Source organism: Melopsittacus undulatus, chromosome 1 (genome assembly GCF_012275295.1).
Source record: "Melopsittacus undulatus isolate bMelUnd1 chromosome 1, bMelUnd1.mat.Z, whole genome shotgun sequence".
Lineage (NCBI taxonomy): Eukaryota > Metazoa > Chordata > Aves > Psittaciformes > Psittaculidae > Melopsittacus > Melopsittacus undulatus.
Window position 1 is genome coordinate 59,600,439 of NC_047527.1, and position 72,089 is coordinate 59,672,527.

The 72,089-nt window shown below is 40.8% G+C and overlaps 2 protein-coding genes across 2 annotated transcripts; both read left to right on the forward strand.

Annotated features, from left to right (window-relative positions):
• Positions 1-1,943: 1,943 nt before the first annotated feature.
• On the forward strand, positions 1,944-16,884 carry LOC101880886 (carnosine dipeptidase 2). The gene is made up of 12 exons (XM_005153443.4): positions 1,944-1,985; positions 4,500-4,589; positions 5,517-5,660; positions 8,049-8,211; positions 9,735-9,823; positions 10,702-10,902; positions 11,410-11,494; positions 12,040-12,200; positions 14,189-14,353; positions 14,875-15,016; positions 15,632-15,779; positions 16,203-16,884. The coding sequence occupies exons 2-12, from the start codon at positions 4,530-4,532 to the stop codon at positions 16,270-16,272; spliced, it is 1,428 nt and encodes a 475-aa protein (XP_005153500.2). The 5' UTR covers positions 1,944-1,985; positions 4,500-4,529; the 3' UTR covers positions 16,273-16,884.
• A 12,350-nt stretch (positions 16,885-29,234) lies between these two features.
• LOC101876968 (beta-Ala-His dipeptidase) lies at positions 29,235-45,522 on the forward strand. The gene is given in 15 exon segments (XM_034060255.1): positions 29,235-29,267; positions 32,314-32,370; positions 33,175-33,318; positions 34,999-35,161; positions 36,373-36,465; positions 36,839-36,842; positions 38,552-38,621; positions 40,003-40,087; positions 41,076-41,236; positions 42,624-42,755; positions 42,757-42,789; positions 42,973-43,114; positions 43,423-43,435; positions 43,437-43,565; positions 44,406-45,522. Coding segments are annotated over 15 exon segments (1,368 nt in total). The 3' UTR covers positions 44,515-45,522.
• The last annotated feature ends 26,567 nt before the right edge of the window (positions 45,523-72,089 follow it).

Below are 72,089 nucleotides of genomic sequence, written 5' to 3' on the forward strand. Positions count from 1 at the left end.
TATTTTTTTCCTCTCTTCTGTTTTTTGCAGCTTGTGTCCTTGATTCATCCTTTTTGTTTGGGGGATTTGTTTTGGATATGAGATCAAGCTACCAAAATTGACTCCCGTGTAAGGAATGTGGGAATGGAAATAGGTCACAAGGAATCTTTCCCTGTCATGTCACTCACCTTTCATAAATGTAGCAGACTGATTTTTAGAAGCAATTTCTTTTCTTTTTTTTTTTAAAAAAATCTTATTCTTTCCCATTGCTCTCCCACCAACAACGCGGAGCAGTGCTGAGTGTTGGTGACAGAGGCTCCCCAGGGTCTGAGGTGCCAGGAGCAATGGGGGTCCCCATAGGTGTCCATCAGGGCAAGGCTTGGCAGCAAGGAGAGGGGATGCCCTCAGGCCCTTACAGCCACTATTAATAACTGCTTTCCTACCCCTTGTGCCTTAACCCCAGCATAAAGCATGCTCGAAACCATGTCTTTTGTCAGTCTTTTCTGTAGGCTACTTAAGCCAAATTCCTATGCTCTGAGACAATTCGCTTCTCTGACCATCTAAGTAGCACTCCAGAGAACTGTTGCTGTAGTTCCAGCTCATCATCCATGGGTGACCAGAGCTGTGCCTGGCATTCCATCTGGGACTATGCTCACCTCAGCCTTACCCAAAGTCATAGCACTAACTTCACTCCCCCAGACACCACCTGCCAAATTTCTAAATCATAGAATGGGTTGTAAAGGACATTAAACATCATCTAGTTCCAACCCCCTGGCCATGGTCAGGGACACCTTGCATTAGACAAATGACATAGTTCTCCCCCCATGGCAGCCCCTGGTAATTCATGGATCTTCCATGACCAGCTACTATGTCCCACTCCTTTCCAGCTCATGAGCTCTCAGTTACTTTTCTTTGTTCTGGTTTTACTTCTGCCATCATCAGGGTCATCAAGCTATTCCATTTTTCTTCTCTGTCATCACTCCATTTTCCAGCTTGATCTCAACAATGATCTCAACAAATTTTGTCAGCTCATTTCTGTGGCCAATAGGTTGGACTGAGTGGTGAACCTTCCTCAGTAACCCATGTTAATAATTATACAACAGCCTAGGGGCAACCCCCATTTTTATAGTTCTTTGAAGAATACCTGTAAAGTGATGAGTTCCCAAATTGTTACACTCATACATGATTCACAGCTATATGTATCAGAGCTATGCAATTACTTGTGAACAGAAGCAGCTTCAGCAGTTTCCATCTTACAAGGACCTGCCTCATTTAGGTTAGGGACAGGGTAATAGCAAGCCTTACCTGAATCTTTATATTTCTGCACATGGAATGACTTTATGCATTTCTGCCATGATTAAGATTTAAGGAAACTCTTCACTGGGGGATCTTACTTCACTGCTGCATCTTACTGTTCATGGTACACTTCCCTTATCTAATCTACCTAAACCACATCTAAATCGATTTAAATCTATGTAATTTATCTAAACCACAAATGTAGGAAGGCCATTATGATACTTCCATCACTGCGTGGAATAATCCAGTTATCCAGGCAGACTCTGGCCAAGATCCCCCACATTTCTCCGATTTTATATTCACCTGTATTGTATCCCCTCTTATTATCTCCCATATAATACCTCATATCTCTCCCCTATTATTCATGTTCTTGCTCATCACTGGAGAGTGGGAAGCTCATCACCACTCGAATACCTGGAGGTGATGCTCAGCACAGCAGGGTGACCGCGCCACCAACGGTAACACACCCCCTCCACCACCGCCGTGGCCCTGGGTCGCTATGCCGCAGTACGACCGCTGGGGGAGCTGCAGAGCAGAGCCACCGCTCCGCAACAGGAAGAACCCCCCCCCCAGGCCCCGCCCCGTCTCGCAGCAGACGTTCCGGATTGGCCACCGCGGTTTGCTGCGCGGGGCGGGGCCACGCGGGGGTATTTAAAGCGCCGCGGCTGCAGCTGCCGTCTACCTTAGGGAGCCGTGCCACTCGTGGGATTGTGAGTGGGGGCTTGGCGGGGCGGGCGGGTTGGAGCCGTGCCCCCTTCATGCTGTGCCCTTTCCTTGCGGTTCCACCGGCGGCTGCCCGCAAGCCGCGGCCTTGCGGGGAGGCTCGGGAGGGTGCCGGGTGCGCGGCATCCCCGGCTGGCCGGGCCTTGTCCCGTGGCCCGTGGTGGGCGGTGCTTGCCCAGCTTCGTGAGGCGGCCCGGCGCCGTAGTTGCTCCTCAGAGGAAAGGTGTCGCTCCCCCCCCTTCTTCCCTAAGTTCGTTCTCGGTCCCCGTGAGCCTCCGTCCTCCTGCGGGCTCGTTTCTCTGCGATCACAGGGCTCGGGGCTACGGAGCTTTCCCTTTTCCTGCAAAACCGCATGAAGCCCGAAATCTGACTTTTTAAGCCAGCATCAGGTCAAAGTGCAAGGCCTGTAGTGTGGGCGTGGGGGGTACATGTGTGCTGCTGCTTTTAGGGGAGAGTGGTGACTGCTGTGTGGTGGCTACAGACCTTTCCTGACTCGATTAAATGCCTTCAACCTCGGTACTAATCTGGCCTGTGGATGCAGGTAGCAAAGTTTTTTCGGGGAAAACAGGCTTCATTGAGGAGCATTCCTCTAACTTGGTTATGTCTCTATAGCTCACTGATGGCCCCTTGGGTTATCATATTTCATAATGTAATTGTTGCAGTGCTGTGATAAAGGTAGAGCTGAGGAGCCTCTTCCATGTGCGGGTAGGAAGGGTAAAATTTTCCTGTCCAAGGGACCTTCAGGAACTGCTAGCCCTGGTTTTGAAGAGGGGAGGTGAAGCAATACCCAGCCTTGTGCAGTGCAGTAAGTGGTATGTGCTTTTCCAAGTCTGAAGCTTTCTGGGGCAGACTTTGCAGCTCTACCATGAGACTTGAGCTATTTAATGCCCCTCAAACTTTTAAGAATATTTAACTATGATTAAGACAACATTTAAAGTAGTCCCTGACTTAGGAAGTAACTCAAATCTGTGTTGGACAGAATATTAGCCTCTATGTAATGTGTTGTATTTTGTGGCTGTACTGCAAAGCTAGACCTCATGTTCCTGTAGGGACTGCCTCTGTGTTGGTTTCTCTGAAAAGCTCCAGATGAATCACGTCTGAGCTCTAAATGCATGGGAGGATTGTGGCTTTCTTGGGGAAACCAGGCTTCAGTGAGAAGCGTTCCTTTAACTTGGTTGTATCTATTATGATTCACTTTTCATGGCTATTCAAGGGAATGCTTAAGCTGTCTGGTAGTTTGGGGTTCTTCTAATTGGTGTTTAAAACTCAGTATGCAAATTTAAAACTGATGGTTGCTGTAAATAAAATAGAAGCATTCTCCAGGGGGTTAAAGGATTTTTGGATGTCAGACATTAGTGACCTGTGCAAGTATAACCCTGCTTGAAAGAAAATGTGTTCTGCAAGTCTTGCAGATTGAGGGTGGTAGGATGTGCTTATATTGCAGTATGTTGTGTGGGACAACCTGCAGATTCAAAGTGTTAGTTTCAGTTATGTGGAGTAGTCAGCTGTTCAAGAAATCCAAAGGCAGTCAGATGTTTTAACTATCGTACTTGTCTTGTGACTTACATGTAGAAGCAGAAGAAAGGCTTAAAGGGTCTGGCATAAAGCTGACTGGACAAAATACTGAATCACAGCAGCTAGTGCTGCTGAACAAACATGTTCATTGTGTTACACAGACATTGGAGTTTTTCTCATGGTCTAGGTGCTTGGGTTTCAGAGGGCATATTTGCAAAGCTCATTATTTTCCTGGCTTAGAGGAGGTGCTGTGTCTGTAGTTCTACCTTGAGAACTAGATTTAGGCTCATTGGTTTTGTTGGTTGGGTGGGCAATATGTCTTTTTAATATGGACTTTTAACAGGTAAGGAAGACAGAAAAATCCAAGACCTCTCCCTTCCTAAATTACTAACATGAATTTCAGTTGAAACTAAAACAAAACTAGGAAGTGGTAGCACTGAACTAGTCACTGACCACTGGCTCATGGGCTGCTGGGACTGGTTTCTGTTCCTCTGGCTTCACTCTGACCTCCTTTGGTAAGGCTGAGTGGCAAGTTAGGACTGTAAGCTGCCTGCTTTTAACTTCCTTTGTGGAGCATAAAGTGTGGTGCTTCCTTGGGCCCAGCTACTAGCATTCAAGCCTATGGCACACAATTAGTTGAACTCTTAAAATGAAATCTATTCTTTGAAGTTGCATTTTACTTAAGTAACATTTGGCCTGTAATTCACTTGTAAGTATATTACTTGAAATATCTTAATAAAGCAGCTTCCTCAGTTTAAACTCCAAAGGGCTTTTGTTTTGGGGGGGAGGGGAGAGGCAGAAAACTGGTTTTGGGGTCAGATATGCTCTTGTTTAACCACTTCCCTGTGTGTGAATAGGTGGCCTCAAGTTTATGTTAGCTTGGTTTCTGGCCTTAGAAATTGAAAGATGAAAAGTCTTCTGTGGCTGCTTAATTACTGATGCTTGCTTCTTAAACCTGTGAAGACTAAACTGTTTTTCTGTTACAGAATCTTCAGCAACGCTGTTCTAGTCAGAATATGTCTGCTCTTGAAACTCTCTTTCAATACATAGATGAACACCAGGACCTCTATATTCATGTAAGTTTTCTTTGAATTTTGCCCTGCAGCACCAGATAGGTATAGGATATTAAATGCTAGCTGGTCAGCTTTATGCTTTTTGTAACACCTGTATAATATGCCTGATAATAGGGTAATGCCAAATAACTGAGGGGGGGAGCAGGCAGCAGGTATGACTGACTTGAGTCAAGCCAGAAAACTTTAAGTTTAAGCATAGTTCTGTTCAAAGACCTAAATCTCCATGGCAGGTTGATTAAAAAAATGCTCTATTACTGTATAGTACAGGCAGTGACTTATATAGAGGTACAAGAAGTTTGATGCTCTTCCTCAATGTCAAACTAGGTTTATACTGTCTTCCCTGTTTTGAGATGGGACAGGAAAGGTAGCAACAAAGCTGGAATAAAATTTTCTCCTATGAAACTGTTCATATTGGGGTATAAGGGAGAGGTTACTTTATGTAATTTGCTATTTAACCTGCTGTTTAAGTGCACTTTGTATTGCAGTCCCTATCACATGTGATGGAACCAGTTGTATATCATGGTAAACAGGCAAGAACTATGTCAAGTTTTTCTGCCAGTTGTTCTTGCTTACCGTGCTTGGGGGGAAGGAAGCTAAGGTGACCTTTCTGAGAAGCCTGAAAGACATTTACTGGTTCTGGATGCTTAATGGCAACCAGCAAGGTTTGATATGCACAAGCTGTCATACTCTTAAGCTTACCTTATGATCTGTAGACTTTACGCTACACTGCAGGGGCAGCTGTAGGAATGTGATGACTTGGGGAGCTTTTGAGTGGAGTATTAATAGAGTACTCCTTCATCAGAGGACAGAGCTGCTTTGTCTCAAGTTTAAGCTCACCTTTTAGTTCAATTGCAAGTTATTGCATTTGTATAGAGCTTCCCATGCCATAATTCATGTGTAATTAGCTTCATTTTTTCCGTCTTTTTGTAGAGGCTGGCTGAATGGGTGGCAATTCAGAGTGTGTCAGCATGGCCAGAGAAGAGGGCTGAAATCAAGCGTATGATGGAGGTTGCTGCAAAGGACATTGAGCGTCTGGGAGGCACAACCCAACTTATGGATATTGGGAAACAAAAGGTATGTGAGCATCTGAATGTCAGCTTAGTAGAAGTCGTTTCTTTAGAAAACAAGGTGTTGCACTAGGGAGTGCTGGCTTCTTATAATCTCACCAAGAAAGCCACTTAGACTCCATAAAGTATAATTTAAAATGCTGTTTATGCTAACCTCTTCCTAGTGGTAGCTCTAACAATCTTATGTCCCTTCAGATATGGGGAACCCCAAGCTATGTAGCATCTAGTAGGCATCCAGTAAGTGTACAGCATTATTCTGTGCAAATCCCATTCATGGAAATGTTATCCCATTTTGTTAAGTTTGTTTAATTCTAGTTCCAAACAAAAGGGATATTCACACAAGAAATATTTGCTGCACTTTTATCTAAAGAGAAGGACATGCAGGTTGTGTAATCCCCAGTGCCAAGTGGGAACTGCTTGCAAGCTACTGTCAGCTGGCTAAGTTTGCCTTCCTGCCTGCTTTGCACTGTGCATATCCTTGAGCTGCAAGATAAAGCTGTGTGTGCAGCTTAGCACAGCACAGGTTTGGGTGTATTCCGGCTAATTATGTGGATCGCTAATTCTTGATGTCTGATCTTCTGCTCAGGATTGCCACAGAAGGGTCTTGTGGCTAGTGGTGTAGAAAAGCAGTAGCTGTTGGGGTAAAGGATAATGTCTTTTCTGACACATGGCCTGAGCTTCCTTGGGATCCAAATCAGTTAAGCATGTTGTGCTACATTTTGAACTATGTATTCAATGTATTTTAAATACCTGTCTAACTGAACATGGAAACAGCACCTGCCAACAAATGTTAGACATTTTTAACAGCAGGCTAGTGTTGGACCTTAGACTCAGAGTGTAAAGATACCGTCTGAAATCTCAGTAAGTCTTCCAAAGACTTTTAGGCTCTACAGAACTGTTAACATTTGTCACAAGGTTGCACTGCACCCTTACTAGAAACAAAAAAATTAATAGGCCGAGTCCTGTCCTTATTTTTAGTGATCTGAATTGCTTTTATTCAGCTGAAAAATATATCTGCTTATGAAAAATATTATAATCTTATACTAGGGAACAATCCATTTGATAAGTTTCTCCTTTGAAGTGCCTAGATACTGCATGTCACAGAATAGGACCCATACCAAAATTGTTACATTATCATTTAAATAGTGACATTGAGAATGCTGTTGTTTGCTATTTGTAAGATTGTCATTGTAGTTGGTACTGGTGACTGCTGGGTGAAATCTGTGTGTATCAGGACCCTCTGAACAATTCCAGCTTTTGGTAGCTGGAATACACTTGTTTATAGCACTAAAGGTTCCAGCAAGGAAGTGTCTGACTTCATGTTCCCTCTTGGGAGGGAATCTGTAGGATAATTCTAGTTTTGCTACTACGTTCAGCTGAAAATCCTGTCAAAAGTATTTCGGTTAATTCAGACACAAGCTTTTTCCTCTAATCAGTGTAATTTCTGGGGGGCAAGAACTTACTTTTAGTTTGTTACAAGCACCTTTTCTATTAGGAATTCTTGCAGCTTGGATTCAAGTTAACTTCAGTATTTAGTTTACTATTAAGTATAGATAAAATTAGTCAGTGTATTACTTACATTGCTGCTGTATCAGTGAAGGACAATGTAAAGCAACAGAAGAACTTGTCCAGTCTTAGTTTGCTGCTACACAACAGTTTGTATTGTCTACTGATTAAGTGTAAATTCTTTCAGTAATGCTTTAATCAGAGCTGCAGCTGTCCAAGGACTATAACATGCTGATTTTTTAAAAAAATAATTGGAACTTGGAGCTCATGTGAGCAGAAAGTCAAAGCTGATCTTGATATACTGCATAGTGCTGATGAGTGTGTTCACTGAGAGAGAAATACATGCTGACTGAGTAGCATGTCATAATTGCTTATGGGGTATTCCAAAGGACTAAGCAAAGTCTAGCTCTTGAACAAAGATCATCAGCACTACCCTGTCCTTAGTTTAACAGCATAGGCTTGTATAGGGAAATAAATCTGTTGTGCTGGCCTTATTTGGGTGCAGGCATGTGTTATACTTGGTGATACCACTGTCGGGAAACTTTAGAGCTGTCCTGGGTGCAGGATAAAAGTGCAGTGACAAGCAATACAGAATGCAATATTGAATGGAGTTTATCACTTATGCTTATGTCAGCATTAGATATGGCAGTATGGCATGCCGACAGCTTTCTCTGCTAAAATCTGATATGGGATTGCTAGTTTAAAGCTAACAGTTCTGAGTGGCTTGGAACATTTTGACTATTATTGGAACTTGTCATGGAACTTACACTGCTTCTGGCAATCGGTTTAGCTTATTTTTGTTTAGCTGTCTCAATGTTAATTGATCTGATAAATATGTGCCATTATGGTGTTCCACATTTGAATAAAACTTCTTGCATCCTATTTCTAGCTACCAGATGGATCAGAGATCCCTCTTCCACCAGTTGTTTTGGGAACACTGGGCTCAGATCCAAATAAAAAGACTGTGTGTGTATATGGTCACCTGGATGTTCAGCCAGCATTACTGGAGGATGGCTGGGACAGTGAGCCCTTCACATTGGTAGAAAGAGAAGGTAAGAGCAGTGGACTTCAACTGATGAGCAATTCTCTAAGAAGAATTGTATTTCTTAACTGTACTAAAGTTGTGCCCTTGATCGAAAAGGGGAAGGAGAGTAACAGCAGACATGGATATTTATTTTATACTGCTGAGAAAGTATGCAAGGTGGGAAATGGTAAACAGTAGAGTTGCAGCATTTTCTATCTCTGATAGGTTGTACTTGCATGTAATCTTTCCTACAGCTACAGCAAAGTCTTACCTGCTGTCTTTCATTGTAACAGTTTGTTGCCAGGAAGCTTTCAGGAGCTAGTTTCTTATGCTGTTCACAACTTGCAGCCTGTGGGGACTTTGGACCACTACCGTGGGCAAAGACTCAACACAGCTGCTTTATGCCTGGTAAAAGAAGTGGTATGTCAGCCTCTCTGGGTTGCCTTGTGTTTGCATCCAGTGGTATGATAAGTACTGCAGAATCTGTATTTTACAGAGCTAATGCCCAGGCAGGTGTCCCCTTCCCATAAACAGGGATGAAGAAATCATACAGTAACTCCTGTTGAAACAACACATTGCTAGTAGACAAGAGGAGACTGAAGATTCCTTTTCTGTTTAAAGCTGGTGGTGCCCAGCCTTTTCCTTGTTTTATTTGCTCAGTGTTGAGTGTCAAAGGTCATATGAATAGAAGGACATTAACCATTCTTGTTGGATAAGTGTTAATCATTGCCAAGAGAAGAAGTATATGTGGCAACTAGTATTTGTACTTGGGCACAGGCAGTAGAGCCCAAGTTACTAAGTCAAATTCTCATCTGAGAAAGAGGAAGACTTGCTTCAGGCTGTGGTTTATATCCATGCAGCCTGGCAGTGTAAGAGACATATTTACTTAAGGCTTCTTCCTTACTCTGCAAGTTGTTGGGCCTGTTCTGTCACTGTGGTTACAGCTAGTGCTTAGGGGCTGTAGCCACAGCTGAGTTGTTGCAATATCTGCCTTTACTGTGATTCCATGTGATACATTTCCTGGGACTTCCCTGTAGCCTGTAAAACTGGTTTTTGACTAAAGCCTTTTCTGGGGAGATCAGCTTTTACCCGGAGAATCCAGAGAAGTGATTGGTCACTGGCTACTGAACTCTTCAAGCAAAGAATTATTGAGTTGAAGCTAATACTGGATAGTTTCTGTAAAAGGAGGCAACTTGTTTATCCTTATTGCTGTGTTCATAAAAAATGATACTATTGTGAAGGACATGGGAGCAACATGGTGCAAGGCAGTTACATCTTTTCCAGGCTAATGTTCAACTCATATCCAGGGAGCAATTAGGGGAAGAGGTGGGGTAGCTTTGTAAGTGGGGAACTATTGCAGTCCTGTACCTATCCTACTTGCATGTATATATAGAGCAGGATGTAAAACCACTGATTCTTCTGAAGTAGAAATGGAAGTTAACAGAAGCAGGGCTACAAAGCTTATCCAAAAAGATGCTTCCCCCCTGCAAGCAAGAGGTGACAGAAACTTCATCCCAATTTATCTCCACACTAGTTAATTTGTATCTACAGGGAAGTTGTATGGGCGAGGATCAACAGATGACAAAGGTCCAGTGCTTGCCTGGTTGAATGCCTTGGAGGCTTATCAACAAACTAACCAGGTACGTGCCCAAAATGTATCCTATGTTTTTTGCATACAGCTGAGTCTATCAATAAATGTTATCCAAGCCTCAAAACCTTGAGGCAAGCCTGCTTTTTCAGCTGATCAGAGAAATGATGCAATAGTCTTGTAAATTTGCTGATGTCCCACTAAGGCTGAGTTGACTTGCTGGCTGCAAGTTGGTCTTATAGATGCTTGGATTGCACATGAAATATTTTTTGCTTTAACAAAATATGTAGGATGGAAAATATATATGCAGTCATCTGGTGCAGGAGGAATAATCAAATGGGATCACTTTCATGTAAGGATATCAAATAAGCTTGGCCTTTAGCAATACTAAATGTCTCACTGCCACTGATGTCTAAGAAGAGATTACCTTAGTACCACTAAACTGGGAGTTTAGGTGTTTCTGTTCAAGAAAAAGTGCAATCAGGAATAGCTCAGGTTGTCTGCATTACCTTGCAAGACAAGTTGTGGTTACTTGCAAGAAGAATAACTAGTTCTCGGGTGCTGTCTAGGCATATAGAATATGATAGACTGGATAGACAGGGTAGCTCTGAAACCTACTGTGGCATGCAGTTTCTGTGGTTAGTATTAATTTTCCTAGTCCTGTGACTTAACTTTGGCAACAGATTTCTGCTGGATTCCCACAGTTAAAAGGATTGAGAAGAAGTTGCCACTGAGTTTAGTTAACACTTTCAGCATATGCGTGCAGTCCAAACTTGTTAATTTTATACAAAATATTATTAAATTCCACTGTCATGGAACTAATTTACTTGTGTCCACTTTTCTGCTTTCTACGTGACATGGAAATTACTGACTGTTGAAGGAGTCCAGTGTTTTCACATAGTTAATTGTTCTTGGTTTTAATTTTCAAAGGAGTTTCCAGTAAATATTAAGTTCTGCCTAGAAGGTATGGAAGAATCAGGATCTGAAGGCCTTGATGAACTGATTTTTGCTCAACGAGATACTTTCTTCAAAGATGTAGATTATGTTTGCATTTCTGATAACTACTGGCTAGGCAAGAAGAAGCCTTGTATCACTTATGGCTTGAGGGGTATCTGCTATTACTTCATAGAGGTAAGAGCTAAAGTATAGTGCAAAACCAGTACTATTAAACTGGATTTTCTGCTAAAGAGTGGTAGCTCTAACATTTTCATGCCAATAGCCTTTAAGAAAAGGTGAAACTGGCTAAAATGGAACAGTTTCTGCTAAGTGTCTAAATATCTTCCTTTTACTATTCTAAATGATACTTAGGTGGGAGGGAAAACATTCAGATGTATGAAGCAAGATATCCTGGTACCTTCACTGGAGTATTCTCATGGTATAGATAATCTTCCGATACTTAAATGCAAGAAGAGATGTCACTGAAGTCCCCAAGGTCGGGACAGTCAGTACTAAGGGCTTGTACTCCACAGAGCAATAAAAAGCATATCTGCTTTAATTTACTACAACTGAGTAGTCTGGTTCCAAAAACAGATGCATTCTCAATATGCGCAGCAAAAGGCCAAGGCAAAAGTCTGTTCTGTACATTTGACAGTATCTTCATGATAAAATAACCCCAAATCTTTATTCACTTCAAACCAGGTGGAATGTAGTGACAAGGACCTTCACTCTGGAGTTTATGGTGGTTCAGTACATGAGGCCATGACAGATCTCATTACTCTAATGGGTAAGAAAAGGGAGGTTTCACTGAATGTGTCTGAAATAGGATTAAGAGCCATTAAAGCATAGTGAGCTTGCAGAGTGAGTGCCAAAGGGCTGAATACGCTAGCAAAGCAGTGACTAGTGAAATGGGGCTTGCCAGGTATGTAAGGCTGATGCATAAGATGCAGAAATACAATGGTCTTGCCAAAAAATTTTCTGTCTACTTTAACTCCCCCCTAAAACCTTGCTGCAAACTTGCATGTTAATTACATTGGCTGTCTTCTGCATACTTTTCTACAGGTGTGACACTGAACTCCTTGGGAATTCTGCCTTCAAACAGCCAGCTAACATGTAGCAATAGAATTACAGTTGCAAGGAAGTGAGCATTTTGGATAGCTGCAGATTCCCTAAGTGCTTTCTGTGCTTAGTGGTACAAGCTCTGGAAGGGAGTGGTCAGATTTATGGAATTTTCAGAAGGCAAAGACAACTATTTCCCATGGAAAATGTTCTCAGCAATGACATCTTGTTTGTTCTAGTTGAATCCTGATGTTAGGTGCTTCTTGTTTACAGCTTCTCTTATAGACAAGAAAGGGAAAATCTTAATCCCAGGCATTAATGAAGCAGTGGCACCTGTTACTGATGAAGAGCTGGCACTATATGAGAAGATTGATTTTGACCTGGGAGACTATGCAAAAGATGTAGGAGCAGCAAAACTATTGCATGATACAAAGGTATACTGCATCACTCCCTACCTATCCTGGCTGGCTGTGTTAGATCAAGCTACCTATATTAGTAGAAGGCAGAAACAAGCTTTTGTGGATACTTGTATAGCTACAAAGTAATTTTGTAGGCAGAGAATTAATCTAATATCTTTAAAATGGTGAGATTGCCTTGAAGATAATTTCACCTGGTATACAGTTGACTCCACTCTTAATATTAGCAGTTCTTCTGCAAGGTGTTAGGTGTTTGGAAACTTAAATCTCAATTATTCTATGCTTAAGGGAAGAGGTCTAAACAACTTTAAATTTGCTCCTTAGTCTATATATAAATAACATTTCAAACTTGTACAGAACTTTCTTTGTCTAGTGCTGCTCTCTTAATGCTAGATAAGAACTGCTAGCACTTGTTCAGAGGTCAGATTATGCATCTACACAAAGTATCTGACTTCCTGCATCTATGGGAAGTTTCTTGGGTTATCAGAACATAAATTGTTTGTAGAGATGCCTTCTCATTAGGTGAGATAACAGCTTGATCTAGCTCTCATGAACTTAAGGCTGACATACTGATCACCATCTTAGACCTGGCAAGCAAGGACAATTTTGTAGCCATTAACTGGGCAGCTGCCCAAATCTTTGAACAGCTCAAGTTCAATAAACTCATGTCTGAACTCAAATCTTTATCCTGGGAGCTCTCCATATAAGTACTTTTAACAGCATTGAATTCTACAGGGTATAGGTCTTGCATGCTAATTTTAAAGTATTAAACCCTAGATGTAAATATGTCTCACCATAAAAAACAGAAACAAGTGTTGTAAAAGACAAATTTACATATGCAGGGCTGTTTTCTGTCCTAGTACTGTAAGGAGGAGACTCAACTAAAATGGGTATGAGTAACGATTTTATATCCTCAACCTTGTCTTTACATGTTTGTCTTTATATCAACTGGGAGCACACAGACCTCCTTTTGTAGGCTTGTCCTATAAAGTAATGGATGAAATATGGCTTTTGTATAAGGAGGAGCTGGCAAGATACTCTTTGATAGCAAACTAAAGCAGTTCAGTCTTATACTGAAATCCTAGCTCAACTTACCATGGGAGTTCTAATTTTCATGCATGCAAGAAGAATCTTAGGGCTAAGGAGAGAGATGGGAGCGAAGGCTGTAGTATGTGAGATATGGTGCTTGAGAGATTTGAACTGTGGCATTTCAATTTGCTTGGCAAGTTCAGAGGCAGGTTGTATCTGGAATAAAGTAAACCCTGAACATAAAGGCCACAAAATTTCTAAGTCTCAAACCTGAAGTTAATGTTTGAGATACTGTAGCTGTCTATATGGGATACAGATGTGTTTCAGTATCCAGTGTACTGAACAGCTGTGTCCAAGGCTGTGTCCAAGGCAGCAAGAAGGAAATGCAGAGGTGTAGCTGAAAAAGGCAATAGTACTCATTTTAATCAACCTGGAGTTCATGCAGTTTAATGGAACTGATGATATAAATCGTGAAGGAGCAATGCTGTGTGCCTCAGTCTACATGTGGTGAGGCTTTCAGCAAACCTGTGAATCTTCATAAACATGTGACTCAGTGAAGGCACCTGCCTGACTTGAGGCAGTGGGGACTAGACCTTCCAATACATTCCCTGCACACTGTGCTTAAGAACCTATATATATGGTGTATAGATAAGGTATGCATGGATATATGTATCTTACGTATGTGTATACATACTGATATATATGGTATTTGTATCCTTGTCAGAAACAAGACCATTTGTGTTCTACAAGTTCCATAGAACTAGGAGAACCAGAACAACCTAGCTGTTGTATCAAATGTGTGCCTAATGGGAATAACAGCTTCTGTTTATAACTGAGAAATTTATAAATGAGGAGCTGCATTTCTGGATGGGGGAAAGCACTGTTTCTTCCAAAGTCTATTAGACTGAAGAAATTATTACTTTGAGGAACTCTGTCAAACTTGATTTAACTTTTCATACTTCTCTTTGCTTCTGCAGAGAGATATCCTTATGCATAGGTGGAGATACCCTTCCTTGTCTCTCCATGGAATTGAAGGAGCCTTCTCAGCCTCTGGAGCCAAGACTGTGATTCCTAGGAAAGTGATTGGAAAGTTCTCAATCAGACTTGTGCCAAACATGACTCCTGAAGAAGTCACAAAGCATGTATGTTGAGATGAATTGGTGGTGTCAAAACAACTAGTGTCTTGATTTTAGTTCTTCTCCATGCTAAGGGCAAAGTATTTGTTTTCTAAAACATGTGTTTACTTCCACTTTCCCTGTTCTGCACCTCTACTTGGATAGTTGAGGGAATTGCTGTATGGCTCACATACAGGAATTGTGTGACTGTTGTGGCCTGAATATTCAGTTTCTCTTGATGAACTCAAGGGGCTCAGAAGTGAAGGCTAATTTAATTGTAGGGCACTTGGATTGCCAGAAGTGCGTATTCAGAAACATAAGTTTGATATACTGGCTAACTGTTCTACAGTATATTGTTAACTTGCCTAAAGGAGATACTCTGATTTCAGGGCAAAGATACATAGTAATAATATGAAATAATAGTAATGGGAAAAGTATTGCTGCACAGTAGTAGTGACCTGCAAGACCCTAAGATGCTTTCAGTATAGTCTTTACCAGAGTTCATAGAAGTGCTAACAGTAGATAAGGTTGTTCAATCTTTCTCATAGGTTGAAGAATATGTGAGCAAAAAATTTGCAGAGCTGCATAGCCCAAACAAATTCAGAGTGTACTTAGGCCATGGTGGAAAGCCCTGGGTGTCAGACTTCAACCATCCCCACTACATGGCTGGTAGGAGGGCCATGAAGACAGGTCAGTGCATTTTCTGCTTACCACTGGGAGAAGTAAAGCTCTTATTCCAGCACCTCAAGAAATACTGAGGAGGTTATGTTTGTGTAGTACGTAGTGTTCTGCACTTAAGCGTGGCTCACTTAAGTAATGAAGCATGTCATATACAGTCCTTGAGTCTGATGTACAAGAACGGCAGAAATGATATCAAGCTCATTCCTACTGTACTGGAACAAGTACGTTGGTACAGTGTTGCCTTTGCATATAGGTGGGACTGTCAGTTCAGGTCACTTGCTTAGCAAAAGCCCTCAAAGTTTAGTCATCCTAGCATTCCACTTTAGCTGCCTTAGCATAACTGATGAATTATATTGGGCAACTAGAGCAAATTCAACTTGTGTTGGAGTACAAACAGGTGTTTGAGCAAAGTGTTATTTGTGGAACTGTTTGGACTGAACTTTGAAAATGACTTCAGCAGTACATCTATGGGAAAGAAGCTCCACAGTTCTGTGGTCTCTGCAGTCTGGCTGATTAAAACAGGAATTGACCAGCACCTGGTACAGATGTAGTTGGTATTTGATGGCTTAAGTGAGGTTTTGTTAAAAACTACAATCTGAACTGACTGGAGTATCCCTTTTCTAGTTTTTGGAGTTGAACCAGACCTGACAAGGGAGGGAGGAAGCATTCCTGTTACACTTACTTTTCAAGAAGCAACAGGCAAGAATGTCATGCTGCTTCCTGTTGGAGCTGCAGATGATGGTGCTCACTCTCAAAATGAGAAGCTAAATAGGTAAGAAAATTTATCCCTATGCCAGGCTGAGTTTACCGTGGGTTTTGGCATGTATTATGAAAAGGACCAAGAAGAGTTGATCTCTTGTTTTCTTAATTTTCTGGAAGCCAAAGTGCCAGTTTTCCATAGCAGGGAATGACTGGTTGGGTAACTAGTCTGTAGCTGAATCTTGTTCTCATCGCTTCTGATTCAATAAATTTAGAATCAGAAGCAGTTTTTATACCTTAGTCTCCAAGCATGGTTATCCCCTATTCCATGGGTGGCTTTTCTGTCTTACCAGGGGAGATGTGGGAAGGCTGGGAGTGGTCTGTTGCCTGCAACAGAAATGTCTGTAGTCCTTTGTATGGATAGGACTGATTGCAAAAAGCACTACAAATGCAGCTCAAACTAAGATGGTGCTAATAGAAGCTATCTTCTTTCCAGGCACAACTACATCCAGGGGGTGAAGATGCTTGGTGCATACCTTTATGAAGTTTCTCAGCTGAAGGATTAAGTTAGACAATTACCTTTTGGTTTATGGATCAGAAGTCTGAATTACCTTATGAAGTGTCATCAGTTACCAAGTCTCACATGGCTCCCCTTTTCCACCAACACTCCTCTGCCTTGGTGGGGGAGAGGGAAACATAGTTCTACTTGAACCAAAAATATTTCCTTAAATGCTTACATCAAGTGACAGACTATTTATCTGGCCAGCAGTACTGAACTGCATCTTTGTCTCCTTTGTATCACATTCAAGTTGTGGTTTGCTGTATTCATCTTGCTTTACAGGAAAAGTAGATGAAAGGTTTTCTCTCAACTGTTAAAGCAGCCACATCAGTTGCAGAACTGCTAGTCAAGTTTAAGATTCTAATTTCTGGATATGTTCTGGAAGAAAGTAGTTGATTATAGGGCTATACTGGAATGTGTTCAAGATGTAGCGAGGCATCTGTCTTGCTGAGTGATTTGAAAGAGCAGTTTGTCTCTTACAGCTTATACCTGATTGCAGGTTTCAATTTACAGTGAATTGGGTTTTAACAACATTCACTGTGGTAATAACTACTGGCCATCTTTTTGTAAAGCTGTCTTTGTACTCCCTAAAAAGGACAATAAATAATCATGCTCTAGAGTCTGTCTCTTGGTCTCTAAGGATTAAATAATGACCTGGGAGGAAAAACAACTTCAGGTGTGTTGAGAGGAACTTTCCTGTAGCCACAGAGGCAGATGAGCAACATGACTACACAGACTGTACTTTCATGGAATCCAAGTTTTCATTCTTTAGGGTCTGGTGTTTTAACAACTTGTAGACTTGAAGCAGATGTTCCTAAATCCTGCTCTTCTGAGAGAAAACAAGCTCATAAAATGTTCTATTTTGGCTTGAAGCCACACTAGCACAGCTGATGATACTGCAGGGGAGTGGGGGGAATTTGGAGGCATAAATGGGGAGAGGAGAGCATCACTCATCACTCACTGCAACTACTGACTGACAACTTCAAGCTGTCTTTTGGAAACAAGACTCCTGGTATTATGTCAAAAACCAACCCCTCTTAAATGCATGCTAATCTGAACTGGGTTTGTCTCACTGACTCTGAATTACCTGACCAGCACTAGCAGGCTAAACTAAGTAAGTATTTGAAGTGATGTCTTGCTCTGAGTACTGTCTGAGAGCATAGTGCAGTCCTGTATCCTGACAAACAGGCAAGCAGCATGTGATTCTTCCTCCACTGAAAGGAAGAAGGCAGCAATGTCTTGTCTATCTGATTTTCACTGTTGCTTGATCTGGAGTCTTAACAGTGGAAGGCTGTTGGGGCAAGGAGTTGTCTTCTGTTCTCACAGAGAAACTTCTAAAGCTTCTCTTTTGGTTTTCCATTTGATTTGTCATGGAAGTTTATGTCTGGAAACAATCTGGTGTCATTAAACTTCGCACTTGCAGCTTGGGTACAGTCCGAGACCCATGTCATATGCCTGTGACAAGACTTGCTAGCACCAAGCATCTATACACACACTGGGCTGCTAGGTTCTCACCTTTCAATGACATTGGGGCTATTCTGCTACGGTATGTGGTCCTTACATAGGACAAGACTGGCTTAACTGGATAATTAGAGGTCATCTGTATGCTGAGATCAATTAGTTATGCATGGTAACTAGTCCTAGCAGTAAATGTGTTTAAAGCAGTTTTCTCAGTTACTGAGTTGACACCTCAGACTACTCATGAAAATACGATTTGCTTGCTGTTGGTGAGTTTTTACTGCTTACTTTCTACCTATTGATTTGAAAAGCATGGAAACATAAATCTAGTTCCCGGACTGAAGTAATAATAGTTTCTAACAGTGTAAAGGAGCAGCTTATTTGGGCAGAAAAAAAGGCCAATTTTTGTCATGGACTGTGTTCAGCAAATGAGCATGTCTGTAGTTGTCTTATTTCGCTTGTACCTGATTCTTGAGGATCAATTAGCTCAAGTTTTGCACTGACACTGCATCAGATACTACATTTTCTGAATAAGTACATCATGGCAGAGTTGTGAAGCACAGCTAAGACCAGTCTGGTGAAGGGGGTGTCACCAGGGTGAGGGCAAGACAGCAGGTGTTTCAGGTGGGTTCGCTTAGCCTGGGTAGCTGCAATGTTTTTAACTTCAAAATCAGGCTTTTGTTCAGCATAACAGGTTTGAATGTACTAACTAAATCCAATTTATTTTTCCATAAGGTTACATGACTGTCTTAACTTAAGAAACTTTAGCTTTGTAATCTTGACCTTGAAGCAGTAGGAAGAGTGGAGATAACAGAGCTAATTTAGATAAAGTGAGATGCAAGTTTGTTCATTCTGTCAAAGTACTAGCTTAAAAACATTACTTTTTTTTTAGTGTTATCTGAACTCAAGCTAGGATAGATTCATGTATTAAATGTGCTTTTTACATTAGGAGTCAATCTGAATGATTCACCTTCTCAATAATTAATAAAGTTCTGCAGGGGATTGAAATTATTCTTTGGAGAATCTGCTTAGAGTATAGAGGAAAGCTTAGCAGTAGATATTTTGATTCTAGTCCCTAGCTAGCTGCATCATGATGTTAGGTTATTACAAACTCTGAATGCTAAGACATGTTTCTCTAGTACTTTTAAATATTCATCTTTTTATTATTTTGCATATCCTTAGCAATTCTGAGATTTCTTGAGGGCTGCTTTTAGAGCACATACCAATGAAATATGCCAGCTGATGCTGACACATCGGAATGCAGCTTCCTCCTCCTGTTTGGGCAGGCTTATGTTCTTTTCAATCATGAAGACATCTTAAGGACCTTTTATATTTCTGCCCTTAAGACTGAAAAAGGAGAAATACAGTTGAGCAGCTGTTTTTTGTCAGTGTTATTGTGCTCTGCGCGCCTTTGGAAAAGCAGCTGCCCTGTACACAGTTGATCATTTGAATCGTGAGACCTGAAGCAGCCTTGGAGGATATGTGGTCTCTTCACAAAAAAGTAAAAACCCAAATATTGAATGTGGTTATAATCTATAGTGACATCTGACTCATAGCACAAAGTGCCAAGTGTTATTTGAAAGTGGAATATGTTAGTTATATTCAAGAAAGTCTTTGTATAGAGACATATCTTTTGTTAGCTGTTGCTTGTGAATGTGGAGGAGTGTTTTCTTGTTATTTTAGATAAAGTAAATGGAATTGCAGATCTGGGCTGTTAATATATGCAAAATTGTATCAAATTCCCGAACTTCAAGGTAGCTGCTAAGATACATGATGGAATTAAATTTCCTGTTTCTGAACTGCTTAATGGATTTAATGTGCATGTAGTGAATAGTGGAGTCAAAGTTAGAGACTTAATAATAAATGCTGTCTTCTTTTGAGCAGTTTGAAATTCTAGGAGGGAGAATTGAGATTCTGCTGCTTAATTTTAAGAAAGCCTATTAAACTCTTCCTTAGACTTCCAGCAACTTGGAAAGCAACAATATAACTAAAATGTTAATGTAGTGGAGTAGCTGCAAGAGTCTTTTGCAAGCTAGAATGCTGTTTAGTATTTGTTTATAAATATGCCTTTAAGGTGGTGTTTTAGGCTGTCTTGCTGTAACAGTAATGGGTTGACATCTTCTGTTATCAATTGTGTTCTGGTGCATCATTAGAAACCTTTAAATGCAGAAATTCTATTTCCTTTTGGACTTTCCAATAGTACATGCAGAGTACAAAAGACCTGGCCTTTGCCTCCCATGTTCTCTATTACTGATATTCTTCCTGCTCCCACTCTCCTAATTTTTCCAATCATTCACATTGGTGGAGCTAATCTGTAAGTGGGGCCCACAACATTCCCCAGCAATACAACCAGGCTTTCACTTTATAATGTGATAATTATATGCTGAGTGGACTGAGTGTCATCTTTTTATGTTAAGACTGTGGTTCTTATGTGGAAAATGCTAGTCAGCAACAACCTTTACTTCCAACTTTATTCTGTAATTGCCACTGCAATAGTTTGCAGTTTCTGGAAGCTGGCACAACAGTGTAATAACACTAAGTGGAGTGGGCGAAGGTAGCTTTATTTCCAAATTCCTCTCCATTAACCTCTTTCCTATTTGAATGAATAGCAACATGTAAAAACTCTGGCAGAAAAGCAGCAATTTCTGCAAATCCACTGGAACACACTTGTTAATTTGTGTAAATGCCAGAAGTTTAAGGCATCAGACCAAAGACACTTAGAAATAGTTCCAGGAGGATCTCTTGAGGTTTTTCTATTGTGTGCATTGAACACTTAGCTGGAGAACTCAAGTTCAAAGCTGTAGGAATACAATGTTAATTCAAAATACAGTATAGGCTGCATGGAATTTTCAGGAATTGGTTGTCAAGCAGAATTAATAAAGAAAGCAAAAGATTTATTTCTGCACAGCTTTGAATCCTATTTGTGTTTCAGAAATATCCTGTAATGTTTTGTCAGCTGTATCCTAAACTTTTGTACAAGGCGGCACAGTGCTGCTTGTGATTATTTTAAGGCAGTTTTAATTCTGACTGGATGGATTCAGAAGCACAAATCAAGAAGGAGGAAGAAAGCAGCAGGAGGTCAGGCACATATTGGTTACTTATTCTGTTATCTGGCAACAGAATTTCAGTGTAAGAAGACATGAATAAAGTCCCCTAGAATGTGAAGAGGCTGGGGAGAAAGACAAGTAGAGAGCAGGCATCAGAAACTGACTGAAAGGCTTAATGAGAAAGAGTGCTAAATGATTGTATAGATACATATTCCTAGAGCACAGGCAGCCAGAATTTATTAGCTTTCAGGCTTTAGGCAGCTAATACTCCTTTGCACTGATGGAAATGATGTTTAATGGAATTTGTCTGGTTATGAACTTTAAGTTTGTAGAGCTATATCTAATTTTTGGAAGCTTTACTTGGAGTTGTCTGACACTTAGAGATGGAGTTTAAATACCTTGAGACCAGTTGAGAAGCCCCTGTTTTAAAGTTAATAGGAGTTTTGATGAAGGGATTTGAGAAATGGGATAAAGTCTTGTCTTTAACTGCAGATAAGTTCATGCATTGATTGGTTTAACATAGAAATACACTAAAAAGTGTTATCAAACTAATTTGATTTTTTTTTTCCCATGGAAAACTGGAGCAGCAGATTTACTACTGTATCACATTGCCCACTCTGTGAAAGTGTTCCTATAGGATATGACAGGTAATTGAGTCATCAATGTAAAATATTAATAATTTAAGATGATACTTTCCATTTTCTTAATGTATTATAGTTCCACATCTATCTACGTGCAAATATGACACAGATTTACTGGGACACAGCAGTCACCTTGAAGCTGTGCACAGTAGCAGCTGATTAGCAATACCTGTGCCAAATGTAAAATAAGTTCAGCTTCTCTGACCTTATTAGAGAGAGCTGAGAGCACCTCAGTAATAAATGCTCCTCCAGCTCCTTCCAATAATTTGATGGATGTGGAAGAAAGCTTTAATGACACCATCCCTGCCACTGACAGACCAGCAGTCCTTAAGGGTGTAGAAAAAAGATCCTGGAAATAATTAGACTTAGCAATGAAGTTAAAATGGGGGTGGAATAAGGAAATGTTATTTTTTTTCAATAGCACACAGCCTGCAACACAACAGTTTTGGTGTGGGTTTTTTGTTTTTTTGTTTTTTTTCCACTTAAATTCTTAGACATCAATACCGAAGGCAAATACATCCAGAAATGTATGGTAATCTGTCCATAAACTTAGATATATGCATCTGTTTGCTTTTGAATTTGAATCACAGAGTCTGCACCTATCAAAAATGATCAACGTTCTGGCACACTATTTAGTCTTTTTCACTTACTGAATGTAAGAATTTGGGATGTTAAAATGTCAATGGTTTAGGAATTGAAGAATCTCCTTTAAGTCTGGATATAAATCCCAAGTAGAGGATATGGTAATTTTGAATTGTGAAATGTTCAGAAACTTGTTTGTTTCAATTCAGAGCAGGACAGTAAGTTTTCCCTTCACACACTTTGCATAAAATTATAATGCAAAAAACCAGATCGTAATTAATCTGTTTCAAATACAATTTTATCTGTGTTGATAGAAATCACTGTGTCATCCTGAGTTACTTAAACCTATCAAGTTATTCTGTAACTCAAAACTAGCAAACAGCAAATTGGTATAAAAGCTTCTTTCTTGTAGTCTGTGACTCGGGGGAACTGGTTATTTTAGGTAAGACAGGTACATTCATAAATGATGTATAAGCTTAGAAGCTTGATCTGTCATGCATTTTTGCATAGATTTATCAATATTCATGGAGTTTTCAAGATTGGCAAAGGGTGACTTAGATCTTACTATTAGCAAAGGAACACAGCAAATACCAAAAAGCCCACTCTCTGAACCCCTTATTTCAGTACTAAGTGGCACATGTCACTTGGGTAACATCCATTTGTCTTTCATTTTAAAGATCAAAAGTTCTTTCTGTGTTTTCACAGTGCTCTGAATTTGAGAGCTTGATCCTGCTAAATCCGTTAGCCAGTTTAAAGCCCAATTATTAGTCGCAGGAACAAATGAAATCTCCAGATAAGATGACACCATGCTGAGATAATTCAAAAGGAATCAGTCACACTACTTCAGGCTGACACTTCTCCTTCCCCGCCCCCCTCAGCCTTGAAATGTGGCTCTTTGAAAACTGGCTGTTTATGAGAAGCAGGAAAAAAAACCTTTTTCCTTTAGTTTGCAGGATTCACCTAAAGCCTCAACTGTGAGAGTTGTTATGTTTTTAATATCTCCACAGATCATTTTATCTCCTCTCAGCTAAGAAAGAGCAAGTCTAGAATAGATAAAAGGAATGTTTACTTGTGACTGGGAAGGGTGCACACCAGTGAAGGATCTGACATCTCTGACACCTTTGTATTCAGCTAAGATTTCTCACAAAGTACTAAATGGATGGTTTGGAGTCATAAAGTTCATTTTCCTGATTTAGGTTCCTGTATATGAGTTTTTTTATGTAATTATTACTGTGGAAATTGAGGTATGTGCTGCCTCTAGCAATACTTTTAATAATAACTTTTCCTTTATGCCAGCAGTGAATGATCAAATAAGTAAAAGGAAACTTACTGCAAGTGGAGAAGCCAAGACTGATGTTATAAATGTATTTGTACTTTAAATGAGATGGAAAATATGGGGGCATTTCATTATTCCATTGAGTTCAGTCCCCATATTCTTGTGCTAAATGTATATGTTGGTGTGTGTGCTCCTCAGGTAGCTTTTTGTTTCATGGATCTACTTGTCCAGCCATTTTCCCCATAGGTACCAACGTGAAAACAAACTATTCTAACCTCCATAGCCTTAATGATGGAAGGCACCATGGGAAAGGAAAGGGGACATCAGGATATGGAGTTTTTTATTTCCTCTGTGCTTTGCTATAGTCTAGGATAATGATATCTGGCATAAGAAATAGAAGAAACCTGCTACACAAAAATTTAGTGTTTGGATACAGAAGCGTAGGAAAAGAAACAGATACTTCCCTGTGTGCTTTCCACATAGGGAAGTGAAAAAAATGCTGCCTCTAAATTTTCAGTGTTTCTTTATGAGTAGTTTATATGTAATTGCATATAATTGAGATTCATGATTGGACTCAATGATCTTAAAGGTCTTTTCCAACATAAACAATTCTATGGATAAAGGATATCCAGCTCTACAATAGCTTATCAATCTCAACAGACAGGAAACCAAAGAACACATGGAACTGTTGGAACAAGTCCAGAGGAGGGCCATGAGGACGATCAGGGGGCTGGAGCACCTCCCATATGAAGACAGGCTGAGAAAGTTGGGGCTGTTCAGCCTGGAGAAGAGAAGGCTGCGTGGAGACCTCATAGCAGCCTTCCAGTCTCTAAAGAGGGCCTACAGGGATGCTGGGGAGGGGCTCTTCATTAGGGACTGTAGTGATAGGACAAGGGTAATGGGTTCAAACTTAAGCAGGGGAAGTTTAGATTGGATATAAGGAAGAAATTCTTTACTGTGAGGGTGGTGAGGCACTGGAATGGGTTGCCCAGGGAGGTTGTGAATGCCCCATCCCTGGCAGTGTTCAAGACCAGGTTGGATGAAGCCTTGGGTGACATGGTTTAGTGTGAGGTGTCCCTGCCCATGGCAGGGGGGTTGGAACTAGATGATCTTGAGATCCTTTCCAACCCTAATTATTCTATGATTCTATAACACCGTGTGGTTGTGCAAGTAAATGTGAAATGAAAATTGTAGGTATGTCAGGCTGGTGTGGTTTGTGGTTCAGAGTCAAAAAGTGAAAACTGGAGTAGTTTGGTTATGCTGCCCAGTAGCACTCTGCTACTAGGGAGGGGTTTGGATGATGATCGGTTTGGGGTGAGCATTGGACAGGAGCCTGGAGTCCTGCAGTGGGGAGCAGTGCGTGTGGCAGTGTATGGGGCACAGCTCCATGCTATCAGGTGTTTCTGCTAAGTGAGCAAGCTGGGGGCTGCCCTGAAACTTAGCTCACTGTGGTAGGGAAAGCCCAGCACCTTCTCAGAGGTAGGTGAGAAGTGAAATTTCGGGCCTGAGTAGAACATTCTCATTTAAAACATGAAAACCAGAGCTGGTGATAGCATTGCTCACATGGATTGCAAGAATCTTGTGGCTCAAGCATGTGTCTAGGCAATGTGTATCTGTGATGTGATTTCCCTCTGCCAACCTTCCCATTGCCCATCCTTCAGGAAAGGGTGCATAGTTTATTCCAACTGGGGAGAAAATACTTTTCTTCCTGGTCAAGTGGTGTTCCTCTTAAAAACTGGCTTCCAGGCAAGAAGAGAGGAGCACATGCTGGAACCATTCCTTTAACAGCTGTTTGTACATTTGATCTTTTATAGCTTAAATTAACTTTTAAATATTGTCATAATTATTATTATCATGGCATTTCTCTTTATTTTTTTTAGTTCACCCTAAAATTTAACTCCCTCTGAAGTGCAGTGAGTGAGGGGATGCAAACTTTATGCATCTTCATGAATTATCTTAAATATTTCAGCCAAAATTTCATAACTTCTATGAGGATTTAGGTGCTCAGAGTGTGGCATTAATGGCTTATATCCAAACTATTGATTTTCAGAACTGCCACTTGCTTCAAAATTAAGAGTTGTAGCATAGTTCTAAATGTTCTGATTCTCACAGCACAAAACTCTCAAAGCCATCGTTGCCTTTTAAGCCATATCAAGACACATGCTACACTTCTGTCAAAAGGCCTTTGAACATGTGAGAAACCTTCCTGCTTGAGAAGACTAGCAAAGAAAGCAAAAAGTATGTCTATAGGGAAGTATTTTAAATCTAAACCCTGGTGGGATGACTACGTGCCTGTCTTGCATTTTTCTACTGTTTTGTGGCTGTTGAGACATAATTGCATCAAAGCAGTTGTTGATGGCATGACTTGCTTAGCATGTGAAGGGTGCAGAGCCTCAGTTTAATGAGCATCTGCTCTGCGCCCTTGAAGCATGTGCTTTACCCTCAATGTAGTCAGTACAACTTTGACATGAGCAACATGCTATGAAGTATCTCATGCTCTTCCTTAAGGAGGTTACAATCACCTTGCAGTGGTTACATCTGTTGCCTTGAGAGGCAATGGTATTGTGTTTATATATATGTATATATAGTGGGATCCTTTTTAAGCTATTTAAGAGCAACTTGTATTTGCTAAGATAAGAACCTCTCTGCTTGTTTTGGCCTTCTCCTAAATACACTTCAACAACAGGAGGGCTGCAGTGGGAAAGTACTCACAAACCTTTCTCCAGAGGCTGCTGCTCCTGGGACACTCAGGCAAGCTGCAGAAGTCAGTGAAGTGTGAAACTGAGTTAACTTTGTGGTGCTCCAGAGGTGTGCCTTGAGGACACCATGCACATCACCACCTCAGTGATTCATGCCCTATGGATTCCTGGACCGCATGGAAAGCTGGGAGGAGGCAATGTGAATTGCTGCATAAACTAAGTACTTCATGGTTAGTACCTGCTTCACCCTGTGAATTCTTAAAGCTGGTCTCTGATGTCTGTTTGGAAATGACTGTGAATTTTCAGCTGGATAAAAACCACACTTCCACAGAGAGCATTAATTACCCTTAAGGGAATGTTGCTGTTATTTGGCTGAGTAAAGCTGTCTGAAGGACATCAAGATAGGAATAACCTCGTGCCTTTGTTTCAGTGTGATTAATATCTGAAAATACTTTTGCTTAATTGTTAAACAAAATGAGTTTACAATTTTGAGCTTGGAAAAACAGAGCAGCCTCCTGTCTCAGTATTCAGTGCAGTGTACTGGAAAAGGTGCTGGACAAGAACAACTTGTTCATTCCTCCCCAGGGTGTATCACTTAAAGCCTGCATGCTTGGAGATCTGCACGCAGAGAGCTTGCTGATTTACCTGCTAGGCAGTGAGAAGGCTTTGTGTTACTGCTCTTCCTTTACAGAGTTCTTTCCAGTCCCTGTGGCCCTGCTCCTGGAAGGTGTTGTGTGTCATTGCTCCATATCAAGGACAGTCTGTAGTCATCAATGCTTGTGAAGCACCGCATGAACCCTTGCCTGGGTCTTTTCTAAGTTAATCTCCATTCACTGACATACCCAACTGCAATTACTGATGTTCAGGTAACTACTAATTTAGGGGTTTGGGGGTCTTTACCTCTCTAGCAGTGCAATCTCACTCCACTGTTGACAAGCTCTTGAAGCAGGCTTATCATATTGCAAACAATCATATTGCTTATGATTGTTTTGAAAGATGATGGGTGGGAAATATTGTTCAGACTGCAGCATGGAGTGGGAAGGAGTGACGAGGTGGAAGAGCTTCCTCCTGCTGCACAGGGAGCAGATACAGAAATCCTTTAGGGGAGATATATTTTGGGGACTTACACTTCCAGGAGACAATGAAAACAAGTTATATGAAGGCAGTATATTGAGAAAAGACAGTAAGATGCAATAATAACCATGTACTACTGATTATGACATTATAGTATCATTCCCATTTTCCTGTAATACACCTTCAAGAAATGGAAAATAGCTGGAATGAGCTAGAGGTAGCTACTTAAAGAGTGACAGGTAGTACTGAAAACCCTCATAATATTTCTGTCAATGAAAAGGTGCTCCTAACAGCATATTCCTTACATGTTTGCTCATGTAAACTTCGTTTGTAATTTCTTAAGACAACTTTTTAATTAAGGTAACAGTTAAGGCATGCTAATTCTGCTCAAGTGCCAGTGAAATCAAGATAATTCTTCTTTGCACCATTACTTTATCACCGAGCCTGCTGCCCAGATGTAGTAATAGAAACACAAAGTAGGAGACCATCTCTAACCTGAAGAGCTTATGCTTTCAAAGGACAAGAGAAACAATGGCATGAATGCTTTGTTTTCCTTATTCTATTTAGTTCTGCTCTTATTTTTCTGTATTTAACCTATTTCCTCCTGCTTAAACACTTACTGTATTCCAAAGAGGAGTTGTCGATGCCAGCAGTCACCCAAATTATTCAAGTTGGTTCTTTAATTTCTTGTAGTTTGTAAGTTATCACCAGAGTGTTTTTATTAAGGAGATAGAGCTGAGTGAATTCAGAAATGCTTCTAAACAATATTGGTCATGTTTATGTGCTTATGATGATCCATAAATGGAATAATGACTGTAAAAAAAATCTCCTATACTGACTATAAACCCTGTTCCAAGTTATAGGTTATAAAATAAAGAGCAATTAGCAATAAAAGAACAAGCTACAAAGTAATCATTGCTTCTCCCTCCCACCCCCCAGCAAGATACTTTCTCATTAGTATACAGTGGTAAATAAGCAAATAGCTGAATGATTGAATTCAGTTGACCTATTTCTTATCTTGCTTGTGCTATCATAATTCAGGAGTAACATCAGTGTGAAACATCAAGGTGGGATACATGTAAAACCAGAATTCTTATAAATAAATACAAATAAACGTTTAATTTCTCCAAAACTTCTGCATTCATTTGCATATGAGTTTATATATATTAAGAACAAACACTGAAAGGAAGAAAAGATATTTATAAGGCTCTGAAATAGGACCTTGACTTCCCTTGGAAAACTGATGCTTGTTACTGAATCTGACCATATGAATAGCAGTTCTTTCAAAATGGACAGAGGACCATAAGGATAGAACCTTGTATGCAAGCACAAGCACCTAAAATTTGATATAAGTTCAAAGGTGCTCTGGTATGGAAGAGCTGTCAGCAAAAAGATAGTGAAGCTATCCACATGTAAGTGAATACAATGTGCTTAGATGTGGATGTCAGAAGCCATCCTAGCAAGTCAGAACATAGTAAATATTCTTCACATATACCTTAATTTTCCTTTTGCTGCTCACTGTGTCTTAAGAGCATTTTGAACTGGATTAGCAGCTCAGCTTTATATACCAGTGTATATAGCTTGGTACTCAGCTGTACTTCCTGTAGTTCTGTCCTATTAACCTTTTTGCTGTGAAAAGAGCATAAGACAGCGCAGCTGTCTTTCCAAAAGGATCTCTTTATACCAGTGTTTGTCTGATTGCAAACCCATGAGCAGTCAAGCTCAGAAAATTTTCTCAGGTAAATAGTGAATTACTTCTTGCCAGTGGGCACAGAGTGAAACACTACTTCCTGGGAGAAATTCTGAACTGATATGTGTTCTTTTCCCATTTTCAAATTCAAGTAACAAAGAACACATCTCTTCTCCAAGTCCTTCAAAATACTATGAAGCAGCAATGCTGAAGTGCTTTGTGACACTGTCATTCCTGCTGGGATTTAGGTCTTCCATGGAGAAAGGGAGGAGGAAAGGGATATGGGAAAATTTCTCATGGGTTGATGTGGTAGTGATTTGAATGTCCTGCTTGGATTATTATAGGATAGAGAAGTAGATTTTAAGCATCTAAACCAAAAGTTAATCTTTAATTTAAAAGTAATCCTTCATAACTGTTGAACTTATCAGTGAACTGAGATGAAATGTCCCTGTTCTGTAGGTGGAAGAGGAGACCTTGCCAGTTCAGGCTCTCATCAGTAGCCATGAAAGCAGCTGCAAAACAAGAGCACAAAGAGGTAAGGAGTTTCTTTTTTCACTGTAATCTGTGTTACAGCAAAGCAGATCTGATAAACGGGGCCTCACTGTTTTCTCTAAGGAGTCAGCTTGAGCAAAGGCAGGGCTAGTCACTGGCGTTCTCTGAAATGCCCTTCAGGCAGCCTTGTGAGCTGGTGTCCATTCCTCTACATGTGTCTGGATTTCTGCAGCTCCTGGTCATTACGATGACAGTGGCTGCACATGGTTATGGTTGTCTTCAAGAGCTGCCACCCAAAAAGCTGCCATCCTCTTCATCTACCTACTCAGTTGGAGAGATGACCAAGGTGTGATTGCTTTCTTCCACCGAAGGCAGGCCACTTATAGGTTAATATTGTTAAAGAAAGCTAAATAATAACCATGTTATCTTCATTGGTGGTGGTGGCTTAGAGGGAATGTTCCTTTCAATGGATCCCACCACTGGTTTGGTAAATTAGCTTCTACTGCCATGCACATTTTCATCTCCTTTCATGTCAAATGTTCTCTACATTATTTGCAAACCAAGTGACTTCTGACTTTGTTTCATTCTGGGTTGGTTGCAAAATGTTCCATTTTCATTGGCACACTCCCCATGCACACACTTCAAATGCTGCATTGCAGGGAGGAAGGTGCATGAGGCACACACTTCAGGAATGTCAAGGAGGGCAGCCAAGCACGTTCAAGAGCTGCTTCTCAAATGTTTGTAAGTTTAGTTGATATTTTATCAGAGTCATCCTAGTTAACGAATCAACTTGGATTTCTTGTTAAATCACCACCTAAGAAGGCTAAGTTTTCTTTTATCAGTACTTCATGAGACACGAGGGAGTGAGATACAAAATGTTCTTACTACCAGGGAATGAAGGAAGAGAAACTGCATGACTGTCATGCATTATTTCTAAAAACAGTCATACTACATTTTTTTTTTTTTTTACAAAGCAGCAACTGCTCTTTAAAATGAGATCAAATAAAATACACTTGAAATTGAACATTGAAGTCTTTGTTTGGTATTTCCACCCCCAGGCTTTCTCATCCTTTAATACCATTTTTCCCTTCCTTGTAACACTGAGCTATTTTAGCCTTGCCTGATATCTTTTTACTGCTTTATTAAACTGACTCCCTTTTCTACACAAACTTTCCCAGTTGCAATACAAATGCTATCAAGCAGTATTGGCTATTAGCAGCAAACTAACATGAAGTTTCATCTGCTACTCCCCTCCCTCAACAGAGGGAGCTACCTAGCACAACAGAGCTGCTACCTACTTTCTGGTTTGAATTACTAGTATTTGGTGCACTGGGCTCATCTGCAGGACTGCTCAAGTATCTCCTCACATTCATTTTCCGAATTTAGGCATTGCTCATGCTTACTTTTGTCTCTGAAAGCAACTCTTTCTGGGAAATTCTGTAAGCTTTCCTTGAAGTCTGTGTCTCTGTTTCAAAAATATCACTGAACTATTTAAAACATTCTTAGGGTTTTTTTCCTCATTTGAATGTTTTGGGTTGTTTTGTTTTTTTCCTTCAGTGCATTGTAGTTTCCTTATTTCATTTTCTGAAACAGTTAAAAGCTAATGAAACATGACTTGAAGACAAGCTTCTCATTATGCTTCTTTCCAGTTCATTTGCGGGTAACGTGGATAAAGAGGAAGATACCAGCACCACAGTGCATGTTTCCTGTATGTGTTTCTTCAAGTCATCATAAGGTATCAACTATATGTATACTCATTCTTTGCATCATGAAAATGCATTGAATTTAGCAAAATTGCATATTTGAATAGAAAAATCATATGATGGGGACACTGACACTTATGCATTGCATGAGCTTCATTACTCTAGTAGCCATGTTATGTGTAACCTGTGTTATGATCCTCTTTGTTCAACTATGGCATACCCAAAAGGTCCTTTTTTGTAAGCAACTGTCTGATTTTCTATGGTAGGTTAAAAGAGGGCACATATAGTGGCCTCTGTTGAAAATATTTTTCAAACTGAGGTTTGGAAATGGCGAACTAGAAAGCATGAATAAAATGCATGTAAAATAAAGGCATTTGCAGGCGTTGTGGGAAATGAAGGATGTTTCCCTCCTTTTGTTCATCATGCTTGGGTTTTCAATCTATCTTTGCATCAGAGAAACTCAATTGAAATTATTAGTATTACTATAGCCTATCACCTTAGCAATGCATCAAAGTTATGGAATTGTGGATGGACCTGCAACTACACATTTTGTTACCAGTATAGAATATTCTTAGATTAAAAGTGTTGGGTTTTGACATTGGAGTTTATCCCATTGCACACCACAATACAGCAGCTATTCTGAATTTAGCCAGCCAAGGGTTTAACTAGCCAAGTATTACTCTGCTAACACCAAATCAAGGAGCTGCAGCAGGAGCTTCAAGGAGACAGGAAGGGAAAACTGCAGGAAGGAAAGAAAACACTTTTCAGAATCTTATGGGTTTTAAATATTCATTTGTCTTATCAAAAACAAGGTGGCAGAGAGGTTTGCAAGTCCTAAATGACTTCTGCACTTATGAAGTGTTTCAGTATTGTCACTGTTCTGACTCAACCGCAAAAGCTATTTGTTGTCTGATACTCCCCTGTGTCAGGATAGCTCTACCTTAGTCATGTAAAATATGCAACATGTGTCAGTGAATCCATTTTTCTCTCATTTTTTCTGGAAATAAAGAAAAAGAGTAATTCCCTGGGCTACTGGTGTGTGTTGATATTTGCAAGTCTTCCCTGGGGTTGTCTCCCCAGAGCATACAATTTTGGAGTTTGTGCATTGAAAATTGATGTGAACTTAAAGTTTGAGGCTTGAGTAAGCTCAGCACTTTAGAACTGTCTATGCTTTCTAGAACTGAAATGAAGTGCATTTTGCAGGATGTCTCTAACATGTTAAATTTTGGCCTTAACTTTCAGATAGCCTCTATCCGGTCTAGTGGAAGGTGTCCCTGCCTCTGGCAGTGGAGTTGGAACTACATGGTCCCTTCTAACCTGAACCATTCTATGATCTCAGCTCTGGGAAACTCTCTAAGGCAGTAATGCCTTCACCATCCACTCCAGCATTGGAGACAGAGATTTTTCCAGTACATTGATGAACACTAAAGTGATTATATTGAGGTAGGAGCTATATTGAAGTGAAATGACGAGCACAGAACTAGTGCCCTGGATGCCTGTGTTTTATGTGCCAAATGAGTGTTTGCCACGTAGGTAATGAGAAGGTTTCCAGGTCTAGTATCAGGTGTGCTACACGTGCTTCACAAAGCAAGGCTGCAAGGGGACAGTCTGTGCTGGGGACCTTTCGGGTGGAAGAGGGATTTGCATGGACTTCCAGAAACCACATGGCTGCAGGCATCCTTTGTGTGCAGAGAGAGGCTCCACTGAGAGAAAATGCATGTGCATGGGAGAAGCAAGCAGATAGGATGCTCTCTCACTTGCTTTAGCTCAGCATTGATTATTATAAGTTTGCTCTTAACAAGGAGAGGCGTATTGCTCCCATGCTGTTTTGTGCTTTCCTTTTTTCATTTTCCCTGTGAAGAGGCAGAAATATAATTATGCCAGTCAGTATCAGTTATGCTTTAAAGTGGTGAGCACTTCTGAATCCTCATGAGGATCACTGAGGTAATTAATACATAATGCAATTTCTGCAATGCAAAATGGTCATCTACCTTCTCTTCCATGGGATTTTAGATCCATGGTTGACAGCACAAATGCCTAAGTGTGGGTACCCTAGAAAATCAGGATTCTCAACCCTGAGGACCCATCTAAGCAGTTCCTTTAAATTCTGAAGCCTTAAAGCATCCATGACATTGCTGTGATGGGATAGAAATTATACCATCTTCCAACATGACACTTCTCATGTTAAAGGGCCAAACAATGCAGCATCCTGGCTGATTTAACTCCACTTCTTTCCTCCTTGTGCAGGATCTTCAGGAATGTGTGGCTGTGAAAAGTTATTTTATTCAACCACATCTGAGGAAAGAAGTAATATGAATGATGGCATTGGCAGCTGACAGACTTGTGCCACTTGGAGCCATTGTCAATTTAATAAATTTGGGATCATGTCAGGTGCTTGTCTGATTCTTGCATTTAAAGCATCATATTTGCACATATGGTCTGCATAGCACATATGCACATATGGAATGCATAGCATTCAGTGCTATGTATATGCATAGGCATGTTATGACATGCTACTGTATGTCTAATAGCTATTAGCTATTTTTGGTAGCTAAATAGCAATTTATCAGTAGTCCCATATCTACATGACACCTACTGAAATCGGTCTCTCCTCAGACTGTCTGCAAACAGAGTTGGGAGACTACACAGACAATCCAAATGCAAATAGATGTTTTCTGCATAGCATGGACAGTTTGATGATTTTAACTGGTGGGAAGCAGTTTGCAAAAGTAAAAGTCCCGAGTTTTTCACCAGGGCTCATTTTTACATTCTTCTGAGTAATGAAGCGTGATAGTTAATGCATCATTCTTCACCAGAGTGCCTAAATGAGGGAGGTAGCTTTCTGCCGGGCAACATATTCCTTGTAAAAGCATCACCTTTGGGTTTGGGAGCTTCTAACAAATGTGTCAAGCCATTTTCTTAATGATTGTTGGAAAGCAGCACATCAATTCATCTCTGAGAAATCTTTCCTTTAATTTACTTACCTTACTATAGCTGGAGGCTGTCAGATTTCTATTCTTACAGGAATCCAGAAGTTTGCTAATAGTGATTCCCTTTTCCGTCCTCTGAGGGTTATGGGAAAGATTGTGAGTCTTAGCAGAAGGACCTTGCATCACAGCATTGCTTTAATATTTCAGGTTATGTCATTTAATAGTTGTGATGGATGCATTTCAGTTTAATTAATTAATTACATCATTTAATGAAATGTTGTAATAAAAAGTTGTAATGAATGCATTGCAGTTGAAAACTGCATGCACTTGGTATGCAGTTATGATTGCCAAAATATATAGCAAAAGTCTGTGCCGGCAGCAGCGGGAACAGATTACCTGTTGTTGGAGCAGAGACCAGAGATACTTTTCTCTGCCCAGGGCAAGAATAATGTTTCACAAAATGGGTTTTACCTTTGATTGCTTAGCAAGAAGCAGCTACATTATTTAGTTACAACAGGCCAATGCAGACTGGTATTACTGGTGAATACAAGGGAGCACACACATTCCTTCACTTATTTCTTTTGTGAGACATCCAGCCTCTCTTGGCCAATGTGGAGATCTGTTCTGCACAGTATGTCACAGGATTATCTTAGAGTCTTAACCTGCTTCAAACCAGTCTGAAATGGCTGCCTCCTGCCAGCAAAATTTGATTTTGTTTTGTATTTGAGGTTACAGGCCTCCTGCCCTCTGTCTGTGGTGAAATCAAACCCCAAATTAATTTGTGTGGCTTCTCACTACTTCAGTGTCACAATATATGCTTTTTCACTACAGCAAACAGACAGTTTTGTCTTCCTCAGGGCTACAAAGTAAGAGTTTAGTAATGAGGACATTTATGACAGTAAAATATTAGAAGAGCTTCATAAAGTCCCTGCAGAATCTAAACTGGCAGAGAAAAAAGTTAATTTCTCTTGGTAGGTCAGAGTTGGTTTCAAAGTCTGATTTGTGCACCTGAACAAATGACAGCCAATTGAGTATGTAGAAATATTTTCACTTCAGAGAATTACAGAGTGTTTTTAATGATGTTTGGAAGTTTTCAAAGGTTTATTTTTCTTTAGTTTCTGTTTTTAACATTTCTCCACAGCTGCCTGATGGCCAGGACCTCCCACTGCCCCCTGTGATTCTTGGGAAACTAGCTGACGATCCACAAAGCCCCACTGTATGTTTCTATGGTCATGTGGATGTGCAGCCTGCCAAGAAGGAAGATGGCTGGAAAACTGACCCTTACACACTGACTGAAATCAATGGTGTGTCATAAGTTTTGTATCATTATTTGAATACACAACTGAGATTGAGTGGAAGGAGGCTCCCTGTATATTTAACCAAAGCACGAGAACTTCCCCATGGAAATCTCTGGGACAAATCCACAGCCTTGAGTCTTGATGACGTGACCAGTGAGACTGATCAGTGATTGCCTGATTGGTGTGGAAGAGCCACATGAGCTCTCACTGCTGCTTTTTAACTGTATTTAATAGAGAATTAATTTCTGCTTCAAATTATTAAGTTGTATTAACCATTATCCTCTCTTGCACTTCCTGTTCTTGCTTCATGATCCTTTAGTATCTCCACTTGCTACACTGGAGTTAAGGAGCATTTACAGTGGAAGAATGTGAAGCTCCTCTTCATGTAATCATCCTTCCACTTCAGCTAGCTGAGCATGAAAAGCTCCATTCACTGAAGGAACAAAAATAACGGATAGATGGTCAGCAGATAAGTAAGACCCCAAGAACCCTGAAATCCTGATTCCCAAACCTGCAATACACCCATTAAACTGCCCTTTCCCATTGGCTGGGACTGGTTCCAAACAGCCTTAGTGGGGTAACTCTTATGCCTCCAGTGGAGACTGCCACATATATTTGCCATTGTACCTGAAACTGAAATCTGTCCCTGACTGTACAGTCAAACACATAAAGTTACATACCTAGACTTGTAGCTTCAAGCTATTTTTTTGGCATTAATCTGTGGGGCTTTGTTGTTTGTTACCTGGGCTGGCTGATGTGTACAGAAGCTGCATACTGTGCAAACACTTCAGGTGTGTTCACATTATGTCTGCTGTGAATAAAGAGCTCTTAAGAACCAAAGTGAAGCTCAGAAATTGGCATGTAGCTGAAACCACAACATGATGTACATAAGTCCTGGTTGCAGCTCTAACAGATTGTTGTGGTTTACTTCCTAGTAGCTGGTGCAGTGCTGGGTTTTGGCTTCAGTCTGAGAACAATGCTGATAACACTGCAGTGGTTTAAACCACAGCAATATAAAAGAAAGAAAAAAACCAGAAGTGTACCAGTCCATTAGGAAACACCCATCACCTTATTTAAAACAAGTTGATGAAATCCTGACTCTCCTGACACTTGACATACCACTGCAGCTTCTATGGCAACAGGAATTTGCTGATTCCATTGAAGTGACATGAGAAGTTTCAAAGATTGTTTAAAAACTTTCCTCTTTTCTTTTTAAGGAAATCTCTATGGATGTGGAGCAATAGATAATAAAGGATCTATCTTTGCTTGGATAAATGCAGTGGAAACATTTAAAGCCTTGAAATTAGTAGGTATCAAGAGAATTATTATTATTATTATTATTATTACTACTACTACTATTATTCCAACATCTCTGGAGGGATACCTTTACATTCTTGTGAGTTAGACAATACATCTCTGCCTTAACAGATTACATACATTTTGGAAATGCTAGCTTATTTCTAATGCTACATCCAGGGCACTGATGCCACTCCAGCAAGAGTCTGCTTGTGAGCATTTCTGTTTTGAACAGTCTGTATGCAATGTAAATAAGGTATTGCTGTCATTGCCCTGCAGAGGAAAACACACTGAGGGAAGCATTCAATATGTATTACATATATTAAACAGCTTTGATACGCTATTCTCTTGAGAGCTTTTAAAATGGTAAAATAACATGCAGTGCAGATAGGTCATGAAGACTCATCTCTGCTGTTACAGTCTGCTGATCTTTGGTTTTGTCTACCGACAAGTTACCTTCAATTTATATGTATGTATGAAGAGAGTGTCTAAACCTGTTCATACATAATAGGCTGTTCTTTCAATGTGTTAGCTTTGAGTGCATTAACAAAGTACAAATACACTTGCTTAGAGACTGACTGTGAGTTTCTGTGAGTTAAAATTTTGCCTGAATTACTACAATGACCAGCATAGTTATCTTTAAATCAGTCTGCATAGTTAATAATTTTGAGCTAGTTGTACCTCCAGTGCAAAGCTAAACCAACACACAGCTGAAACTTTTAACACTGTTAGCAAGCATCTTATAAGGTGAATTTGCATGACACATTTTGTTAGATTGCTGAGAAACAGTTTTGTGCCTCTTTCATGACATTATGGCACAAACTGAGCATTAAGTTTTGACCTCTAAAGTCCTTTTGCAGCCTTCCAGAAAACTAATGATTTTCCTTGCATCAACAGTACTGAATTGAACTCAGTGTCTCTCAAGTGCTAGCAAGCCCATGTTATTTGCCCACAGATGAGCTGTTGGAAGTGGATATGGTTATGGGGCTGTCTGCATCTTTCTAGTTTTTCAAACCACTAACAGCTGTTTTGGCATTTTAACAAGCAAGCAAATAAAAGAAATCTTTGCCATAGGAAGTCTTTCCCTAGAAAACAGCACAGCCCATCAAACAATATTCATAAACAATTTGTTTCCAAGTTTTTGTGGTTGTTTGATGAACCATTGGTGCACCCATCCATAACACAAGTTCATTTAATTCTACGCGTTTGTTCCTGCATTTAAGCTGAATATTGAATCAAAAGAGAAAACATCTTAAAGCCTGTAATGAGAAAATGAACTGGAACAGGGAGCTACGTTCAAATTTGTATCATCTCCTATGGGAAGTGTCAGCATTTCTAACTTGCACTATTCAATAATAGAAGTTCTCTAATTACCCTTGGAAATGCAGCCTTATGAACTAGTAGGCATATGAATTCATGAGTGCTGAAAAGACAATTAAAGTAGAATCACCAGGAGCTTTTTTTTTCCACCATGTGATTAACTGTGGCCGTAGATAACATGTTGGGATAACCACAGCAGTGCACCTCCACCAGTGCTTTCTGCATGAGCACTAACACTGGAAATAAAGAGGCAGGAACTTTTCTGTGACAATGCAACTGATATTACACAGTTAGAATTTCCAAAGCAATTAGAATGTTTAATAGCACTGAGAGAAAGCCAATTTAATGAGAGAGTCCAACAAGTTTCCTGAAAACACAAAGAAGGAAAAAAATATTATCTATTCTTTTTCAAAAATGAAAAGCAGGTAAAACCATGAAGAAAACTGTTTTTTTTGTTTTGTTTTTTTTTTTTTTTTTTTTTCCCCTGGGAAACTATGTATCTATCTATTCCTGCCCTTTCTACTGAAGCAAACTGTATATCCTACATTCTTCTTTTCCTAACACAGCATGTACTACAAGCCAGTCTGCTTCTGATTTATTTATTTATTTTTGAAAGTACTCGTTCCTTATCTAGATTTCTCTAATGTTCATTTAGGCTAAGACAGTCCACTTCAAGTTTGTAATTGAAGGCATGGAAGAAGCAGGATCCTTGGGGCTAAAAAAGTTACTTCAGAAATAGTGCTTTTTCTCTGATGTTGATTATGTTGTGATTTCGGACAGCCTCTGGCTCAGTAACAAGAAGCCTTCCCTTACATATGGGAGTCAGGGAAATGCCTACCTCTTTGTTGAGGTGAAGGACACAGGTTCATTTGAACTGACCCCCTGAGCAAAAAGCAGTGATGTACCTGCAATCAGAGCTGCATCTGCATGCAGAGAACAACTGAGCGTGAGCTTAATACTTAAAAATACAGTTTTTGGCTTGTGCAGATTTCCCTCCTTATTTCTGTTCAACTAGCCTTTCATTAATTTCTCTTCAATCATAATTTCTCCAACTGCCTCTTTCTCCTCAATCCCTTTCCTATACCATTACTCTCCTGCCACTCTCCCAGGCTTTTCTCATCACTCCCTCTGTACATCAACTCTGCTCTCTTGCAGCTTCATCCTTACACCCCCTGACTCTCTTGCTCTAAAACCATTTCTTCTGCTGCTCTGCCCTTTTGCAGAAGACACTGCTTAGTGCAACGTGTTTGCCTAAAGGGACTCATTTTCGTTGGATCCCTGGGTTTAAAAGCCACATGAAAGTTTTGTAACCATTGCCAGAAGCAAGTAACAGTGGACTGTAGTATATTTAGCAGCTAACATGAGCTACTGTGAAATGAAGAGCAGAAGTTTCTCATCTGGAAACTTCCTGATGAAGCATAAGAGGAAGCCAGAGAGAAGATTAAAGCCCTCTGTAACTAAAGAAAAATCTGCATTAACCTTTATGTCTGAAAAAGAATTAAATTCATTTTTAACCAAAAGGGCCTTGGAAGCCTTGATTCAATTCTTTAAAGTGTTAAGAAAAATGATGCTATTGAAACATCAAAAATGATCTCTGCCTGCTACCAGACAGTTGGCTGTAATGAGGTTTTGAGAAAAAATAAAGAAGTTTGTTGCAGGAAAATAGTTTATGATAAACCTGAGTATGAAAACATGTCTGGAAAAAGAACCCATTTAATAAACCAAATGCCTCTTTCTATTCTAAAGCTGTATGATTCAAGAGATTTCTAAATTCTCATTTGCTGCAATCTGAAATTAAGGTTGGCCATATATTTTCTTAATGCAAATCAAGTAAGGTTCTTTCTTGCCTTTATTATGAAGATTTTGCATTAAATAGAAGGGATAGAGAACTTGAATTTATTCTGCAATGTTAGAAACAGTAATATGCAAGCATTTCACTTAGGAAGTATTTAATTTTACTGAAGCAAAAGTGGGAATGGAGAGGGACCCTTGCTCTCAAATGCCTGATAAGTGCTACAGACAGACGAGTTTCTCTTTCTGGTAGTTAACAACAGAGCCCTATCTTCTCTTTACCAAAGATGATGTTTTCATTTTATAAATAGAAATGCATAATTCTTTCTATTCTTTTGTGACTTTTTTTAAAAAACTGAAGCCACCAGCTGTGATAGAAAGAACCACTCACAGAAGAATAAGGTAGGGAGTGTTTTATATAACCAGTGGTTTTGGTACAGGTTGAATGTGGCAGCAAGGACCTTCACTCTGGAACTTTTGGAGGCATTATTCATGAGCCGCTGATGGATCTGACAGCTCTGCTGGGTAATAACATGCATCATTGCTCAGGAGTAACCGGGGAACAATGGCTAGCAATCAGCTTAACGAAGATTAGTGCCATGTTTATTTGACCCAAGTAAGGCAAGTCTAATTGAACAAAGATGCCCAGGTTACCAAATCTCAGCATAGCTATTGTGGCAGCAGCTGAGGAAGGAATGTCCCCAGTAAGGCCAGGACCTGAGACATGTGCCTGTTAAGCTGATGCTAGTCACACATCAATCAAGAACATTTAAGGATTGCTGACAACTTGAATACATACACAGGTAGCAACACCTGATGTTTTAATGCTGATTTGTATCTCAGTAGGGTGATGTTTTCATGTCAGCAGTTGGGCTGACACACCACACACTAAACAGTAGCTCAGTAGTTTTCTTTATAAGTATGAAAATACATCAGGTTAAGTGCCACAACTTGATGGATGCAAGCAGTTGTTAGTTGTGGATGGATTTTTAGTGAAGAATGGCCACGTTCCCAAGTCAGCAAGTGTCTACATGGAGTTTGACCTGAACTGAGAATGAAGAAGGACGTGGGTAAGGAAGCAAGAGTAACCGTCCAAGCAAGATAAGAAAATAGCGAACTGTTAGCAAGCTTTAAAGGTCAAATTCTCATGCTCTTATTTGATCAATTGTATGTATATTAGTTGCTGTGTGCTACAAGAATATGTATCCAATCATAATACAGCAAGCTATTGAATATGTATCCAATCTTAATACAGTGAGTTATTGTATATGTATTCAATGATAATACACCAAGCTATTGTAAGCAGATGCAGACAACAGTATAAAAAGGATAAATGCTTTGTAATAAATGGCTTTTGTCTGATCATATTGATCTCTGACTAAGTCCATTTTCTGCGGCTGTTAGTTGGTAGGCTTACTCAGTCAGTAAAGAGTTTGGTAGAAGAGAAAAGATGTGATTACCAAGTGGAAGAAATAAATCCCACTTGCACTGGTATCTCTGTCTTATTTTGTAGACAGCCTTGTGGATCGTACAGGTCATATTCAGATCCCTGGAATCTATGACAGTGTTGTTTCCCTGACAGAGGAAGAGATGAAATTATATGAATCTATTGAATTTAATCTGGAGGAACATAAAAATAATAGTGGTGTGAAAAAATTCCTCTATAGCACCAAGGTAACATGAAACCTGTATAAATGGTCAGCAGAAAGAATTTAAATTACCCATTCATAGCATTTATATATAGAGCCAAACTGAAAGATCAATAGCAAACTTAAAATATAATAAAGGAGCACAGAGCATTAAAAGGTAAATAAAATTAATCTGCTGAAAACATAAGCTACCACATCTGGGGAAAGTGATTCAAAAGATGAATAATCAATGAAAAGGAATGATGCAAAACTAACAGTATTGCTCCCCCTTCCTTGCAACTACCCCCATGCCTAACTAGCCAAATAAAATAAGCATTAAAACCCCTGCACACGGGTTGTATAGTAGAAAAGAAATTGTATTCGTCTCTGAAAAATGGGAGGCAGCTTTAAGCAGATGTGTTTTGGGTGGTTTTTATTTGTTTAATTCAGATTTTAATGTCTGCTGAGCATGCCAAAAAACCACCCAAAGCTATAAGCCTCTCTTTGCCAGCACTTAAAAATTATATCCTAAATAAAAAGCAGCAGGTAAGGGCTGGCTCAGAAGCATCTTTCTGCAGAAGAGTGGCAGCTGGGAGAAAAGAGTGATTCGGTTTTTTATCACTCACATAATTATACTGGTATAAGCTCTAGCATGGATGCTTTTATTTCCATGAAAAAGCTTCCAAATTAGCCTAAGCTAGACTGTAATAATCAATAATACAGAAGTATAAAGTAACTACACTATATAAGTTTTGATGCTTTACAGATATGAGGATGGAGTGGTGCAAATTTTATATGTACATAAAGCTCCAGTCTCATAAAACTGCAGTAGAAGGAAAGGAGCAGTGCCCTGCGGTTCTGCATAAAGACTAATTTATAATTTATATATTTCTCCTTTCTTCCTTAGAATAACCATTGTCTTTCATTTTTTGCTTTTTTTAACCTTTCTTACCTTCTCCAGAAAAAGAGATCAACTTTGCTACTGACCATCATCTTACCTATTGTATTATTTAACGCTCATTAGTAGAACTTACTCCCTGGTATCACCTGGTTAAACTGGTAATGGGTTTCTCCTGCGAGAAGCTCCAAGATCAACAGATGGTCAGATCAGAAGTTGTTCTGATTTTACATTACGCTAGAGAAGTTTACTTCCATGATATTTTAAAACAATGTTCTGCTTTTCTTGTTGTGCATGGAAAGCTATTCTCATCCAAATATTTGAGAAGGTAAATGAATGTTGACTGAAAGAAGTAATTATTTTTTTTTAATGAAAAGGTATGTGCATGAGTTTAAATTACAAACATCTTTAAAATACAGGTATCTCCACATACAAATTTGAGGATAGAAAAGTTTGTTTCTTCAAATCAATTCATATGAATTGTGAATGTCTCCAGTGTCATCCCTTACATTTTCAACGTTAGCTTTTTTTGAAGGAGGAAATCCTTCTGCACCTGTGGCATTGCCCTTCTCTCTCTATCCATGGGATTGAAGGAGCTGTCCATGAATCAGGAATTAAAACAGTCATTCCAGCAAAAGTCATTGGCAAATTCTCTATCCATCAGGTCCCCCCACATGGACCTTTCAGTTGTGAAAAAACAGGTAAGAGGCAAACCTTCTTTTTTGGCCTCTACTGTGTAAACGAAGTACTTCTCAGCACCTCACGAGTTTGTACCCAAAGTAGTAAACTGAGTGTTTCTAGCATTTATTTGTTTCTGAGAGCAGAAGTAAGTATGTGGGTGTAAGCTTGAGTTGCTTCTGACTGCAATGTGTTTTTTGCTGCAGGTGGTGGAGGACTTGGAGAACGTCTTTTCCAAGAGGAACAGTCCAAACAAACTGAAAGTGTCTATGCCTTTGGGTGCAAAACTCTGGGTCACTGATGTTAATGATCCACTATATAAAACAGCAAGAAGGGCAACAAAAACAGGTATTTTCCTTTTTTTTTTTCCCTCGTTCTTAATGTGTCTGCAAGTGTGCAGGGGAATTGTGTTCATGTTGCTGAATTGAGGCATATTTAACAGGAGTTAGCCAAAAGACCTCATTTAGTTTCTTTGTGTACTGATACAAAGCCAGAGGTTTGTAGAGTGCAGCTGATTCATGAAATCAATTTGCTACAGGATCAAACCAGTTTCTACTCAGAAGCTCTTAATATCAGCTCTGTCCTCAAATATATGGTAGTAAAGGCAAGCACCTTATTTCACTTAATAATGAATTAATTTTTCCCATGTATTTCAGTTTTTGGAGAAGACACATTTTATCTGGGATGGTTCAACAGTTCCTGTTGCCAGAATGTTTCACATTATAATGCAGAAAAGTGTGATAATACTTCTGATCGGAGCAGCCAATTATAAGGAGCACTCCCAGAATGAGAAAATAAGCAGGGTTCTTCTATTTGTTGATTTGCTCTGTAAGAGAAGAGGGGAGAACTGAAGTCTCCTGGCACACCCATGACTAAACACAGCCAGATGGAAAGCTTTGCTATGCACTGGACAGTCCCAAACTACTGTCTCCACCAAACATGTTGGTGTGCCAAACACAAAGTAAAATTCCCAACGTATTGTGTACAGATATACATTTTTTCACTGAGCATCTACCCAGTCTAAATACATAGGCAGTGAAATTAAAATTGCCAATGGAATTTGCCTCTGATCTGAAAAATTATGATGTATATGGGCACTCTTGTGTCACAGCATCCACTTTGAAGTATGTCAGTCGGATGTATGCAGGCTAATGGTTAAGTGAAGATTTTTATGGCTTTCAGTATAAGTTGTATTTATATTACAGGGACCAAACTTCATGTAATTATACCAAAAATAACTTAAACTTGCCACTTGCGTTCATGCTTTCAGGCATTATGGTAAGACACTGCTCAGCATGTTGTCTGAACATTGCTGTAGCTTCTGAGTCATATCATGTTGAGCTTGAGAAACTGGAGGATTCTACAGTAATTCTCAAAGTGTTTTTTGTTTCCCCTTACTATAGCCTCAACCCTTTTGGCCACAGACAATAGTAATTAGGGGATGCAACACTGGGGAAAGTTTTCTCAGTAAACCCTTTCAATTCTCCTTCAATGCCAGTTGAAGGATGTCCAGAATTTCTGTGCACTGGGTCCTTTTTTTGGGTGACTAATCTTGTAAATGCCTCTGAAGATTCTGAAAACTATACTAATTTCAAGAGCAGAACAGCTTGACAGGTATTCATTGTTTTTCTTTCCTTCACAGATACAACTACATTGAAGGAACCAAAATGTTTGCAGCCTTTTTCCTGGAGATACCGAAGCTCCATCGGCACTTACATGAAAATTCCAATACAGATACTAACAACTGATAGACCATCACAAGAAAATCAGTGAAACATTTCTTTATTCTTAACCTTTCTAACTTCCTGATCTGGAAAAAACATAAAAATTGCATATTCAGTGGGTCTGAATTGGTGGAAAAAAAATAATTGTGATGTTATTAGTTGGCATACTAATAAATAGCATGCATTTATCTTATCCCTAATGCTATAAAATAGGGTTATGGATAATTTGTTCTTACTGAGTGGAATATGTTATGCTTTAGTTTTAAAATTCCAGGCAAAGGGAATTTTTTTACATGTATTTTATTAAAATTGCTTTATTTCTGTTCTGTAGTATCACCATGCTCACGCTGCCTCACACGTATTCCATCTTCTGGATTTGAGCAATAAACAGCACTGTTGTTTCCTCCTAACATAAACAAAATTTCAGTATGTAATTGCTTGAAGAAAGATCCACTATCAAGTTAATCTTTTCCCTGTCCTTCACAGAATGCTGTAAATAGGAAATGCAATACAATTAGCTTGTTGAATTTGATGTAAAGACTTGCCTATGAACATCTATTTATGGAATAATCACTGAAGTCAATAGAACTGTAATAGTAAATAAACCTTTATAGGTCTGGATTCTGCCTTTCCCTCAATTTAATGCAGAACTCCTATAATTGTGCTGTGAGCACAGTTTTAAGAATCGCTGCATAATGTTTCTTTTATGTGACCTTTTGTACAATAGAAAAAAGTTTTTGTAAATATCTCTTCTGGTCAGTCATCAGAAGGACATTTTTCTACTCAATAATTAATTATGGTGAATTACTTTTAAAGCATCAGTTGATCAGATAAATATATATTTATCAGATAATTAAAGGCAAATGAGATATTTTGAAATTAAAACAGTAGCTGTGAGCTTGGTTTGCTGTTCAGGCAAAACATGTAGCACAAATCACATAATTAAAATCTGTGTTTTTTTATTTCAAAATATGATTTTTAATCTAACATAGTTCACACACAAAAACAACTGAACCACATTTAAACAAAAACTTATGAGTGTTATCCTTACTTTTAAAACAAATTAATTACAGAAAGTAGTTAGCATATTTCCTTTCTTTCCTGTTACCTCCCTGCAAAAACCTAAAAGAGTAAAGATGATTAAAGGCATGAGATGTGGACATGGAGTCTACAGATGGAAATACTGTACCACAGATCATCTGTATGAGCAGCTCTTTAAAAAAGACCAACCCATAATATGCAAGTTTCTGATTTTTAGTAGTTGCCCCGAAGTTCCTAGGAGCTGCAACCTAAAAGTAGCTGGCCTCTTAAGAGATCTGGGAACAGCAATAATCTGGGATACTTAGATTTCAAAACAGGTTTTCAATAAATACCCATTCTCAGAGTTACCTGAGGCTGTGAGGCTCTTATTTCAACTTTAAGAGCTGAGTAAGGCTCGTGGCTGCTGATGGTATTCACATGAAAAACGAAGACTCAGCTCAGTCTCTCAGTCTCTCTGTGTTGACTGCAGACTCCACAACTGCAGTGCAACTTTTGGTGCCTGTGTCAAGAAGGAGCAGCTCAAGACAAGGACCAAGCCTCCACAATCAGAAGACACTGTTTTGCACATCATCAACCTGCAGAACAAGTCCTGTGTAGTCTCTCAGCGGCCTTAACCCATCGAAACCATATAGGAACCTGCATGGTAAGGAATGCTGCAGGGGCGAGCACTTGCACATGACTCAGGGGAGATCAGCCCATGCTTAGAAGCTACTGCTCCATAAAGGTCAATGACTGAATTTTGCTGAAGTATTTGAAGACATGCAATTGACATAAAACTTCATTGCAATCTCCTGTTCCACTGTGGCTTTACAAAGTGACTTCCACCATCAAGAAACAGCTACTCATGACACTTTTGGCAAAAGAGAGGAGTAGAAAGCTCAGTGAGGTAGTGGAGGTAGCTTTCAGCACTTTTCAGATGGTGTATTTCCTGTTGAAAGGTATGGTGGCTGTGTTTCTAGGAATAAAACTGCTCTGGAAGTCACTATAATCCATGCTTTCTATGGGTTCTAGACCACTAAGAAGTTCCACTGAAGGTGGGCTTATGCTATATGTAGTTTTTTCTATTGCTTTGGGGAACGCCAAGTAAAATACAGCTAATAAGATGGCATAATTTTATAAGCACAGGTACTATCAGGGCAGTGCACTGAAACAAGGGTCTGCTCTGAAAAAACCTCTTGCTATCAAGTTAAAACCTTACATGTGAACAAGCAGGACCAGTGAATTATGCAGACCATCTTCATGCCTTCTTCAGTCCCAGAAGAGAGAAAGAGAAGACTTCAATTTCAGGTTTTCATGGCCATGAAAGACAGCACTGGGGAATCAACTCCTACCCATACGGGTATTCAGAGTTACTCTTTCCCTTTTAGATCAAGTCAGGGCATTCACCAGTCATCCTGTCTTTTCCTTTTTTTATGTTGAGTGGCACCTCATTAGCCTTTTGAAGAGAAAAAAAAATACAAGTGCTTCATATGACCATTAGTTACTAGCTGTTCTAGTGATACTGACTACTGTGATATCAAGCAGATAGAGCTTTAAGTTACACAGCCAAGCAAACAGCTGGTACTGCTCTCTGAGAAACATTTCTAATGGAATCGATATTTTAGTGTGGAAGAAACATAGCACCTGCAGAATCATCTGAAATGTCATTCTGTTAGAAAATGTCGTGGTTTAAACTAACTCTGCACAGTTCCCCTTTGTTTCCCCTTCCCCCCCCCCCTCACCTTCCCACTCCCGGAGGGATGGGAAGGAGAGCCGGAGGGATACAACTCCCACGGATCGAGGTAAAATCAGTCCAGCAATCAAGGTATAACAGAAATAACTACCGGTACCAATAACAAATCAATGTTAGAGGAGACAAACAGGGGAAGAGAATACGATACCACCCGCCGCCACGAGGCTGGCCCCGGAAGAGAAAAAAGAGCTTCCCCCCTCCCCTCCTGGCCAGCTTCCCTTGGCTCCCCGAGCGCAGCCCGGCGTGTTAACTCCTTCCCTCCCGGCCACCTTCCAGTCCCCTCCCCGAGCAAGACGTGCTGTGGTATGGAATACCTCCCCGACTAGCCCAGACCAGGCGCCCTATCTCTCCCTCCTCCCTGGCAGAGCATGAGCTACTGCTGAACCCATGACATTATCCACCCCTTATTCCATACCATTCACGTCATGCTCAGATCCCACATTTTCAATATACCATCATATAGATATATATATATATACATCTGCGTACACCCAGACAGATAAAAAGAAATCATTTCTTAATACATGGACCAATCCCTATAATGCAATTGAGTCCATTTGGTCCATGATGTTAAGTTTGTAATAGTCTTTTGTAGCAGGAAAGTCTGTGTGCAGTGCTGGATTGTTGCCTGCCGATGTTGATCATCCCTTTACTGCAGAACTCATCAGTGAACAAGGCATACTGCTTTTCACTTTCTGACAATTTATTATATGGTGGTACCTCTTTGGCATGCATCACCTCCTTCTCTGGTGACATTCCAAAAATCTTTGCCCTCTGGCCAGTCCATGATGACTTCCAGAATGCCTGGACGACTGGGATTTCCTATCCGAGCTCGTTGTGTAATTAGTGCAGCCCATTTACTCCAAGTAGCATCAGTTGCATGATGTGTAGAGGAGACCCTGCCTTTGAACATCCAGCCCAGCACTGGCAAGCGGGGTGCCAAAAGGAGCTGTGCATCAGTGCCAATCACCTCCGAAGCAGCTCGAACCCCTTCATAAGCTGCCAATATCTCTTTCTCCGTTGGGGTATAGTTGGCCTCCGAGCCTTTGTATCCCCGACTCCAAAAACCAAGGGGTCGACCTCGAGTCTCCCCTGGAGTTTTCTGCCAGAGGCTCCAGGTAGGACCATTCTCCCCAGCTGCAGTGTACAGTACATTTTTCACATCTGGACCGGTCCGGACTGGTCCAAGGGCCACGGCCTGAGCTATCTCGCGTTTAATTTGCTCGAAGGCTTGTTGTTGCTCAGGACCCCATTTGAAATCATTCTTTTTCCGGGTCACATGACAGAGAGGACTTACGATTGAACTGTAATTTGGAATGTGCATTCTCCAGAACCCCACAGCACCCAAGAAAGCTTGTGTTTCTTTCTTATCAGTTGGTGGAGACATTGCTGTTATCTTATTGATCACTTCTGTAGGGATATGTCTACGTCCATCTTGCCATTTTATTCCCAAAAACTGAATTTCCCGTGCAGGTCCCTTGACTTTATTCCGTTTTATGGCAAAACCAGCTTCCAGCAAGATTTGGATTATTTCCCTCCCTTTCTCAAAAACTTCTTCTGCTGTATCACCCCACACAATAATGTCATCGATGTATTGCAAGTGTTCTGGAGCTTGCCCCTGTTCCAGTGCAGTCTGGATCAGTCCGTGGCAGATGGTGGGGCTGTGTTTCCACCCCTGGGGCAGTCGGTTCCAAGTGAACTGGACACCCCTCCAAGTAAAAGCAAACTGTGGCCTGCACTCTGCTGACAAAGGAATTGAGAAAATTGCATTGGCAATATCAATCGTGGCATACCACTTGGCTGCCTTTGACTCTAATTCATACTGCAGCTCTAACATATCCGGCACAGCAGCACTCAATGGTGGTGTGACTTCATTCAGGCCACGATAGTCTACTGTTAGTCTCCACTCTCCGTTAGACTTTCGCACTGGCCATATGGGGCTATTAAAAGGTGAGCGGGTCCTGCTGATCACTCCCTGCCTTTCCAGTCTACGGATCAGATTATGGATGGGAATCAGGGAGTCTCGATTGGTGCGGTATTGCCACCGGTGCACTGTTGTGGTCGCAATTGGCACTTGTTGTTCTTCGACTTTCAGCAACCCCACAACAGAAGGATCCTCTGAGAGACCAGGCAAGGTGGACAGCTGCTCAATTTCCTCAGTCTCCAAAGCAGCAATACCAAAAGCCCACCGGTACCCTTTTGGGTCTTTGAAGTACCCTCTCCTGAGGTAGTCCATGCCAAGGATGCATGGAGCCTCTGGACCAGTCACAATGGGGTGCTTCTGCCATTTCTTCCCAGTCAGGCTAATTTCAGCCTCTAGTACAGTCAACTCTTGGGACCCTCCTGTCACTCCAGAAATATAGATGGGTTCCACCCCTTGACAGTTCGATGGCATCAGGGTACACTGTGCACCGGTGTCAACTAGAGCCTTATACTTCTGTGGGGCTGATGTGCCAGGCCATTTGATCCACACAGTCCAGTAAATAAGATTGTCTTCGAATTCTCGGAGTTTATGAACTATTTCATCCACTGTTAGTGGTGCTATGTCATTCCAGGCTACCGTTGCCAATGGATGGGCATATGACAACGGTGCGTTTCGTGTAAGCTTTCGCCACATGGGTCGTGTGCATTCGACTTCATCTGGGTCTATGGGTACATTTCCATTATTCGGTTTGGTGTGGTAGATCATCTCTACGATAGCTGATTCCCTCAGGGACTGGATGCCTTTGTCTATAGTAGTCCACTTGGCCGAACGACTCATAACATCATCCTTGTATGGGAACCTTTCTTTCACAGCTGCCAAAAGCCGCCTCCAAAGACTGAGGGACTTTTTCTCTCTTGCAATTGCTTTGTCAATTCCCCCTTCTCTAGCAAGTGACCCCAGCTGCTTGGCTTCTGTACCTGCTAGTTCGTGACCATCGGCCCCATTATCCCAACATCGGAGCAGCCAGGTGATGATGTGCTCCCCTGATTGACGGGTGAAATCTTTTCGCATATTCCGCAGCTCAGTTGAGGTCCGAGATCGAGAAGTCACCTCTTCTTCTTCGTCGTGTGATGATGACCCCTGATCAGATACTAGACCAGGTAGTGGATGCATAGTTTCTTCATCCTGCCTCTTCCTTCTTGCCTCCTTTCTGGTTTTTCTCTTGTGTACAGGAGCATCCGATATTGGTACGAATTGGTTCTCTAGTTCAGCTGCAGTGATTATCACTGTAGTTTGAGTAGCAACTGTACTTGTTGCTGCGGTAGCTGCACTATCTGTCACAGTCGAGGGCTGAATAGCCGCTGTACTCGTTACTGGGGTAGCTGCACTGTCTGTCACAGCTGAAGTTTGGTTAGCAACTGTACTTGCTGCTGGGGATGGTGTAGCTGCTGTACTTGGAGTTGGAACAGCTGCGCTGACTTCTGTGTTGCTCTCAGATCCAGGGGCATTTTTTTCCTTTTGAAGATGTTGGATAATGTCGATCAAGGCCCTATAAGCATAGGCCAAGCCCCAGCACGTTGCTGTAATTTGTCCATCTCTGGTATGGCCAGGATGACAACACACCTTATTTAGCTGTTTTACTAATTCTTCCGGATTCTTCACTTGTTCAGAAGTAAAATTCCAAAGTACTGGAGGGGCCCACTGACCTAGATGCTTGCCCATACTATCCCACACACCCTGCCACTCATGACTGTCCAGCCTCTGGGAAGATCTCCTGGTCCTCCTATTTCGTCGTTTAACCCCAATACAGGACCAGACCTGACTCCGCTTAACTCTTGAAATCAGATGAAATAACTGTGAGCAAAACACACTCTGTATGTGTGCTACTATGGTGATCCCCATCGCAATCAGCATACAAGTCTCAACAGTATTAAAAGGCCATTCAAAAACTTCAAAACCCTCAAATGATGTTGTAGACCATCTGGAGAGAGCACTGGGAGGATAGCAAAATGACTCCTTCACAAGTTGACCACCCGAGAAGGAGAAAAAAGATGTGAAATTCCTAAGCACTTCTATTATATACCTCCCAAAATATAAAGTTGGTGACCATACCAGGAGCATAAAACAAATCAGTTTCATGATCAATGCTTCTATTGTATTACAAGTCATTAACATAAAGTACAATGAGACCAGAACCTTAGCCCAAACCCCATACTTGATAAACACTAACACAGCTAATATATATGAAAAGTAATTGGTAAAATCCTGAAACCGTGAGATCAAGAGAAAAAACTGTGAGAGCCAATAAAACAGCATTGTGACAAATTACTATAAATCCTGTCAGATTTGTTGTTATTTCGTGGGTTTGTGCCCCACGTTGGGCGCCAAAAACTGTTGTGGTTTAAACTAAATCTGCACAGTTCCCCCTTTGTTTCCCCTTCCCCCCCCCTCACCTTCCCACTCCCGGAGGGATGGGAAGGAGAGCCGGAGGGATACAACTCCCACGGATCGAGGTAAAATCAGTCCAGCAATCAAGGTATAACAGAATATCTACCGGTACCAATAACAAATCAATGTTAGAGGAGACAAACAGGGGAATACGATACCACCCGCCACCACGAGACTGGCCCCGGAAGAGAAAAAAGAGCTTCCCCCCTCCCCTCCTAGCCAGCTTCCCGTTGCCTCCCCGAGCGCAGCCCGGCGTGTTAACTCCTTCCCTCCCGGCCAGCTTCCAGTCCCCTCCCCGAGCAGGACGTGCTGTGGTATGGAATACCTCCCCGACTAGCCCAGACCAGGCGCCCTATCTCTCCCTCCTCCCTGGCAGAGCATGAGCTACTGCTGAACCCATGACAGAAAATAAATACATTCTGTGTTTATAATCAATTTATAAACTACTTCATTGACTAATTAATGCTTTACTAATAATTGACTTATTCAGTTTGCATTTTAATATATTTTAATCAGTGTAAGTATTTCAGAACAAATGCCAAGCATTTACATTTTTATCATGACTTTAAAATTGTGTACATATCTAAACTGGAACATAAACTGGTAAATCTGTGGACATTATATAAAGCTTTAAAATTTAAAAAAATATTTTGGATAGAATTTTTTTTTTATTAATAGCAATTCTTCCTTTTTTCTTCTACTATACCAATGGCTCCCTCTTCAGGCTATCCTGAAATAAGTTGCCTCTCCATTGCCTGTTAAAAACATTCCAAAAGAACATTTACAGAACTTTGGCACGCCTTCTCCCTCAGCATGCCTTCCTCTCAGTAAGCAGATGATAGCTGATGGATCAGGCGTTCTGACCTGGATACTACAAATATTTAAATACAGGTGTTACCCAAAGTCCAGGCCTACAAAAAGTTTTAGGCATCTGAAAGTAGTTTGTAAACCATGGAGAAACCAAGCCTGAGGGACACTAAAAGGTTGTTTTACCAATTTTCCTGAGCTGAAAAATATGAAGAACAATTAGATTCTTAACCAGTCATTCTTAAAACTGACATTGTTTTCCGTTAGTCTCTTGATAAGCTACTAAAGTTCTTAAATGTCCTTATATATATAACTAAAGGTATCCTACAAATTAAGGAGACTTCCTCCCTGTACAACTGTTATTACAGAGAGGACAATTAAAATATGTAAAATAAGCCTTAGATACTGGTGAGACAAAGATTGATTCTTACCTGTTTTGTGTGATACTTTATGTACTGATACTCATGTGCTTTAAACTTTATTTATTTCAATCTTTACCAGACTCCGGTTGTTCATTTGGGTTCTCCATTTTCATTCAATGAACAGCTTAGGCTGTAGCGACTGCTTCATCCTCAAACCATGCTCACAGCCTTGACAACCTGCTCCAGGATTGGCAATGCTGCGTCATAAGGCAAACAGGAGCCAATGACTACCTGGCTACATGAAACTGGAAGTTGTAAGGCACAATTAGTAAGCCTGGTGCTGTGCTGTATGCACTGTATGACAGTGGATTTAGTCTGAGAACAATACTGATAACACATCAACGGTTTTAGTTGTTGCTCTGCCAGTGAGGAGGAGCACAAGAAGCTGGGAGAAAGCAGAGACAGGACACCTGACCCAAACTAGCCAAAGGGTATTCCGTAACACAGCACATCATGCCCAGTGTATGAACTGGGGAGTCCCCAGGAAGGCCCAGATCACAGCTTGGGTCATGCTGGGTATCGTTCAGCAGATGGTGAACAACTGTATTGTGCATCACTTGTTTATTGTTTTTTGCCCTTTCCTCTTTAGTTTTATATGTCATTGTTAGTCTCCTTTTCATTATTATATTGTACTTTAATTACGCTGTTCATAGTTCAACCCACGGGTTTTTTTTACCGGTTTTCCCCTCTATCACACCCTGGGGTGGAAGTGAGCAAGTGGCTGTGGTATTTATTTGCCAGCTGGGGTAAAACCATGATAAATGGTAGACCTGCATTTTAAAAATCCTAAGAAACTGTGAAAAAACAACTGCATCCCACCATAAATGTCAAAAGACTTTAGACTGGATCCCTAATACCCGTCTTATGACTTAGCTTGAGAAAGGGAGAAAGACCATGAAGTGTTTCATTAATTTTTTCATGAGTTTGTAAAACACAATACAGTTTACAAATCACTTCCCCCCACCTTATTCGACCGTTTCTCTTTTGAGCTTCATCCTCCTAAAAATACCAAGCACAGCTTGCAGAGCTTGTATCTCACTGAATGCCTCCTGTGCAACATCTCATCTACTCTCTTCTTTCCCCTTTTCAAAGCACCCATCCCATGGCTTAGAACCAATTCTCACTGCACTGCCTACGCGGTGAGAGAAATAAACACAAGTTTATTTCACGGACGCCCCTATACGACACAAGTTTATGCCTGCGCAGAGCAGCAGCAGGATCTGCCGTGGCAGAGACCCAACACACACACGGCTTTGCTAACCGCAAACGAAGCTGCGGTTTTGGGCACTTCGAGCCAGCCCTCGTCCGCACGGCACCCGGAGCCACGGCCCCACTGCTACGTCCCCCCTCAGCCACGGGGGTCAGCGCCAACCCCGAGCAACACCCCCAGAGCTCCCTCCTTCCTGCCGGGCTGGGGGAAAATGGCGGCCGCTCGCCCCCCCCCGCGGCGGCCACTGGGGCAGCCGCTCGCGCCCGCACGCGAGGCAAACCGCTCCCGCCCCGGCGCCGCGTTACGCTACGTCAAGTCCCGCCTCCCGCCGCGCGCCTCGCCCCGGGCGTGACGCAAACCGGCGAAATCTACGGCGCGCCACTTGTGACCAAGCTCATCACAAGCGGAGGCGGACGGCTCCCCCCGCGCGGTAAGCGTTGCCGGACGGGACGCGGGCGTCTCGACCCCCACTCCGCGGGGCGGGGCCGGCTACTGATCCGGACCCCTGCGGGGAAGGCTTTGGGTGCCGCAGGGCCGCAGCTCACCGCCAGTAGGGCCGGCGTCTGCCCTACGGCTTTTTGGGCCTCTCTGCTACCGTCGTTTTTTGGCGGTGGTGGGCGGGAGGCCAGCGGCGCTCCGCCGAGCCAATCCCGGCCCTTGTTCCGCCCCCGCTGCACGACGATTGGACTGGGCGCCAAGGGCGGGAACAGCGCCCAGCACGCCCATTGGCTGCTTCAGCCGGCCCGAGCCAAGGTTCCTCTCTTCCGCTCTGCCGCAGGCGGCAGGCGGGGAGGAGAGGAGAGCGGCGGGGCGGGCAGTGGGGGAGCTGGTCCTGGCGAGCCACCCTCCTTATGGGGGGCTGGTGGGGGCGCAGGCCCCGGCCGGCTGCGGTGCGGCTTCGGTGCCACTTAGGCTGGCCGCCCTCAAAGGGGCCTCCGCGCATGCGCGGGCCGTGAGGCCGGGTGGGGCTAGCTGCGGAGGGACTGCGGCGGCCGCTGCCCTCAGCTCCCTCAGTGTGAGACGGTGGGAGTAGGAAGGCAGCGGTGGGGGCCGCAGGCTTTGCCATCTGGCGCTGCACAGCATAGGGCGGCGACGGTTGGGCGTGTGCGTTACAGCCGCCACCTTGGCGTCTGCGCAGGAGCAGTGGGGCGGGGCCGGGCTGAGGTGTGCGGTACGGCTGGTTTGCTGGGCCGTACCTTGGCGGTGCTGGGGGTTGGTGTGGCCCTGTGTAGCCAGGAGGATGTGGTTTCCGGCATGGTCTGGCTCTGCTTTGAATGGTTTTGCTGCTCACGACCCACGTTTATTTAGTTGCTCCTGCTTTCACGAAGGTCGCTGTAGCGTAATAACGGGAGGGCTCGAGTTGTGCGGTGTGTGACTGCAGGAGCTTTGCAAGCAGTTCTTGCAAGAGGTGAAGAAACTTGTAACCGTTTTCCCTTTACTGTTCTGATCATCAAAAAGTAGTCTCTGAGTCACAGTAGTTTTATGCACTTCCACGGTCTTAGGTTTTTCAGCAATTTTTTTTGTTGGCTCTAGGGCATTGGTGGGCTTTCAAGACCTCAGATTCACAGAATCATTTAGTTTGGAAGGGATTTCTGGAGACCATTTAGTTAAACCTTCCCCCAAGAAGGCAGAGCCACCTAGAGCAGGTTACACAGGAACATGCACAGGTGGGTTTGGGATGTCTCCAGAGAGGGAGACTTCACTACTCTGGGCAGCCTGAGACTGCAGTCAGAAAAATCGATTCTCAGAACTAGCATAGCAATTTTCTAACACTTTTTCTAAACAGGTGTGCATCCCGAATGGAAAGAGTTTGTAGCACTTTTGAGGGATAGGTTATCATCTTGTTTAATTTGACTTTGTTATGACAGGTTTCCTGTTACTCCTTCAAATAATTTGGGTGACATGTGAACCGCAGTGTTGTTCTTAAGTGTAGTGTTGGTTAAGGAGAAAGAGCAGGGAAAGAGGTTTAGTTTGTGAACTGTATGCTGTAGCTATCTCAAAATTCACATAGCTATAGTTTTATTTTTTGTTTCCCTGTATGCTCTTTTCTTTGTGTAGTTGTCCTGATGCAGTCTCACAAGACCTTGGGTTTGCCATGTATTCACATTCATCTATATCATACTAGGCATGATGGCAACACCACTAGGGAGTAGTAAATAAGGTGAATCCAAAAGTGCAAGGGTTACAGTGGCAGGAGTGATTTGCTGATGATGCAAAACAATAATAGAGTAACATATAATTTAATCATTGGATGTAATTTGCTGTGATTCTTACCTTAATAATCTAAAGGTGTGGCCTGTGGAGACTATAAATTCTCCTTTTCCATTCCTATATCAGAACATGAGTAATGAAGATGTTTGCATGAATCTGGAGCTTTGGATGTTGGGATCTATATTTTTCCCAGGTCACATCTCTTCATGAAAGATGAAGACAATTACAGGCTTCAGCTTGGTCTCTCTTGCAATCTCCTAGACTGTTCACAGCAAGTTACATTCATCACAAAAGTAACATTACAGTCATTCCACTCTTATTTCATAAATTATTTCAGCATGGACACATAATCAGATTGTAGCTTTTACATATAAAATATGGAGCCTGGCAGTAATTGTATAATCCATACATTTTTAAAAAAAGTCAAATGCAGTGATGTGACAGCGTGATGATGGACTGTGACTTTTTCAGTATGTTCGAACAAGTCAGTTTCATTAGCATTTTGGGAAATGTAATTCAAACGACCTGAGTTAAATCCTTTACTATCATTCTTCTTTAGGAACTATTGTATTGTAACAGCATCAAAGATTTCTGATTTATTTGCGTGAAAATTTTCTTTGTTAGAAACTTTTTTAAAACTTAAGCTGTGTTGTCTCCTATAGAAAAAGATTGCTTGGGGAAAGCATGTGTGAAGCAGTTGTCAGTTTCAATACTCTGTTAAAACCAACCTTTCATAATGAAGAACAGCATTTTTGTGTTAGTGTGCACAGCATTAAGAAGAACATAGCTTTGCTTTGCCTAATTGCATTGTTTTGTTTTTAATCTTTGAATGTATACAGACTTGCACTTTTGTGCATGAGCTAAAATGTACAGATGGATTGGCATAGGAAGTGTGGTTGAACTGCAATTGTTGAGTGCTCCTACATTTGAATTTCCTAAGAGGGTTAGCAATTTAAATATTCTCTTCCTTGGAGAAATAAAAAGGCTGCAATAGAGGGATGACCAACACTCAAATAAAAATACTGGTTTAAGATATGTCTGGTTTAGTGATTCATTCAAAATAATGCTGTAGTATTATAATGCATGTTAGAATGACTATGCTCACTTTTTAGGTTGCATATCCTGGAATATAGATTACTCTTTTCATAGAATCATAGAATGGTTCAGGTTGGAAGGGACCTTAAGTATCACCTAGCCCCCTTTCCACTTCCCCCACCTTCCACTAAGCCAGGTTGCTCAAGACCCTGTCCAACTTGGCCTTGAACACTGCCAGGGATGGGGCATCCACAACTTCCTTGGGCAACCTGTTCCAGTGCCTTGTCACCCTCTCAGTAAAGAACTTCTTACTTATATCTGACCTAAATCTCCCCACTTAAGTTTTTGATAGTCAACAAGCTATTTTGTGATAATTTTTTAATAGTCAGCAGCTGGCCAGTTACTCTATCCCACAAAGGTATTAGTATGTGTTAGCCTTGATAGCTGTGGCCACTGCTGTCTAAGGTGCAGCTGCCTATAGTGCCTGGCTAGTGGCTGCACAGACATGAAAGTGTTGCTCCCTCCAGGAAGCAACTTCAGTGGAATGAGCAGTATTAACGATGGTGTTTTTTGGTGGACACAAATGCATGTAGGAAATGAGCAGCATGCCACACTGGTGATGCTTAGTTGTAATAAGAGGCATGGAATTATCCATGGATGTTGACAAGAGAATGAAGTAGGAGTAGGGCTGCACAGGAGGTGGCACTGACTACTGCTTAAATGTTGCTTGGCCCAGGGTGTCTAAAGTTCGCTTGAGATCAGCCCAGTGACATCAGAGTAGTTTAGTCTTTGGTCTGTCTTCCTTTGCAGTGGACATTCTTATGGCATTGCATGAAGGTGTATGAAAGTTTAAACGAAATACAGCTACTTTTTTCTAAGCTGATAGTATTTTTTCTCTTTTTTGATTTCAGCCTGTGCTAAGACATAAGTTCAAAGGGTTAATTTGAGCAGGTGTAAACCCAGTGTGTATATAAACCAGTGAAGAAGCAAAAAATGTAAAGACGTTCTTGTCATCCCTAATTTATCACCTGCAGAAATTCCAAAGGTGTCTTGCTTCACAGAAAGAAGTTGTGTGTTTAAAACAGGGGAGCTATACCCGCCTTCATAGAATCATAGAATAGTTAGGGTTGGAAAGGACCTTAAGATCATCTAGTTCCAACTCCCCTGCCATGGGCAGGGATACCTCACACTAAACCATGTCACCCAAGGTTCTATCCAGCCTGACCTCGAACACCACCAGGGATGGAGCATTGACAACTTCGCTGGGCAACCCATTCCAGTGCCTCACCACCCTAACAGGAAAGAACTTCTTCCTTATGTCCAATCTAAACTTCCCCTGTTTAAGTTTGAACCCATATATGTTATATTCTGATAAAATGTGTAGTTCAGGACAGGCTAACAAACAAACAAAACAGAACTTCACAGAATCACAGAATAGTTAGGGTTGGAAAGGACCTTAAGATCATCTAGTTTCAACCCCCCTGCCATGGGCAGGGACACCTCATACTAAACCATGTCACCCAAGGCTTCATCCAACCTGGGCAACCCATTCCAGTACCTCACCACCCTAACAGCACTCTTGCTCTGCGACTGTGAATTCTCTGTGCTCCTGTTTCTGCCGTCTGCCAGCAAAGGGTCTGTAGTTACAGAAGAATCTATAGCTCATTCTAGGTGTTTATGTTAAATACAGGTGGAAGTTTTCTAATGTTAATTTCAGTTCTTCAACATGTGAAGATGAAAGAAGGTTCTGGCCCAAACATAAAACACTGCAGCAGTCTTTAGAGCAGGAAAAAGTCTAGTTACTTTCTTGCCTCAATATGAAAAGGAAAATTACAGTAAGTGCTAGCCAATTCACACATTTCTTTACCGAGAAATAACCCAAGTGCCATTTAGAAACAGTCAGTAATGATGTTCTAAAAGTAAAATGCTTATTTGTGTGGCTCTTGACTGCTTTCCAGTCCTGCATTAGCAGAGTTGTTGATTGCTAATTCTTTGCTTTGTTCTGTTTTGTTTTCTTGTTCTAAAGCAGGCTAACCTTTTTTTTCTGAGTAGTCTGGCCTACTACTGAACTACTGTCTGTAACAGTATGGGTTATATTTAACTTGGCTGGGAGGCTGTGAATATTCTTAGTTTCCTTTGGTCCTTAGTGGCACAAGCATAAATTTTAATTGCCCCTGCCCTTATGAGTCTAAAAATACAAGCTGTTATAGGTGTGTGACGTATGTAGCAGCCAAGGAGCAGGCATGCAGAGTAGTTAGGTTGTGTAGTATGTTGGTGTCTAGACCTGGATGAACACATCTGTATAGGTTACTATTTTGTAAAAACAAAATCTACAGATGTATATAGATGCTTTCCTATGTGGTATTTCTTTGTTAAAGTTTCTTGCTGTCTGTACCCTATCTTTTGTATTTCAAAAGTCTTTCTCAGGGTATAGGTACAAAGATTTATAAAACAAATGCTAAATTCACTGCAATTATGAGGTATAACAAAACTCAACCAAACAGTATTACTAAGTCATCATTTATATAGAAATCATTGTTTTTTATGCTATTTTTATCATGGAATCTGTATAGTTATGTGGTATACAAATATTTTTGTAGGAAACGTTCCAGCAAGAAGTTTGAAATGGGTGCACAAGAATTTTAATTTAAGCCATGTGAGAAACCAACTGTTCTGGTGCCATTTAGATGGCTGGAAGAGCTCTGCTGTGGCTTTATACTTCTGTATGTGGGAGTTCTCTCTAAGGACAGGTTTTTAAGCTTGGCTTTGCTCTGTAAGAGTCCGTGGCCTGCACCCATTTCCATTTGGGGCGTTGGTGGTTGGGTTTGTTTGCGTTGGTAAAGCTAGTAGGACATGTTTGCTATAGATGGATGAGGTGGACCACCTAAGCTGATTTTAAGACACACTTTAGCAGGAGGAGGCTTGCTTACTTTACCTGTACCAGTGGTACATAGCATATTGGCATCATCCACTTTTGTGCCTGAGGGAAAAGTACGAACAGGGTCACTTAGCGGCCTTGGTTCACTTGAGGAAGGATCAGGCTCTCTTCTGTACTGCCTGAGGGGTTTGTTGAACTTGAGAAGCATCGCGCTGGCTCTAACTGTGAGTGTGCTGTGGAAGAGTCAAACACCTGCTGTGTGCAGAGAGCTCGCTGGAAGTGCTGGGTTTCCTGATCACCTTCTGCAAGGTGAGGGAGGGTTCACCTTTACTGCACAGGAAATCTGAAAAGTGTCAGATTTCCTGGTGTGTGGGGTGCAGGAGGTAAGCTTAAGGCTTCTGAGGAGCGTATAGAATCAACTAGGTTGCAAAACACCTTTGAGATCATCAAGTCCAACCTTTACTCCCACACTGCCAAGTCCACTACTAAATCATGTCACTAAGGCCTCATGCACGTGTTTTTTAAACACTTCTATGGATGGTGATTCCACCGCTGCCCTGGGAAGCCTCTTCCAATGCCTGATCATCTTTTTTCCTAATAGCCAGTCTAAACCTCCCCTGGTGCAGCTTGAGGCTGATACTTCTTGTCCTATCACTCGTTACCTGTGAGAATAAATCAGCTACCTCCTTGCTCCATCCTCCTTTCAGGTAGGTGTAGAGAGCGATAGGGTTCTCCCAAGCCTTCTTTTCTCCACACTAAACAATCCCAGTTCCCTCAGCCATTCCTCGTCAGGCTTGTGCTCCAGATTCTTCAGTAGCTTCACTGCCCTTCTCTGGACCTGCTCCAAATATATTGACTTTTATGTTATACACAGCATATGTGCCCATCTTTCTCTCCAAGAACCATGGCATAGAAATACAGCACTTTTGCATTTGGCAATCCCATGCGATTTGTTAACAAGGAAAAAGAAATGCATGTTGTGTGCTTGTCTTCCATTGATTGTATAAAGTGAAATCATACATTAAAGTTGGATTGTTTTAAATACAAAGGATATCGAACTCCAGCAATTCAGTAATGACAAAATGTGCCCTCCTAGTTCCTTCCTGTGTAATGTACCTTCAGCAGGGGTGTATTGGTGCTGGATTTGGGACACTGGATATGCAGCAAGAGCAGAAGTGATCCTTGTGGGTTTTTTTTCTTTTTTATTTGTTACTGTTTTCTTCACTTCCCATTTTCACTGCTAGTGAAATAAATGCTGCATCTTTTCATGCTCCCTATGTGAGGCAAACCTGGATTTATCTTACTCTTGAAAGGGAAGGGGGTTCTTGCCTTATGTCATCTAAATTGATAATAGGATTTACATTTCTGAAAAGTCAAAATGGAAGAATAAAGAATCTGAAAGCATCGATAAGCTGCAGTTTGTTTGCTTGTTTTGGCAGGTCCAGAATAAAGTGCAACGAATACTAAAAATTACTATTTTAGTATGTGCATCCTTTACGGGGCACAGCCTGATTGTTTTAAGTCAGAGCTAATTTTTTTTGGATTGGATCCAGTGTTAGAATAATGTCTTGAGTTCAAAGACACAGTACATTAAAATGTTTTCTGGATGTTGTCTTCGAAATCTGCCAGCTTCTATTGTTTTGAGTTTTATTGGTACAACAATGGACTGATTTGAATTGCATTTGTTTTTTCTTCTCCCTGTTGTTCACATTTTCATTTTAAATTATTTACAAGTCTCAGGCTTGGAGATGAGAGCCTAATGAATGCTTTTAAAAATAAAACCTTCTTCTTTAAGCATGTTATGCTTCATGTTTTGAATTTATACCACGAGCCTTAATGAATAGTTTCCTAGTTACTCTCATCTTAGAGTTTGTGAGTTGCCCTATTTGCAAGTTTTACCTATACAATGGAAAGATAATTCCTGTTTACCTTAAATAAACTGTACTTCTCATCAAGCTTAAACTACTAATTAGGGGTGATATGGCAATAAATACATAGTAACAATGCAAAGATGCAGTAGTTTTGGGGCCTTTTCCTGGTGCATTCCACATAAGAATAGTGTGGTTTTTAATATCTTCTATACCTATCAGGTTAATAAAAAGTATTTTAGTAAAAAAGCAGTGGCCTATAGGTCCTTACAGGAAAAATGTCCACTTCTGCCCTGCATTTAGGAAGATATGTCAGTGCTCACATACTACAGTGTAAGCCTAAAAATGTCCACTTCTGCCTCACATAGATGGCAGACATATGAAATAACCCGTCGACTTCATGTGTATGTGCATGTGATGTTTCGTTAAGTTATTGTGCTGAAAAGAATTACCAAGACTAGCAGTAGTTGCTTTATTTTGAGCGTACATTAATGTAATTTAATCAGGAAGGAAAGGAAACGTGGGACGAGAATTTGATGTCATTTAACTGACTATAAAACGGAGTATCTCCATTTAGTTTAACAGAATTTTTTCAAATTGTGTCAAAAGTATCAAAGTCACAACCTGACACAAGCTCTCCATCTCATAGTAATTTGTGCATACAAACCCAAAGAAATCAAATAGTTGTTAGCTTCTTGTGATGTGCTTTTTTTTTGTTTGTTTGTTTGTTGGTTTTGGCTAAACCCTAACCCAAACCACAGAGGCTTGGTTTTTCAGCTGAAGTTCTGTTGTTACTTGGTACCAGGAACTTTGTGGATATGTTGTATGAAAAAGCATATTTTATTATTTTTTTTTAATTGTCAGAGCTACAGAGTTGTGAATTTGAGAGCCATTCTAAGATATAGGTAGCTCAAAAATTCTTGACAAGTATTTCTTTGACTCTGTGTGCCTCTGATGATACCTGCGGAGGGCTGTATGTTGGCTTTGTTCCCTGACTAATTTTCTTTGCGTCACCCAAAGAGTTTGCAATAGAGATGGCAACCTGAGGAAGGAAGGAGAGGAGGAGACTGAGGAGAAAATTGATGTAGGACTGTCGCTGGAGGTGTCCCTTCTGCTGCTCCAAAGCAGACTTCTGCTGAAGCGGAAGGAGTTCCTTTTCCCAAAATCCTTCTTGGGCATAAGGTTATTAGATACAGTAGATGGTTGTTCAAAGAGGGCAGATTAAAACCCAACAATGTATTTTGCTAGCTCTGTTTATTTTTTTTAGGTAAAGAACATGCTGAGCTTTTTAGGTGGAGATTGACTTGCAGGAACACCTTCTCTTTTTCTTCATTCATATCATCATTTTAGATGTTGTTGGTATCAGTGAAGTGTATTTGAGGTACAGTGTTGAATAAACTTTTTTGATAGTGAATGGGTGCCTTTGTATTTTGAGTGCAAAGGGTATATACCCCATCAGGGGATAAATTTCTAAGAAAGTGCTGTACAGACATAGGTAATACACTACACCAACTAACATAGGTAGAGAAGGAGGCAGGCTTTCAGTCACACAAGCCTGTCTTTTGCTGCTGATACCAAGATAATCAAAATATACTTGAAATGAAAATGAAATTAGTCTCTGAAGTTTATACTTAAATGTTTCAAGAGGGTAGGAGTGTGTCTTTTCTGAGGTCAAATAATATTTTATTTGTACATTTGTTGTAAGTACTCAAAGATCATAAGACCTGTAATTACATTGTTTTGGGTGACACATAATCTGACGGTGCCAAAAAAACCTCAGTTCTTGTCATTGTGGCCATAGTTTCACTTTGTTTTTTAGTTTTTAATTATTTTTCATCCTTGTAAGTTATCTTTCTAAGCTTGGTGGTGTCCATTTGGGGAGAGGAGTAATATTCCACATTATATTTAAATTCTGGTTTTTAAATCACATAAGAAAAAAGAGCATATTTCCTAAACTAAAATTGCAGTAGGAATTTTGCTTTATAAAAGAAGATGTTCATAGTGCTGAAATTGTCTAAGCCATCATAATTGCCAAGCATAAATAATTACATAATTTCACAGTTTCCAGTGAAGTCAGACCCCGATTAAGAAGTTGACAGCCTTAGAGAGTCCGTCTTTGACAGTGATGTCTGTATTTCCTAAATTTGTAGAGACTGCATTTAGGAAAACAAACTGAGCTTTAAACCCTTTACTTTAAGAACTCTTATTGACAAAGGGATAATATTCTTAAGAAAGTTTTCATATTTTAGATGCACACATATTTCAGCTTTCTGCTTTCAGCTAGTGTAGATTTTGCTGATACCAGGTCTTCTCACTGTCTTGGTCCTCACTGTCTTTCAGTATGTTTGATATTCATATTTCTTTTTTATTCCTTCTTCCTTGCTGTGCTTTTTTTCTTCCTTTTCTTAAGCAAATAGATAATATGGTAATACGAACTCTAATAGGAAAAAGGCATTGTTTAACTCAGTTGGGGTACTGCTAATCCAGTCACCAAATGTAACCATAACACAGCATGCATTTTAATTATTAAATATAATGGAAACTTTGCATTTTAAATCTAGCACTATAAACCACTTGTTTGAAAATGCACAGTTCAGCATTATGATTTTAGCTTGTATGGAATTACAGGACAGTATTCTTTGATCAGTTATTACAAGTTGAAGATTAGTAGCATTCAGTGCTCGTGTTAATTTTGAGAATACATATAGGAGTCACTGGAGGTCAAACTGAAGCTCAGTCGTGTATATTTTTAATGATTTAGTGAACTGGCTCTATAAAGCAATGTAAAAATGTATAGATAATACAGTTATGCCAGTCATTCCAAATAGGGGTAATTTAAAGGCTCATTTTCAAGAGTAGTACTCCTCTACATTCCAGTACTTTCTAAATATGCTTTATTATTAAATGCCATGTTATTAAGATTTTGCTTTTAAATATTTGTTTATTTAAATAATTCTAAAAATGCTTCTAATGCTCTTTCAGTGTCCTTCTACTAAACCACAGCTGGCAGGTAAAACAAGTAGTAAATGTTTGCTCATGATTGTTCAACACCTATTTTTGTAATAAATACATTTTAACCATAAATTCTAATAAATATAGCTAATACAAATAATCTTACTGCCTATGCACTTCTTCACATAAAAAATAAAAATACTCTTAGAATGAATGTGGATTTTACTGATTCATCATGAAAATTTACTAATACCTGCATGAGACATGCACACTTGAAACTCTACTCTGTTTTCAGAAGTAGGGGACATCACGTTATCAAGCGGTTCCAGTAGGTTTGGAGGAGGCTTTGGTGCATTCCTCTAAATGAGGAGAGTAGCCATGAGCATCTGTGGAATTCAGGTCTTTGCCAGCTTCTCTTGTATCCCTAAGACAGAAAATGCAGGCAGTCACCTGGTGTAGCTTGGTTGTTGCTTCTGCCAGCTTAACCAACTCACCAGCTGCATTGTGAGAACCAAAGCAGGGTTTTGCTTCCTTACCTCTTTCTATTCCTTTCAGACATAATATGGGAACTCTGAAAATGTTAGTGCTTCTTGCTGTTTCTCACGCTGTTTCAGTTCATCCAGTTCCCAGTTGTACAGATGTCTCTAGGAGACAGCATTAGGATAGGGAGGTTTTCCTCCCATGGGCCAGCCTGAATCTGACCTAATTCAGCAGTAGCTGGAGGTCAGTACCTGGTACCCATCTGCAAAGGGCTGTGGTGGAGCCAGCTGGCCATCTCCTGTCATTTCCTCAGGGTGGAAGATGAGTCTGAATTACAGTAGATGGCCCTTATTTACTGATTTAAGTGGCTAAGCTATGAAGTTTTTAGTCTGATTGCTTTTGTCTTTTCTTTCATCCTTTCTTGCCTTCCTCCTGGAGCTTTTTATATTTAAATTTGTAAAGGGAAAAGTATACCAGCTCTAAGAATGAAGTGAATTTTTACAGCTGAATTATAAATTCCAAAAACTATGGGGTTTATAATGGAACTGCTTAGAGGGGGAAAGGGGAGGGCATGCTATAATACATATGTAACCTTTTTTCCCTCTCTTTAGTGACTAGACCGTTTAAACTAAATTAAGTAAAGGATATAAATTCTGTTGTTTCAGTTTTTAATATTTCATGGCTGATTTTATAGATAAAAATTACATTTAACAATAAATATGAAGAAGAATTTATACAGCCTGTTCTAGTTTGATACGGAACAGCAAATCCCATTTCTCTGTAGCTGTAAAGAAAATTCATTATGATGTCTTTGATTGTAAGAGATGGCTTCATTGTGATTAGTTACACTGATAATAAAACAACCTTTTTACAAATGGCACAAGATACATGAGATCTCATGTGTCTGCCTTTTAATAGCATTGAATTTGTGCATTTGCTACCTTTATTCTGTAGTGCTTTTTCATTTATAATTGGGCACTTTTAAAATCTACAAGTTATTAAAAATAGTCTAATATATCTTAATTTTTCTTTTGAAGCATTCTGGAGAAGGGATTGTTAATGCAGCTAAGCTTTCATAATTGTTGAGTTTTTGAAATTAAAAAACCCTAATTTTAATTACATAATTTTTTTTTTAGTATCATTTTGTTCAGTTCTGAACAACAAGTTCTGAAAATAAAATAGTGAAATCTGGATATCTGATGTTACTTTCTGAATCCTTTTTAAGCACTTAAAGAAATATCTTGACTTTCAAATGCCCTGTTCCCCATGACTTCAGTTTGTAGGTATTTAAGTAATGTAAAACACAGGTAGTGGCATTAGGATACCTGGGTAAAAATCTGGCTGGATGGCTGAACCCAAGGACTGGTGGTGAATGCAGTTAAATCCAGTTGGCAAACGGTGTTCCCCAGGGCTCAGTAATGGGGCCACTTCTGTTTAATATCTTCATCAGTAGTCTGGATGAGGAGGTTGCAGGTGACACCAACTTGGGTGGGAGCGTTGTGCTTGCTGATAGGTAGGCTCTGCAGAGGGATCTGGACAGGCTGGATTGATGGGCTGTGGCAAATGGTATGAGATTCAACAAGGCTCAGTGCTGGGTCCTGCACCTGGGTCACAACAGCCCCATGCAATGCTACAAGCTTTGGGAAGAGTGGCTGGAATGCTGCTTGGAGGAAAAGGATCTGGGGCTGCTGATTGACAGCTGCTGAACATGAGCCAGCTTGTGCTCAGGCAGCCAAGAAGGCCAATGGCATCTTGGCCTCTATAAGAAATAATGTGGCCAGGAGGACTGGGAAAGGGATTGTGTCCCTGTACTCAGCACTGGTGAGGCTGCATCTCGAATCCTGTGTTCAGTTCTGGGCCCCTAACTGCAAGAAAGACATTGAAGTTCTGGAGCAGGTCCAGAGATGGGCAGCAAAACTGATGAAGGGTCTAGAGCACAGGTGTGATGAGGCATGGCTGGGGGAGCTGGGATTGTTTAGTCTGGAGAAAAGGAGGCTCAGGGGGGACCTTATTGCTCCCTACAACTACCTGAAAGTTGGATGGAGAGAAGTGAGTGTTGGTCTCTTTTCCCAAGTAACAAGAGGGAATAGCCTCATGTTGTACTAGGGGAAGTTTAGATTGAGTATTAGGAAAAATCCCTTCACTGAAAGTGTGATCAAAGCTTTGGAACAAGCTGCCCAGGGAAGTGGTTGAGTCACCATCCCTGGAGGTATTTAAGATATGGTGCTTAGAGACATGGTTTAGTGGTGGACTTGGCAGCGCTAGGTTAGCAGCTGGTGATCTTGAACATAGTTTCCAACCTAAATGATTCTATGACTAGGAGGATTTTATGAGGAATTCATAGGCATTAAAGAGGTATTTATTTCTTTTTATCCATTGTACATGCATCTAAGAATACTTAGATCTCAGCACAGTAATACAGAATGAGTTTGGTGAGAAAAGTGTAATGGTTGTAATATGAACCTTTGCATATTTATATTGCTGTGATTTGTGCAGTTACAGGGGTTTAACCAGTAAAATCTTCCATTACAGAAATAATACGAGACAATAGATGCTGGAAAAATGATGCATGTGCTACAAAATGATACTTTAAATTGTAAAATGGAATTGCAAGGCCGCTGTTAGAAGTGGATTCCTTTCCTGCTTCACTTAAAAAGCAAAATAATTTGGTGCTTTATAATGAGGAAGGCTGCAGAGCTGACAAAACAGAAGTTGCATTTGATTATCAAATGTTTATGGAATTTATTGGAAAGTGGAAATCTGTATGATGGTGCTTCAGAAAAATAGGATGTAGTGCTTGAGTCTTCTGAAAAATACAGAATGAAACAGCACACTTTATATTAGGCTTCACTGTAAAGGACACAAACATTTTTGCTTCTGTTAACTGTAAGCTTTAATTGTAGACTGTTGTCTCTTTTCCAGCAATGGTTGCAGCTAGGAAGAGAAATCCTGTAGCATTTCTTAGAAGTAGTTTCCCAGGATGACTACCAGGAAAATAACTATGGATGACTGAAACACAGGACTGAATATTCTTTTTACCACTTGAGAGAAAACCAGACTACTCCAGCGCCCTTTGCTTCAGGAAGAACCCCATTTTCCTTGCAGTCTGCTTTCCTGCCTGTGTTGCTCTGTCAGAGGAGTAAGCTGGGTCTGCTGTTTGGGCTGAGAGCACAGCGCCGAAACCCTGCCCTGTGTGTTGGAAAAATCTGAGTTAGCATCCTGGCTGCCTTCTGCAGTTGTAAATCATCATACAGGTCACCCATAAGGGTGAGCTTGTGGCCCTCACATCCTGGGGGTGTTTGGGCTGGGTGATAGCCCACTTAGTAATATGTCAATTTTATTTTTTTTTTCCCCAGGAAAGCGTTGGAGCAGGTGTGATTTCTTCCTCTAGCTTGGTCTCCGGGTACCTGCCCATGATTGCCACAGAGTATGTTTTCTGTGTTCATTAAAGCCTATTGATCTCAGGAAAGTTTGTGGGATTGATTTTAACTCGGTGCTTTTCAGGGAATTAGTAGTATTTTGGGCAATAGCACTCTCCTAATGTATTCCCAAGACAGTGTGATGTATCGAGGAAATACAGAGCTTACACACACAAGTTGCAGCTCTGACCCAGCTCCTGAGGTCGCCTCACTAGGGAAGTGCTACATGGTCCTGCTCTGACCTCTTGCGATGGTAGGAGCTGCAACTGGGAAGGGTCTCATGGCATGCTGCACTCCCTGCCCAGGAGGGATTTGGGGAACAGGATGCAACCACCAAGCTGATCAGTCTGTGTCTTCCCAGCCTGCAGAGGAGGAGGGTCGTAGGCGATGACCAGTTTAGCAGTGGCTCTGTGTGGCCTCCTGGCTTCGGGAGAAAGAGGAGGCTCCCCTCACCTCAGTCTCCATTGCTCATATTCTCAGGGAGCTGTTTGATAGTGTGGGTGCCAACTGGAGAGTCAGGTTTGTCATAAAACCACAACTGAAGGAAATTCACTGTAGTCTTGTGTAGCTGTTGCATGGTATGCTTCAAAATGAGAAGATTTTGCACTCTACATAACCTCAGTAACAGAAAACTGGTAAGCAAAGTGCAGCTCTTCAGTATAACAGAATGAACCTTCGTAATTTTTGTAGATATTAGGAAAGTGGTTCTCAGTGCAACTGTTCCTGATGTGGCACTGCATACACCATTACTGCAGGAGAAATGGAAATTTTAATTGTCAGGTGAGTCCTTGTTTGGGAATGCACTTGAACATGTTTGCCTCACATCAAGCCTAGGAGGAATCCTGCTGACACTGTGCACATGCTTAGGCAAATTGCTAGTTCTGGAAGACAGATGAATTTCAGGGACTGATTTAGATAGGCGCAAATCTGTTGCATTGAAACCAATAGACATGGAAATAAGTGAACTCTATTGATAGGCTGTGGCATTTGAAAACTTAATAGTGTTTGTTCCCAAAGTGTCAGCATTGTGAATACTTCGGACAAGAGGGAGATGGGGATTTTGTAGATGAAGGTGATGTCAACAAGGGGTTGTCCTTTCTCCCCACTTTCATCCCCACTTTAATTCTAGCTGGCTAGGACCTGCCCTGGGAGATGTAGTTTCACTGTACAGGCAGTAGTCCAAGATGGATGCTGCTGGGGCATCCCCTATTTCTTCTCTCCTGTGTGTATAGAGCCCCCCTTTACCACAGCACTGCCTCCTCCCTCAGTCATCTCTACTCTCCATCTGATGACCAGGAGTGTGTTTTGTTGGGTAGAAGCGGGAGCCTGGTTGGCTTTCTGCCTCTCTTCTGTCCTCTGCTGGAGTGAAGGCACCTTTTATGGCTGCATGGCTTAGGTTCCCATCTGTAGCTTGAGGATGGGAAGAGACACCAGGTTGTGCCAAAAGAGTAGCTCTTGACTGATACCACAGATACCACAGAAGTCATGGATAGTTTTAGTATCATCATATATTGCCAGTGCTTGGACTCCCAATGCCCCTGTCACACCTGTATGCTTCCCATTGCTGTCTTGTATTGGTTTCCATCTGTTGCTATAGACAGTGATACAAATTACAATAGAATTCAGTGGTAACCTAAACTGTTCGGCGCTCAGAAGTACGTGACTTTAAAAGGTGTTCAGTGACTTCAGCTGAAGCATGGGTTTGTTCACCTCAAAGCAGTTGTTATGGAGAAAGCCAAGCTTTGCACAACTATGCATGGCTTAGGTCTTAGTGATAATCATCTGTTGAGGAAAAAAGATCTACCTATGTGTTGTGTAGGACATGGAAGCCCTATTGTGATTGCTTGCGTGAATTAAGGAGAAAATGTGTGGCTCAACTGTAGCTTTTCCCCTGCATGTTAAGGGTTTACCCCATCTGTAGCTGAGAATTGTGTACAGCTATCACTTTTTAATACAAATTTCTAATGTTGGATATTAATTTATTTTTATTAGAGATCCAGTGATACAAAGAAGTGAAGGTTGAAGTGTGCTGGAAGATTAACATGTTGTGGAAATGATTTGGGGCAGCATCTATTGCATGAAGCCCTTCCGAGTGCACCCTTGTGTGAGGCAGGCACCCGCTTCCACCGTGCTTCTCCCCCATCACTCTCTGCCTTATTGAAGCATCCGAGCTGGAAAACCAAAATTGAAACAAAAGGAAGTTTCATATGTCTTGTAGGATTAAGCTGAAATACATCCAATGTATTCATTTCTATTTCATTGTTCAGAAAACCAGGGTTTGTCTTTAACTGTTTAATTTTTGAGTATATATGTTTCTATAACAGTAATTAAGCAATTGGATATATAGAAACATGTAAAGATGTATATTCTAATGCATATATACTCTAATCGATAATAGTGTCAGCTGTCATTTCTGTAGATATGCTTACCAAAAGAATGTGTAACACTTCTGTTTGATCTGCTTTTTTTCACAGATGAAATGCCAACTACTTCCTTGTGTGAAGTGGCCACCAGGTGTCATCAGAATGCTTTTATTTTTATTAACTTCTTTTCTTTAGAAACATTTGTACACTCTGTATTCTTCTGTGGAAACTTTGTTAACCTACCACAGGAATAAACCTGAATCTTTATGTTACCTCTTCCGCCAAAATCTGATGCAACTATTCAGCTGAGCTACTTGAATAACAGCTGACAAGAGGAAAGCAGGAAGCACAATACTGAGAAGCCTGTGCATATATACAGATTGCTACATGCATTCTTTGCTGTAGTAATTTAAAAGATGCCAATAAATACAGTAAGCTAAAGCAGGCAGGCCTGATTTACCTCAGTAGAAAGTCATTAAAGAGTTAAAGGCAAGGCAGTTAAAATGATCTGTCAGAATATACCAGTGTTTAAAACATGCTAAATTTCCTTTTCTGCTTTCTGGCATCTTCCCTCCTTAATGCTTTTTCTATGGTTTTGCTGTCCTGACTTCACACTGAATGTCTTTGTTGTTTTGTTTGTTTGTTTTTTATTAAAAGTTTATTTTATTTAGTATGACTTTTTGGCATACTTATATAAGTGTGGATAAAATACAGTCAGACTATTATCAGCCGACCTTTAATTTAAAATGGTATTGGTTAGGTTCTTTTTCTGTATTCAGTGAGCTGTGCCTCAGTGAATAGCTGGGTAA

Bases quoted from the DNA above. Each gene is read 5' to 3' on its own strand.
- LOC101880886 (XM_005153443.4), top strand. From the start codon at position 4,530: ATGTCTGCTCTTGAAACTCTCTTTCAATACATAGATGAACACCAGGAC. The intron at 10,903-11,409 runs GTAAGAGCTAAA...ACTTCAAACCAG, and splicing joins TCTGCTATTACTTCATAGAG to GTGGAATGTAGTGACAAGGA. The intron at 14,354-14,874 runs GTATGTTGAGAT...TCTTTCTCATAG, and splicing joins CTGAAGAAGTCACAAAGCAT to GTTGAAGAATATGTGAGCAA.